We start from the raw sequence: 59,141 nt of genomic DNA, 5'->3' as shown, positions 1-59,141 counted from the left end.
AACATATTATCAACTTTCCAGCTTGCCATGTGCACCAGATAGCACCAGCAGTATAAAGTACTATGTTTCATTTCCCAACACAAGTATTTCTCCTATTTACAGATTGATAATACATTCTATATTATATTATATTATATTATATTATATTATATTATATTCTCTCTAATATATCTAAAGATCTCTTTCCCAAAAATTGTCATCACTACCTGCCAGGGAATAATGCCCCGGGAATCAATTCTGGTGACCCTGACCATGAGTGATGTCAGCTAGAGAAAGATTCATGAGAGCTGCCACAGGTTCCTATGACAGTGAGGTGGGCGAGTTAGACAGAAGGGACCCCATGGTGAGTCCCCTTGTGATTTCACTCTTTTCTTATCCCACCACACTCAAAAGGTCAAGTTTGTACTTGATTCATTTGCCCTGGATTCTTTATATCTTTGGTTGCAGGGAGGTGTCCTGTGTTCTGGAACCCACTTTTAGACTGCCGCCCTGGGTCTAAGCTGTGCTTTTTTTCTCCTCTAGAGTCTTGTCCTCTGCCCTCTCCTCTTGCTTCCACTCTCAGGAGAGGGCTGTGTTCATAGGTAGTGGGGACCCACTGGGTGGTTAGAAATGGATTTCTTCAACGAAACCTCCCCAGTGTTCCTGAATCATGTCCCATGGTGGAGCTCAGGGGAGTTATATTTTCCCAGAGAAGCAGGGTGGAGAAGGCCAGACCTTCATAACAAGAGTCAAACAAAGGGTGATAGTTCACGCAACTATGTGAGAGAAACTAAAGCAAGCAACCTGAGTAACGCCGATGACAGTCAGCCTCCTCCCCAGCAGGCTGCTGAAGCCAGCCTCTTCTTTCTGCCAGGACAGCTTCCCTTCCATGGTGCCTTCTGATCGCCATGGAATGAAGAAGGCCTTTGTTCTGGGGCCCAGGGGTTAACTTGTACTCCTTGCATTTTTCCCAGCATGGAGGAAGGCAGGAGGGAAGTCCTGAAGATGGAGCCCATGCAAAGTCTGCCTTGTCTTTCTGACTCCTTGGGTGGAGAGCTGGCAGATGAGACTGAGGGATACAATATTGTCATAATCCATCAGAAGTTTAAGACTAAGTGCCTAATCCTGCAAGCCTCAGTGCAGAATGATGCTGTTCAGAGGGAATCCCACAGACCCAGTCCCATACCTACAGAGGACCCACTGAAAAAAACACATGCAGCCACATGCATAAAGACTGTAGACAGTAGCACCAAAGTTGGAGTAGAGAGTGCAGCCTTCTAGGATATACACAGAGGTTCAGACAGTATTGAAACTTTCAAAATTGTATTACTTAGTTACTAGGCTGTTGTGAACATACAGTATGCACTAAACTGTAGGACTTCCCTTGTATTTCTCAAGGTTTATACACACGATTTTGGCAGAGAACACAGTGACAGGATCATATATCAGCAAAGGCGGAGTGTTTAGTTAATGATGAATACATTGGGTAATTGATTTATCCCCAATTCAGGATAATTTGGAGTAATTCTGACCCAAAAAATTCATCTCAAAATCAGCCGAGTCTTAGTGTGAATGTGCTAGAGAGCAAACATAGCTCAAACGTTCTCCTCTGAGATTTCTTGGCATTTAGTGGCAACTTCATCTGTTAATCCTTTGTAATCTCACTTTAAGCCTAGGGTTGGGATTAGTGACAGATCAATATTCTGGCACAAGTCCATGGAATTTATGAGGCAAAGGAGACCTCAAGGGGATCTGATAAATTTAACTTCCTTCCCATTTTCCTCTGCCCTTTCCTCAGCTGCTTCCAGAAACAGCCGGATTTTTCCAAAAGGGCAAAGAAGAACATTCAATATGGGAATGCTTGGACCCTGTGGCAGAAACTGTTGATTGGGTAAATTAGATTCCATTCCCAATTCCCTTCTTTCTCTCCCATATCCACTATAGAAAATTTGAAGGGTGGAATATTCTTTCTTGTAAAATGTTTTTAAATTAATTGAGGCATAATTTACATACAGTGAAATGCACTGATCTTAAGTGTGGAGTTCAATCAAATTTGACAAATTCATGCACTTTCATAATCCATACAATATCAAGATAGAGAACATTTCCATTATTCTAGGACATTCCCTTGTGTCCTTTTTCCTATAATCCCGCTGTCCTGGGCAATAACTATTTTTGGATACTTTCCACCTTGGATTAATGTGTTTATTTTAGAACTTTATATAAATGGAACCAAACAGTATACACTTTAAAAATACATATATTTATTTGTTATTATTTTATATACTTATATGTCATTTGTATGTGTGCATCTGGATTTTTTTTTAAATTTTTTTTTCAATGTTTTTATTTTTATTTTTGGGACAGAGAGAGACAGAGCATGAACGGGGGAGGGGCAGAGAGAGAGGGAGACACAGAATCGGAAACAGGCTCCAGGCTCTGAGCCATCAACCCAGAGCCCGACGCGGGGCTCGAACTCTCGGAGCGCGAGATCGTGACCTGGCTGAAGTCGGACGCTTAACCGACTGCGCCACCCAGGCGCTCCTGCATCTGGATTTTTAATCAGCAAAATGTTTCTGAGATTCATCCACATTGTTGTGATAGTTCATTGCTAATTAATAGTTCGTTCTTTTTTATTGCTGAGTGATGCGCCATTGTATGAATATACCACAGTTTCTTTAACCATTCTGACTGATAGGTTCCTAAAATATTTCTAGTTTATTACCATCTATAAAACAGTTAGCAACATACTCATGAGGCTTTGTGTGGACATATGTTTTCATTGTACATAAATAAATGGCTACAAATAGAATTGCTGCATCAAGAGGGAATGTACGGCCAGCCCAGCCAGGCGCATCTCACATGTACCCTTCCCCTACTCCTTCCCCCCTGACATGGTAAATACATTTTAGTTTTCCAAAATGATTGTACCATTCTTAAAAATATACTGCAATTTTTAGAGGAGTTTTAGGTTCACAGCAAAATTGAGCAGAAAGTACAGAGTTCCCATGTACTCCCTGAGCCCTCGCAGACTTAGCCTCCCTCACTATGAACATCCTTCACCAGAGGGGTACATTTGTTACAGCTGGTGAATCTATGCTGCTATAAACATTAAGTGCAGGTTTTTGTATGGACATAAGTTTTCAGCTCATTTGGGTAAATACTGAAGAGGGTGATTGTTGGATAATACGGTTAAGAGTGTGTTTAATTTTGTAAGAAACCGCCAAACTGTCTCCAACATGGCTGTATCATTTTGTATTCCCGTTAACAATGAATGGAATTCTTGTTGCTCCACACCCTCCTCAGCATTTGGTGTTGTCAGAGTTTTGAATTTTCACTATTCTAAAAGGTGCGTAGTGGTATCTCATTGTTTTAATTTGCATTTCCTTAATGACATATGGTAGGGGCATCTTTTCATATGCTTATTTACCATCTGTGTATCTTATTTACCATCTGTATCTGAGCTGTCTGTTAAGATCTTTGGTTTATTTTTTAATTGGGTTATTAGTTTTCTTATTGTTGGGTTTTAAGAGCTCTTTATATTTCAGACAACAGTCTTTTTTTTATTGGATATGTCTTTTGCAAATATTTTCTCACAGTCTGTGGCGTGACTTCTCATTCTCTTGTCAGTGTCTTTGCAGAGCAATAGTTTTTAATTTTAATGAAGTCCAATTGATCAATTCTTTCTTTCATGAATCATGCCTTTGGTGTTGTATCTAAAAAGTCATTGCCAAGATTATCTAGATTTTCTCCTATTTTATCTTTTAGGGTTTTATAGTTTTGCATTTACATTTTAGTTTTATGATGCGTTTTGAGTCAATTTTTGTGAAAAACATAAGGTCTATATCTAGATTCACTTTTTGCTTATGGATGTCCAGTTGTTCCAGCACCATTTGTTGAAAAGACTGACTCTCCATTGTATATTGCCTTTGTTGCTTTGTCAAAGACCTGTTGACTTTATTTGTACAAGTATACTTCTGGGATCTTTGTTCTATTCTGTTGATCTATTTATCTATTCCTTCACCAATAACACATGGTCTTCATTACCATAGCTTTATAGTAAGTCCTAAAGTTGGATGGTGTCAGTCCTCCAACTTTGTTTTTCTCCTTCAATATTATGTTGACAACTCCGGTTCTTTTGCCTCTTCATGTAAACTTTAGAATCAGTTTGTCAATATCCAAAAATAACTTGTGATTTTGATTGAGATTTCATTGAATCTATAGATTAAGTTAGGAAGAACTGACACCTTGAAATTTTTGAGTCTTTCTATTCATGAACATGGAATGTCTCTTCATTTATTTAGTTTTTTGATTTTGTTCATTAGAATTTTGTAGTTTTCCTCATATAGATCTTGTATACATTTTGTTAGATTTATTCCTAAGTAGTTCAGTTTTGGAGGTGCTAATGTAAATGGAGTTTGGTTTTTCATTTCAAATTTCAGTTATTCGTTGCATATCCTGCAATCTTTCTATAATCACTTATTAATTCCAGGATTATTTTTTGTCAGTTCATTTGAATTTTCACATAAACAATTAAGTCTCCTGTGAACAAAGATAGTTTCATTTCTTCCTAGTCTATATACCTTTAATTTGCTTTTCTTGTCTTATTACATTAGCTAGGAACTCCAGTGCAATGTCAAAAAGGAGCGGTGAGAAGGGACATCCTTGCCTTGTTCCTGATCTTAGTGGAAAAGCTTCTAGTTTCTCACCATTAACTGTGATGTTAGTTGTAGATTTTTTGTAGATGTTCTTTATCAACTTGAGGAAGTTACCCTCTATTTCTAGCTTGCTGAGAGTTTTTAATCTTAAATGGTGGAGGATTCTGTCAAATGCTTTCTCTGCATCTACTGACATTATCATGTGATTTTCTTCTATAGTCTGTTGATGTGATGAATTACAGTCCTTGATTTTTGGACAATTATCCAGCCTTACATATCTAGAATAAGTCCCACTTGCTTATGGTCTATAATTCTTTTTGTTATAATCCAACTTGTTAATATTTTTCTGAGGATTTTTGAATCCATGTTTATGAGAGATTTTGATTTATAGTTTTCCTATTTTGTAATGTCTTTGTCTGGTTTTGATATGAAGACAATGCTGGCCTCATAGAATGAGTTAGGAAGTATTCTTTCTGCTTCTTTCTACTGGAAGACACTGTGGAGAATTGGTATAATTTCTTCCTTAAACGTTTCATAGAATTCACTAGTGAACCCATCTGGGCCTGATGTTTTTATTTTGGAAGATTATGAATTGTTGATTCAGTTACTTTAATAGGTAGACGCTTATTGACATTGTCTACTTCTTCTTATGTGAATTTTGGCAGGTTGTGTCTTTCAAGAAATTGGTCCATTTCATCTGGGTTATAAAATTTGTGGACATAGGGTTGTTCATAGTATTCTTTTATTATCTTTTTAATGTCCATGGGATCCATAGTGATATCCAATCATTCATTTCTGATATTAGTAACTTGTGTCTTTTCTCTGTTTTTTCTCCTTAGGTAGGCTGGCTGGAGCATATTAATTTTATTGAACTTTTCAAAGAACGAGATTTTGGTTTCATTGAGATTTTTTTCTATTAATTTGTTGCTTTTACTTCATTTATTTCTGCTATAGTTTTTATTATTTATTTTCTTCTGCTTACTTTGAAATTAATTTGCTCTTCTTTTCCTACTTTCTAAAGGTAGAAGCTTAGATTATTGATTTTTAGATGGTTCTTCCTTTCTAACGTATGCATTCAGTTCTATAGATTTCTTTCTATGCACTGCTTTTGCAGCATCCCACAAATTTGGTAAGTTGTATTTTTATTTTCACTTAGTTCAAATTATTTTTAAAATTTCTCCTGATATTTCTTCTTTGACTTTTGTGTTATTTAGAAGTGCGTTGTTTAATTTCCTCATAATTGGGGATTTTTCAGTTATTTTTCTGTCATTCATTTCTGATTTACTTCCACTGTGGTTTGAAAGCATAGATTGTATGATTTCTATTCTTTCTATCCTGCCAATGTTTCATGTAAGCTTGAGAAGAATGTGTATTCTGCTGCTGTTGGATGAAGTATTTGATAGATGTCAATTATATCCAGATGACTGATGGTGCTATTGAGTTCAATTATGTCCTTACTGATTTTCTGCCTACTAGATCTCTCAATTAATAATAGAGGGTTGTTAAAGTCAACAACTACAATAGTAGAGTCATCTGTTTCTCTGTGTCATTTATCAGTTTTTGCTTCATGTATTTTGATGCTCTGTTGTTGGGCGCATACACATTAAGGATTGTAATATCTTCTTGGGGAATTTATCCCTTTATCTCCTCTTCTCTCTGCCCCTCTCCCTGCTTGCATTCTCCCCCCCTCAAAATAAATAAACAAACATTTTAAATAAATAAATAAACAATCATTTTCTCTTTCACATATAGGACAATATAATACAGCTAAAATTGAGTTTTGTTTATGATCTGAATTAAGACTCATGATACATTTTTTTTTTTTTTTTTTGCCATATGGAGAGTCAACTGACTTTGTAGTATTTGTTGTGCAAAACCAATCTTTCCTGATTGCACTGCAATGGCAACATTGTCATAAATCAAGTGAGTCCCTATGTGGTTTGTTTCTAGATTCCATATATTGTTCCACTGGTCCATTTTTCAGTCATTTTCACAACACTACACTCTTATTTAGTATATTTTTATAAAAGTCTCAATATCTGGAACTATAAGAACTTTGTCTTTTTCAAGTTTTTTTTTTTTTACTATTTTAGATTTTTTTCATTTCCATACAAATTTTAGAATAGGTTTATCAATTTCCCCAAAATACTAGCTGAAATTTGATTGAAATTGCTTTGTTTTTTGTTTGTTTGTTTTATTTAAATTCAAGTTAGTTAACATACAGTGTAGTCTTGGTTTCAGGAGTAGAACCCAGTGATTCATCTCTTACATACGAAACCCAGTGCTCATCCCCAAAAGTGCCCTCCTTAGTGCCCATCACCCATTTAACCCATCCCTCTACCCACCTTCCTTCCAGAAACCCTCAGTTTGTTGTCTGTATTTAAGAGTCTTTTATGGTTTGCCTCCCTCTCTGTTTTTATCTTATTTTCCTTTACATTCCCATTTGTTCATCTGTTGTGTTTCTCAAATTCCACATATGCGTGAAGTCATAAGATATCTGTCTTTCTCTGAATGACTTATTTCCCTTAGCATAATACCCTCTAGTTCTATCCATGTTTTTGCAAATGGCAAGATTTCATTCTTTTTCATTGCTGAGTAGTACTCCTTTGTGTATACACACACACACATATATGTGTATATATATATATATCACATCTTCTTTATCCATTCATAAGGTGATGGACATTTGTGCTCTTTCCATAATTTCACTATTGTTGATTTTGAATCCATAGTTAAATTAGGGTAAATTGACACATTTACAATAATGAGTTTTCCAATCCATGAATACTGTATATACCTTGCTTTATTAGTTTTTAGTCATTTTCAATAAGGTTTTGTAGTTTTCTGTGTATAAGTTTTGCATATCTTTATTCTTATGTAACAGATATTTTTGATGCTACTAAAAATGGGATCTTCTAAATTTTGTTTTCTAATTGTTTTTTGCTAACATATAGAAATGCAATTGATTTTATATTAATTTTCTGGTAACCTTGATAAATTCACTCATTAATTCTAATAGCTTGAAGAATCTTTTGATTTTCTGCATACATAACCATGTAATATGCGAATAAGTGCAGTGTTGGTGTTAGTGTTGTTTTTGTTGTTGTTTTTCACTCCAATATTTAAGATGTTTATTTCCTTGTCTTGCCTTATTGCACTGGCTATGATCACCAGTATAATGTTGAATAATTGTGGTGATCATAGCTATCCTTGTCTCCTTCCTGGTGTCAATGAGAAAGTTTTGATCATTCAGTATTAAGTATAATATTTGCTGTCTGTTTTGTATATGTTCATGGGGCAAAGGAGACCATTTGATTTCTCTTTTTATTCTGTTAATGTTAATGTTGTACATTATATAATTGTGGTGGGTTTTTTTAATGTTGAGCCACCCTTACTATAATGACATTTGACAGCTTCTAAGCCCCCTATACATCCCTCTTCCCCTTTTCCCACATCTGAGAAAACTGATAAGAAAGAAGTCTTGATGTTCCTTCCCTTTTTTGTGACTAGTGGGAACTTCAAGCCATATGTGGGAATCCTCAGCCTGGCCTAATGCCTAGCCACCATAAAAACCCTACTCCATCTCCATTCCTTGCTCTTTCAAGCCATATTTGAGCCAGTTTAGGAAGCCTTCCCTTGTCTCCCTCAGAAAGCCTTATTATGTGAGTAATATATTTTCATGCCATCCTGGTGTGTATGTGTATTGTCATCAGTATCAATAGTTGAATCAAATTTTGAGTGGAGATCCATCCTGCCTCGGTAGGGTGGCTATAATAATTGGTACTGTGAGCAGAATGTCTAGATGATGACTGTTACCACTGAGGTCCTTCTTTTCTTGCTTTGTCTTGCAGTATAGCTCTGCCATCTACTTGTAACCATACAGTTTGAGCTATTGCATTTTATCTAGTGGTTCTTTGAGTTGTGTTGCTGCCTGTTTTCAAACTTGCACTTTGAGCTGTATTGCTTTGTGTTACATCTACTGAGTTCTAGGCATCTGTTATAGACTTAACTGACCTATGCAAAAGTTTCAATAATCATCATTTAAAGACAGGAGTATGGGACTGGGGATGACCTCCTTAAAATGGCATTAGGTCATGCACTCAGCTCAGACTTATCTGTGTGTCTCATATTGAATTGTGTTCTCAATTCTCCCATAAACAATGACTGACACTAACATTAAGGGAATGACTCTTACCCTGTGATCATTAGTGTGTGTCTCAAGCAGGTATTAGTCTCCATTCTGTAAAGTGCTCAAGGGAAAGATCAATATATGGTCCCATCAAGGACCTGTGCAATATATGGTCCCATCAGGTGATCACCCATGTGGAGAAAGAACAGTTACTGTATGGCATGCTGAGGCCAGACTCTGAAAGGCAGATAGTTTACTAGGACCCTGCAAAATGCCTTTGCTGCTGTTGCTGCTTCCCATGCCCTTATTGCCAAAAAAGGTCCTCATCCGTAGGTCCATATAGGGGTACACACATATGTTATAGCTGTGACACAACTGTGATTCAACTATTTTCATGAGGGAATCCCCTCTGGAGGAAGAAATTTATAGACATGAGGAAGGTAGAGAAAAAATCCCTCTCCCCCAAGTACATCGAATAAGCACAGTGAAGAAAAAGAGAGAGAGAGAATGGGAGGGAGAAAGAAAAGGAAGGGGGAAAGGAGGGAGGGAGGGAAGGAAGGAAGGAAGGCAGGAAGGAAGGGAGGGAGGGAGGGAGGAAGGGAGGGAGAGAAGAAGAATAAAAAGCAAAAGAAGTAGAAGATGAAAGAAAGAATGGAATGTAAGAAAGAAACCTGGAAACAGGGAAGAAACAAAGAACTGAAACACAATCTGATGCCATTGGAAATTCAAAACTTACTAAGAGAATTTATGCATCAAAAAGATTTTTTTAATTTTTTAAAATTTTTTATTTTTTTCAATATATGAAATTTATTGTCAAATTGGTTTCCATACAACACCCAGTGCTCATCCCAAGAGGTGCCCTCCTCAATACCCATCACCCACCCTCCCCTCCCTCCCACCCCCCATCAACCCTCAGTTTGTTCTCAGTTTTTAACAGTCTCTTATGCTTTGGCTCTCTCCCACTCTAACCTCTTTTTTTTTTTTTCCCTTCCCCTCCCCCATGGGTTTCTGTTAAGTTTCTCAGGATCCACATAAGAGTGAAACCATATGGTATCTGTCTTTCTCTGTATGGCTTATTTTACTTAGCATAACACTCTCCAGTTCCATCCACGTTGCTACAAAAGGCCATATTTCATTCTTTCTCATTGCCACGTAGTACTCCATTGTGTATATAAACCACAATTTCTTTATCCATTCATCAGTTGATGGACATTTAGGCTCTTTCCATAATCTGGCTATTGTTGAGAGTGCTGTTATAAACATTGGGGTACAAGTGCCCCTATGCATCAGTACTCCTGTATCCCTTGGGTAAATTCCTATCAGTGCTACTTCTGGGTCATAGGGTAGGTCTATTTTTAATTTTTTGATTAATTTTTTCTGTTTTTATGTTTTCCAGAGTGGCTGCACCAATTTGCATTCCCACCAACAGTGCAAGAGGATTCCCAAAAAAGATTTTTAAAAAGGGCATGGATTGGCTTTGTGCCTCTATCATGTAGGTTCTAAATTAGCTTTAACATCTGAAATACACCAATTGGCAAATCTTCATGACCTTAATCCATACTGGAAGTCAAATTACACTTATGCCTCAGATCTCACTAAATTTAAACAAGGTACCCCAGTAATCATGGGAGAGTTATTGAACCCAAAATAGAAAACAGATAGGCATGCCTCAAGTTAATTAATCAGAGCTACTGACTTGCCTAAATTTCATCTATAGCCCCCTAAAACATCTCACAGTGGTCATGCACATTCAAACAAACTAAAATTAAATTAAGCCCTTGACACTTACACATTGGCTTGACAAAATGGGGTTCCATAGACCTTCCCCTCTATGCTCCAATGTAAATTAGAACAAGTCCTTCAAAGAGTGAAAACCATTATATGGGATCTGTTTAGAGAAGAGGGATTATTCTTACTGGTTCTCCATTCAAAAATCCAATTTGGCTTGGTTTTAAAGTTGGAAAGAATAAAGTTACCCCATAGTGGATTACCACAACCTTAATGTCATGGCCACACCCATTAAGGCCCCCTACTAATATTAATGAAATTGCTGACTTTATCCAATCAGCAACTGGTAAAGACTTTGCTTTCATGGATTTGGTCAACAATATTCTGTTCAATACCCATTCCCACAGCCTTTCATTCATAGTTTGCCTTCACCCCTGAAGGGGGACAACACATCTTTAACTCAGATGTTCAGGGAATGCCTCCTTAACCCTGCATTGCACACAATCTTTGCAGGCAAGATCTTAAATGTATGTGACTTTCTCTAGGAGCACAAGTATGATATTACACTGATGAATCCTCCTCTGAAAAGATCACTGGACACATGCATTCAGGACATGCAAATACGAAGCAGCTCACAAAAAAAAAAAGAGGATGGGCCACTGCTCCACACATAGTGCAAGTTCCTGCCATCTCAGTTAAATACTTCAAATTATCTGGTAATACAAAGGCCACATGGACACTGTCAAGAAATAGCTATTGACCCTTTTAGCACCTACAATACTAGAACAGGCCTAATGACTTTTAGGCTTTTTTGAGTTCTGAAGGCAACATATTCCTTATTTACAAATCTCACTTAAGCCCATTTCTGCTATTACTTACAAATCAGCCCACCCTGAATCAGGCCCCTCCCAACAAAAGGTTCTAAAATCTGTCCAAATTGCAACACAATGGACATTACCATTTATGCCCTTCAGAGACTCCTTCATTTTAGAGGCTTTAGCAACCTCCTCTTCTGCCTCTTGCAGTCTCTGGACCACTCATGATGGCCACTTTGCCTTCAAGGTCATTCCATTCTCCCCATGAATCATCAGAGGAGCCAATCACATCTGGACAGACTGCCCCTCATGGGGTCTCTAAGCTGGTTGTAAGCCTTGAAAAAACAATTCTGCACGACAGCTTATATTATAAAAGCATTTTTTATTTGAACACACTCTGGAGGTAGTCAGAACAAGAACAAAATTTGGGCTTAGGATGGGGACCCTGTTCTGAAAGATTTAGATACCAGAAAACTTTGGATTCTTCTCACATCAAGGACCATGCTATAGAGACCTAGAGGCGGATTTGAAGCAGAACATAGAATCATGACATGGGAGACTAGAGACTGGGGAGTGGACCCTTCCAGAAACCAAAGAATGCAGTTCTGCAATATGCTTGCTCTAGACTACGCTCCAGAAAAAGAAAAATTTTGGCTTGGCAACCACCTGGAAGAGGCGGTCACCACAGGTCTGGTGGCTGCACTTGAGAGGCAGTGACTTGCGGCAGGCTCTTAGCTCTTGAAGCTCTTCCGGGAAGAAGAGGTGGTGGAGACAAACTTGACACTGGAGCTGCTGCCCCCACCACTGCCAAAGCCCACCCCCAGGCTTCGGCCACTGCCTGCACTGAAGCCAGAGCCCCCCACACTGAGCCCACCACCGAGGCCAACGCCTCCACTGCTGCTGGAGTAGTAGCTCCCACCGCCACCTCCTCCAAGACCACCGCCAAGACCACCACCAAGACCACCGCCAAGACCACCGCCAAGACCTCCACCAAGGCCACTGCCAAAGCCACTGCCGCCTCCGTAGGCAGAGGACACGCTGTTTGTGATGACAGCTGCAGAGAAAGGGGAGAGAACTTGGTAAGACCAGCTGGCTTGATTGATCCTACACGTCCAAATTATTTGATACCGCTAATGTTAGGACTGTACCTGGCCCCTTTCACAAAGTGGCAAATGAAGGCCCAGAACTAATCCGTTTAGTTAAGTCCCTAACAGACAGTTGGTGAGCATAGAAGGCAAGGGATGGTGCTAAGTCTTCAGCAGGTAAGGACAACAACAGGGAAAGGTTACAAGATGTGTAGGATATAGGGCCATACCCTTTAAGAAACAAGACATGCGCCATGTTGGTTCATGTCTCAGTCTGTGTTCTTTCCCCTCTACCACCTGCTTCCCGCTAAGTGTATTAAATACATCATATATTGGGATGGGAGTTACTAGTATCTAGAAATAGTAGGATTTTGACTTGGTGCAAAATACCCCACGTTATCATCATTGTTAATGTCTGTTCAACTTTACTTACAGATGTTGACTGGTCCAACTCCTTCTCCACTCAGTCTAAAAGGAGAAAAATTAAAGTCAGAGTTTAAAACTCCCCAAAAGACAGTAGTAGTTCATGTGGATAATTCCCATAGTCATGTTTAGAGCTTTTTTTTACAAACAAGGAGACTGCATGCCCAAAAGCTGCTTAAATCAGAGAAAGAGATAGCCCTCTAGAGTGATTCCAATGAAGAGGTGTTGACCTAAAAACAGGTTATGGGAGGAAGATTGTAATTCACATTCTCCTCCACCCATTATACAGAAACTATGAGTAAGAGGCTGTGGGAAATATGAATATATATGAAGCAGTTTTGGCCTGGTAGGAGCTGACATTCTCTGAGGGGACTTGGCATGGACAGAAATACTTCTAACAGGAAGGACACAGTGGATAGTGTCAGAAGATTGCAGAAAACGGGGTAGTTTGAGAATCCAAATGCAAGTGAATTCAAGTCAGCTGGAGTAATCAGGAAACGCTTCCTGAAGAAAAGATACTTGAAGAACGAGGAAGATATTTGTTGAGTTGCTTAGCTGTTTGAAAGAGAGGAATCTGATGCTGGGAACAGGGTCAGAAACATTGTATAGGTCAACTGTATGCCTTGGTGTCAGATTGAAACTGGATTAGTGAAGAATAATTATCATGCACAAGATAGTGGTCACTTGTTTGTGTGATTTACACCCCGTAGTGGAGGAGAAGCTTCATATTATCAAATGTGAGGCTATCCTGAGCTTGTGAAGTGAGTCATTATGTTGCCCACCTGCACTCCTCGCCCTCCAGCAGCTTCCTGTAGGTGGCAATCTCCACATCCAGGGCCAGCTTGGTGTTCATGAGCTCCTGGTACTCCCTGAGCAGCCGGGCCATGTCCTGCTTGGCCTTTTGCAGGGCATCCTCCAGCTCGGCCAGCTTGTGCTTGGCATCCTTGAGGGCCAGCTCCCCGCGTTGCTCAGCATCAGCAATGGCATTCTGCAAATTGGCACACTATGGAGGGAAAGAGGAGAGTGGGGACTCTTTAGTAGCTGAGCTAGGCCTGAGGTATCTCATTCTGAGATTCCAGGGAGAAGCCAGTACATTTGTCCTGGTCATTGTGGATTGTAGAACATTGAAATGCTGGTACTTGTCCCAGCTCTGTGTGCATGTGTGTGTGTGTTTATAAAAAGTAAAACAAAACCAAACAGAGGTCTCCCAACCTCTCCCTACCTGCTTCTTGACATTGTCAATCTCAGCTCTCAGCCTCTGGATCATCCGGTTCATCTCAGAGATCTCTTGCTTGGTGTTGCGGAGATCATCCCCATGCCGGCCTGCTGTCTGCTGCAGCTCTTCATACTGATGCCCCAGAAAAGAGGAAAGATCTCAATCGTATGAGGGCGGAAACACTTTCCCAAAGCTCACAGGTAGGAGCTACCAAGGTGGCAAGTAGTGTAGTTGTCTGGGGCCTGGTGCTAGTTTCAGCTTTGTCCAGGTGCACCTGGTCTTAGATCATTTTCCCTTTAGCGCCTTTGCTTTCATAGAGACATAGGTGTGGGATTCAGAATGAGATTCTCCTTAAGGTTCTTGAATTTATATGGAAAATACATGCATAATTGTTCCCATAAGTCATCCAAAGAGGCCTCAGCAGGTTTCAGAAGCCCCACCCTTAGCATTTTGTCAATGACCTGGAATCCTAGACATGTGTCCATCCCCTCACTCAGGATATATTCACCACAGCACCCACCTTGGTCTGGTACCAGGACTCAGCTTCTGTCCGACTGCGGTTAGCAATCTCTTCATATTGGGCTTTGACCTCAGAGATGATGCTGTCCAGGTCCAGGTTCCGGTTGTTGTCCATGGACAGGACCACGGAAGTGTCTGAGACATGCGTCTGCATTTGGGACAGCTCCTGTGGGGAGATTTGAAGTCAGCATTAATATCAGTTCCATTCAAATCTTCCATTCATTGTGGTATGTCAGCTTGAGAAAAGAAATAAAACACCTACATCAAAAATTTAGATAAGTTAATAAACAATCCAAATCATTACTCCATCTACTTAAAAAAAAAACTTTAACAACTCTGAACCTCCAATAAACCCGCATCATGTAACTTCTCAGGCTCACATCTTCTTGGGTCATACTTTATTTTAAAAGAATCTAGCTGTGTGCTCTGCATGCTGGGAGAAAACAGAGAGGGGGTGGCACTCCTGCAAGGGGAGGTGGCCAGAAAAAGAATACTTGTACCTCTAATAACTCACTCCAAACCTCACTCTGCAAAATGACTGTGGAAGAGGTCTTTTGCTTTAAATTTGACTTTCTTTTTTTAAAGTGTTGGCTTCAAAAGTAACAAAGTGTGAGTAGTACCAAGGGGGAAGGAGAGACAGAGATGTGTCCACAGCCTAGGAATCACTGAGGTCAATCCTGGAGCCCCTAATTCTTGGTGATGTCCCAGTGGCCATGTCTCTGGGTCCCAAATAGGGGGCATTTCTTACCGCCTCAAAGAACATCTTCATGAAGTTGATCTCATCCATTAGGGCATCGACCTTGGCCTCCAGCTCCACCTTATTCATGTAGGCAGCATCCACGTCCTAGAGAAACAGGGATGGTTGGCACCACACCCGATTTTTACCCTGACATAAATGAATGACACCATAAGACAGCATAGCCATAGGCTATAGGCTGTCTTCTACCCACGCACCTTCTTCAGCATCACAAACTCATTCTCAGCAGTGGTACGCTTGTTGATTTCATCTTCATACCTGGTGGTAAAAAAGATGGGAAGTGCTGATCAGGAGATGAGGGACAGGTAAGGCCTGGGGTCTTTACTGCACGAAGACAACTGTGAGCCTTCCTTCCCTCTAGGAAGGGTCTTCTCGCATCATGAGGGCAGAGAGTGGGGGAGCACTGGTAGTCTGAACCCCTGGGCAAGGTCCTCACCCATAAGGATATCGGTTTTTCTGTAACTGCCTACCAGATAATCTTCATATTATCGCTACAATTCAGTGGTATCAGGAATATTCCTGGAAAGAAGCTGTGCTGTTTCTCCCCAACTCCACCTCTAGTCAATTTCCCTACTGCTTTTTTTTTTTTTTTCAGCTTTCATGGCCTTGTGAAAAAACAAACCAAAAACTACCAACCCAGCTGCTTGTTCACAAGGACTAAAGAAATTATTTGAGCCACTTATGTTGGGTTGTGTCCTCAGTTCCTGCTTTGGGGGCCACCCATCAGAAAGCCCATGTTGTATCCTTCCAGTGTCCTGGGGAGAAAAGCCCCAAAGAGCAAGGATTACATGATGTTTATTTCGCCAGGTGGTACCAAGGGCACTGGGTTTGCTGCTTTGGCTGGTGGCTAAGTGCCTTGCCAATGGACTGAACTTGGGCCTGGTACTTTCTAAACGTGGGCTGGATTTTTTCCCTAGTACTTCAGGTGTCCATGGAAAGATATACACATCTAGCCCGTGGGAAAAGCATAAGTGGCAGGCAGTCCGGTTATGAAGTGCATCTGGTGCCAAGAAGACGCCACCCGCCCCATCTCTGCTCCCCACAACCCACTTGTTCTTGAAGTCCTCCACCAGGTCCTGCATGTTCCTCAGCTCTGAGTCCAGGCGGCCCCTCTCCCCCAGGATGCTGTCCAGCTGTCTCCTGAGGTTGTTGATGTACTGCTCAAACAAGGGCTCCAGGTTCTGCCTCACGGTCTTGGTGCCCTGCTCCTGGAGCAGAGTCCACTTGGTGTCCAGGACCTTGTTCTGTTGTTCCAGGAACCGCACCTGGAGAAGGCAGAGTGCGAAGGTGGAGAAACTTGAATTTCGTGTCTCGATGGTCAATTCACCAGTTTTCCTCCCATTTCATGCTGGCCTCCCCCCCCCCCCCCCACCTCACCATGCACCACCATGCCTGGCCCTGGGCCCCAGGAGGGGAGGTCCAGAGTGAGGTGCCCAACCTCACTGTTCTATGGGAGACAGGACACACAGCCTGCACCGTGGGCACAGCTGGGTGGTGCATGGCCTGGTGCAGTGGTGGCTGTGAAGCTACTCAGATTACTGCCCGATGAACTCATCTACTTTTCTATTCAATCAGCCCTGTTACGTGAGGCATAGAATTCATCTCTCTGTCCCGCAGGAATCAAGGAGCCCTTTCGGGGTAATCTCTGAAGAGGAAGAAATAGAAGCAATAAGACCTGCTCTTCTATGCTGCCAGTCTAAGAAAATGGGCCACAAATCCAGCACACAGAAAAAACCATAACAGACACCTACGCAGGTATTTGCACAAAGTCAGAAAACCTCCCTTCTTCCCCCTTTCTTTGGCATTTATATACACACTCATATTGTTTTTTTCAAAAAGGGCCCCGGCTCACCTTGTCGATGAAGGAGGCGAACTTGTTGTTGAGGGTCTTGATCTGTTCCCGCTCCTCAGTCCTCACCCGCTGGATGGTGGGGTCGATTTGCAGGTTGAGGGGAGTCAGGAGACTCTGGTTGACGGTGACCTCTTGGATGCCTCCGGGGGGGCACACAGGGAAGCCAGGGCCACCAAAGCCACCTCCAAAGCCAGCGCCGCCACCGAGCCCAAAGCCGCCACCAGCTCCACCGCCAAAACCAAATCCACTCCCGGCTCCACCTCCGAAGCCATAGCCGCCTCCAGCACCTGCACCAAATCGGTTCCTGAAGCTGCCACCACTAGTGCTGATGGAGATCCTCTTGGAGCCTCCCAGGTTGTAGAGGCTCCGGCTGCCATAGCCACCTGCTCCGCAAGCACCCCCTAGGCTGACCCTGCCGAAGCCGCCACCGCCACCCCCGGACCGGGACACGGAGGTGAAACTGGTGCGGGAGACAGACGGGGTAATGGCAGAGGCAGCGCTAAAGCTACGGCCGCCCCCACTCCGGAAGGATACACTCGACTGGCGAGACATGATGGCTTGTTCCTGGCGGAGCAAGAGTACCGGGCACTAGGGGTCGGGAAGTGCTGACGAGAACAGAGCTCAGCAGGACGCAGAAGGCGGCTCTGTTACCCAGGAACTTCAATCCCCCCTTTTTATCCTCTAGGACTGGGTTGGGCGGGAGAACTGTCGAGCTGTGAATGATGAAGTGGGCTGGGCATGCCTGGGGGGCAGCTGTGAGCTCACCGTCACACCTGCACAGTGGTGTGGGGTGCAAACGCTTGCTTCCTGGCAGGCTGTGCTCAGTTAGGAATAACCTTGCCTTGCAGCGCTGATGTCTTGGCAGAAAGCTGGCGATGCTGCCAGCCAGTCTCTCTTCGCCATGGGGGCCCGGGGCTGTGAGCACCAAGAAGGGCACCAGAAAGTAGGGGGGCATTTGGCCGCTATCCTAAGGGGTCCTTACAGGACCAGGGATACTGTCAACCATCTCAGCCCGGTGTACACAGTTCACAAACTGGAGGAAAGTGAGTCCCCACTGGCAGGGAACTGCTTTTTTTTACTCTTTTAGGCAGGAGGTTGCTGCAGGGATTTGGGCACTTGGAAGGGCATCTGTGGCCTCAGAGCTCAGCCACGTGCTGGAGGGGAAAATAGACTTCTGTCCTTTGCCGCACAATTTGCTTTCTTGGGGGAGGCCAAGTTAGCATCCCAGAGCCCACTGGGCAGGTTCTCTGGCAACGTCTGCACCAGAAAGGCTCCCCAAGCCCCAGGCTCCAGAAACAGAGAATGTAGGGTGTCCTCAGCCCCTGGTCTAGACCTCTTTGCGCCTGCAGGGGCAGGCCTGTCGCTCCATAGCTCCTCCTGATTCGAGATTTTCTGTGGCTTTGACCTTTCCCCTTGCTCTTCGGCCTGGGCAGGACCCCATGAGGGCTTAGCAAACCCAAGGGGCCCATGCAATCCCTCACAAGAGGTCCCTAGACTCCGCCTGGCAGTCACGTCTCTCTTCGGAGGGAGCTGCTCTGCCCATCCCCCTCCCCTCAGCCCCCCAGGTGTGTTCCAGCAAGCCCTCAGTTATTCCACTAGGGAAGAAATGAGTCATCGTATCTGTTGATACAGGCTGAAGGCTGCCACAAACACATACCTGCAGGAGCTTCTAATCTCATCAGGAACATGTTGAGAATCTGTCGGCCTGTTATAACGGCGAACCACCCCGTTGCAAGCAGCGGGGACTACTGTGGTTTCTCTAAGCGCCAGCCCAAAGTTTCCTTGAGGGCCAGGGGAACAGAAAATGGAATCCCACGACTATGGATTGTCCTGCCAGATAGGCCAGGTGGAGCAGATTTTGGGGGGGGGGGAGGGGCAGGCATAGCTGTCTGCCACAGTCACTTTAGACAGGACCCCTGCAAGCCCCCTCTGCTGTGCTTGTCCAGGGGGGCTGTGGCACCGCATGGAGGAGAGGGGGTCTGCTTAGGCTTAGCAAGTGTCTGTCTTAAACCACACCCCTCCTTTTGGCCGCAGACCTGAGTGGGATCACCTCTCGGCCTCCTCCAAACAGAAGCAGGACTCTGAGTCAGCACAGCACGGGGTGATTAAGAGCTGGGGCAGGGTGGGGGGCACCCCTGGGCTGGGGCTGGAAGTCGGGGATGGACAGAGAGCCTCAGGGCTGAGGGGCTACATTCGCGGGAGTAAAGGAAGGAGGACCCAGCCCAGGCTCAGGAATCTCTAGTCAGGCCTGCAGTTCGCTACAGGGAAGCCGGAGCTGTGGGAAAATGACTCTGAGCTGCTGGGAATCAGCTAAGATGCGCTCGTTCACCAGAGGGCTGTGATGAGCAAGCAGTGGACAGGTACATCCAGACAGACAGACCGATGGCCAGAGCTCGCCTCACAGGTCTTGGGCAATGAGGTTTGGGTTGCCTCCCCTGCCTGGAGAATTCCTGAGACTCTCAGAGATTAATTTTACCGAGCTCGCCAATTTCACACTTTGTTGCCTCTTGGGGAACGGTCGTGAATGTCTTGGGGACCCGGAGACATACTGGGGGACTACTCCCAGCAGCTGATAGATCAGGCCCAAGCGGACAGCGGGTGTCTGGGGAGATCACCATCGGGGTATGCACCCCCCCCACCCCCCCCCACCCCCCGCCCCGCACAGGTTCTGGGTACAGTGTCCGCTGCCCTCAGGGCAGCCCCACCCCTCCCGAGACACTGGAGCATTCTCTTCTCCCCATCCCTCCTCCTCTGGGCTTTGCTGAGGAAAAAGAAGGCCTCGGTGGAACAGGAATGCATTCGGGCCAGTCTGAGAATCTCTAGAGCGTGCCAACCTCGGATTCAGTGCCAGGGACCAAGGGTGTGTGGGTGGCGAGTACCTGTGGCAGGGAGAGTTTGGGTGCCTGACTTGGGGTGGGGGAGGGTGGGGGAAGCAGCACTTTTCGGTCCAAGCTTTGTGGGAGCCCTCCCCTAAGCAGGTAGGCAACCCCTCCTGCTGTGCCAGACCCGGAAAGCTATAAATAAGGGGGGAGCCAGGCACCAGCAGCAGCTCAGTGTGGGAGAGTCCCAGGCCGGCTAGCATTTCACCGTGGCAGGAAGAGAGGGATTATGCGGAGCTCACCGAGCTTCTCTGCTGGGCACCCACAGAGCGAGTTACCAAGTATTGGCAGCACACGTCTCTTAGCTTTTCCCATCAGCAGACGACGAGCACAGGGCTAAATGCGCCGCAGTGGATGGCCCTGTTGGCCTCCCTGCAGAGGGAGGCAGGACGCACTAGCCTCCATCACGGAGGTGTGAGGGGACGTCACATCTGGGCAGCATTTCCTAAACAGGACGTGCCCCACAGAGCGGGCAGGGAGAAGCATAAGTCCAGGTGTCCACGGGCAAGGACTAGGCTAAATCCCACGATTCCAGCCCAGGGCCCCATCCGTGGAGCCCCACCGCAATGTGGAAGAGACGTGAGGAGTAGAACATACACGGAACAGAAGATGGTTTGCACACACCCTCGAGGTCTCCCCAAGCTGGACACTCCCCAGGGTTAGGGAACACGCCTGGCTCACCTTCACCTTGCCACCACACGATCTGCCCAGGCTTACACACTGGAGGTGCCCAGCAAACAGTTTTTGAATGGAACTGACAGGCGTAAGGCATCTCCTCCTTCCACTCCTTCCCCAGATCTTTGTGTGAGGCTCTCCCTTGCCCCGTGCCAAGTCCCAGAGTCCTGTCCACCTGCGTCTATCCCCAGGTCCATGTTCAGAAGGTGGTCTCTTGCCCCCTTCAGCCTCTGAGGACAGAGCTCATGACTCTTCATCCCATGGACTTTGCTCCATTCCTGTCCCACCACCCCAGCCCTGAGAGCACCTGAGCTCACTAGCAGCCCCTGTGCTCTGCCCCAGCCTCCACGTCCCCCTCTGGGAGAAAGAGAAAGTTGCAGTGTCCTTCTTGCCTTTGCTTTTGCAGACTTTCTATCCCATGCCTGTTCAGCACAAAAAGTGGGGAGCCATAGTTGGGGCATGAATCACCCTATTCACTGGGCAGTGTTTGGCAGCCCCGTCTGGGAGCGCAGAACCAGATCCGGCGGGATGGGGACTTCGTGCCAGCCCCAGCACCTCCTCACAAAGCCCTGCCTCAGGGAGGAACTGAGGGAAGAATTTTCCTGCCTCCACCCAAAGTCAGCGGAATCCTGCCTGCACCCCAACTGTGGGTCCCAGCTTTGATCTCAGCTGGATTCTCAGGATTGCAGGGCCATAGAGGACTGGGGAGCCCAACACCCCACCCCTCCCTCCTGTGGCCACGTGTGCCCGCACTTCCTCATGCTGCTGCAAGGGCCACCCCACCTCTCAGGGACTGTCACCCCCCACATCTGCAAACAGACCTGGGTAGGGATGCGAATGTCCACAAGCAAGCGCTCCATCTTGGCTCAGGTGGGTTTTGGAGGTAGGGCCCTGTTGCTGTTATTTGGGTCATGGTGACAAGTGGGCCCTTGGGGTTGACTCTTCCTGTGCAAGGGTTTCACACAAATTGTGAGCTGCAGCATGGGTGGAGAAGCCTGTGCGCCCACTGTGGGCCACGTTTTGGTCCTCAGGCAGCCCTGGAACTGCTGAGACCCTGGACATCCGGGCCCAGCCTTGCACTGCAGTTCCCCCCGCGATGCTGGGAGAAAGCAGGGTCTGCACAGGCAGTAGGAAGGGGACTGCATGAGCTGGAGTTGTGACTGCGAGCTGGCTGGGGTTGGCAGGAAGGGTGGGGCAGACATGCAGGGGGCCCTGGGGAGCAGGCAATGGGCGCCTGTGGGACTGAGCTCTGAGCTGCCCTCCGACAGGCCCCTGCAAGCCTGGGGAATGCTCTTTGCTCATTTGAAGGGTGTTTTGCCAATGGCATACCAAAGCCTTTGAAAATCCCCCTGGGTTGATTGAAACTCTGGGCTGGAAATCAACAAATACTTTAATTAGTCAGAGGGACTTAAAAAGGATATACAGCAAAACGCTCTGTGCTTTGCTTTCTCATGGAGGGTGGTTTTATTTTTTATTTTTTTAAATAAACACTTCTGTAGGCCTTCCCACATGCAAGGCACTGTCCTACGAACTTGGCATCTGTACATCTGAAATGGTGAAGAAGCAAAGAAGGGCTTTCACCACTTTCTTGGCATTTGCTTTGGTCCTTACACGTGGGTGTGAGTGTGCCTGGTACTCTGGAAAACCTCAGTAGCTTCTCTATGGAGGAGAGGCAGGGACACGACTCGCTGATAGCAGGCTTCTCTCCCGACCGGGTCCGAGACTGCAAGGAGACTCTCTTGTATCCCTAACCTGCCCTGTCCCTTTTCTCCCTGCTCTTTCCTACATGGCCCCCTCTCCCCCCCCCCCCCCCACACACACAGCTGCCAGGAGGGGAGGGAAGGCGGAGACAGAGGCAGGAGCTGTCCTCTGGAGGTTCTGCCTGGTACACTGCCTCCTCGTCCTGCCCTAGGGCAAGGCATGGGGACAGAGTCTGGCTTCCATTTGCCACCCCCACCCCCCCCACTGCCGCTCCCAGCTGTGACCTAGCTAGCTATAATCATATGGAGTGAGTGGGCCCAGACAATGAGGTTGGGGAAGAGGGAGAAGAAAACCCAGGGCCATCTCAGGAAACACTGGGTGTTGGGACATTCCTGGAGGCACACCGATTCCTGCCCAGCCCAGCCATACCCTCTGCATGTTCACAGATCCTGTCTTCACACCCCATAGGCACACAAACTGTGGGCCTTGCTCACCGCCCGCTGGGACCGACAGTCACTGTCGAGGGCTCATGAAAAGAGGTTAGCTTTTTCCAAGAGAGACACAGTGTCCCAGGCAACTGGGAAAACACTTGTACCAACCATTTACTCATTTCTTCATTCACCACAAGTGCTTTGAGCAGTTGTGGGGGACCATGCAGTGGGCTGCCACTGTGGGGGTGCAGCAGTGAAGAGGACAGGCCCGTGGGAGAGACACAGGGTCTGAGGACAGGGCTGGGTCTCCCCAATCTCCTTGCCAGGCTGAGGACGGTGACCTACATCATCTCCTGGGGACAGTGGGTGGTCGTCAAGGGCTGGAGGGAGACTAGCCTGTGAGCCAAAGTCAGTGCCAAGGCCCTTTTAGCCAAGGTGTCTGCCTGTTACGGGCTTGGTCCCTCCAGGCTGTGGGTGCTGGTGCCAGATGGGGAGAGGAGCAATTGATGGAAACCCCTTTCTTCCTGCCCCTCTCCCATCCCTCTTCCCACCAATAGAAGGACTGAGGATCACATGTGAGCGTTGGCCTGTGTCTAAACCACATCATGCCCTCAGCTGGCTGTCTCCTCAAATCCATACCCTCTGGAGGAGTTGCCAAGGGCTCCTTTGTCCCTCATCCCACCCAGTCTCTGGGTTCCTGTGGCCATTCAGCCTCAACTCTGCTGTCCAGTCAGGTGGATCCATTCACACCCCTACCCCAGGGCCCGGCTTTCATGCTAAGAGGGGCTGTTACACTGAGTGTTGCCTCTATCTTTGTCTCTGTCTCTCTGTCTCTGTCTCAGACTCTGTCTTGGTTTCTCTGCCACAAAACACGAGGCAAAGACCCAGAGGCCTCTCAGGCAGTCTGTTCCAAATGGATGTCTGACAATGGCCAGCTGGATGCCTCTCTGAAATTGGACTTTCCATGATCCCAAAACAACCCAGAACATGGGCTGAGTCAGTGGCCAGGATACGTTTTGTGGTGTGGTAGAAGACAGTAACAACAGGCACACTTATATAGCACTGGCTGAAGGCCAGGCACAGTTCTGGATATAGTAACTCATTTAATCCTTACACCCTCATTAGGTGGGCCTATTATTGTCCTCATTTTACAAATGAGGAAATTGAGGCCCAGAGAGGTTAAGTAGCTGGTAAGTGACAGAGCCTAGATAAGAACCCAGGCAGGTATGACTCCAAAAGCCCTTGTCTTCACCATTATGGACATTCAGGTTGTTGGCTCATGACCCCGACTTGACCTGAGGAGGACTTCGGCAGCAGCTCTGGTCTCCGGCCAGCCTGTGAGGGCAGCAAACACAGAGGGCCTTAGATGCCATTCAGGAGTCAGCATGTGTCAGTATCCTGCAGCAGCCTTGGGGGAGAGGAGACTCTAACCTTGACTAGGGATAGAAGGGTGGATCCTTGGGGATACCGCTCCCCTCTCTGGACTGCCAGAACCTGGGGTGAGGCAGCTGGGACTCTGGGGCAAGACTGCAGTGGATTGGGGTCATCCTACGCCATGTCCCTGGGGAGGTGAATCTCAGGGATTACCTACTATCACTCCTCTCCCTATGTCCCTGGCACCAGACACGGGGCAAAGGCCCAGAAATCTCTGCAGCAGCCTATCCCAGATGGCTGAGTTGTGTCCGAAAACCACTTATCCACTGCTGTATGTGTGGCCCAGTGTCTTTGTTCGGCCTTCAGCTTTTCCTTCTATTGCTCATCTTTCCCACCCTTGAAGCTCCCTACACCAGGATACCAAGACAGGGCCCCCCAGAACTTTGCTCTGGATGAGCAGAGGCCACAGAGAGGAGCGGATAAGAGGGGACGACCTGGCCTGAGGGTTATTTGGCATTTTTGAGTCTTTGGGATGGGCTGGGCTACCAAGTGGACTCATAGGGAGTAGACCAGCTCCTTCAATGGGACCACCCCACTCAGAAAAGAGATGAACCCCATCTCACTCGGATATGTGGCCTCATTTCTTTTGGTGACATTGGGTCTGATTTCCTCCAGCTCTTCTTTGAAATAAATAGCTATCAGAGTCTCACGGTGTGCCTGAACTTGTGCTAAGATTGAACGTGCATTCAATGGAGTACTACAGGGCAATGAGAAAGAACGAAATATGGCCCTTTGTAGCAACGTGGATGGAACTGGAGAGTGTGATGCTAAGTGAAATAAGCCATGCAGAGAAAGACAGATACCATACGTTTTCACTCTTATGTGGATCCTGAGAAACTTAACAGAAACCCATGGGGGAGGGGAAGGAAAAAAAAAAAAGAGGTTAGAGTGGGAGAGAGCCAAAGCATAAGAGACTCTTAAAAACTGAGAACAAACTGAGGGTTGATGGGGGGTGGGAGGGAGGCGAGGGTGGGTGATGGGTATTGAGGAGGGCACCTTTTGGGATGAGCACTGGGTGTTGTATGGAAACCAATTTGACAATAAATTTCATATATTGAAAAAAGAAAAGATTGAACGTGCATTGTTTTATTTACTACTTGTGTTACCATGGGTAATAAGGCTATTATCATCCCCGTTTTCTGAACCTCAGAAACTAATTGTGTCTTGTCTAAGGTCATACAGCTAGTAAGTGTCAAACCTGAGATTGGATCCCCAGTCTGGCTGTTCCTAGAGCCCATGTTCTCAACCAGCACACAAGCCAAGCACCTGAGGAGCCAAACACCTCCGTGATCTCCATCAGCAGCCCACACACCAAAGCCTCCTCAAATAAACATACCACCTAAATGAAAACAGCGTGCTTCTCTGCACACCAGCTCTGAGACCAGTCTGCTGTGCCATTACCTCTTTCCAATCAGATCACAGTCTTTAAGCCCCAAGCCCTGCTCATGCAGAAATTCTCGAAGCATCACTAGGGCCATCAACACCATGATGCCCCCACAAGGTGGGACTTCCTGATTCTTTGTATCTATGAGGCCTGAGTGTTCTCCACTTATCCATCAGCCTTCCCAGACAGGGTATGTGCCAAGGAATGAACAAAAGCTCCATTCACGATGACCCCTCCTCCCCCACCATGCCCTACTTCTCTCCTCAGCAGCCCAGGAACCCAACCGGTTTGAGTCTGCCCTAAGGGCTTGTCCCACCCACCGAACCTCCTTACTCTCCAGATCTCCTTGGAAAGGGCAGCCTCACCATTCAGGGCTAAGGAGACACTCGGTGGCAATCGACGCTTCACTGCCAAAATGTCATGACCTATCCAGCCTCTTGGGCAGCCCCCAGCTTCCAGCTGACCTGGGCATCCCCGAGGGCTGGGGCCCCTCACTCTGGCACCAGCCACGGCCTCCTGCAGGTTGGCACACTGCCTTCCACAGAGAACAATAACGTGTTATGGTCTGCAAGACCTCAGACATAACATGGCTCCATTGTTCTGAATCTGGAAAATGATCTCACATTATTAACCCTGAGAATCAAGTTATCCCCAGTCACTTGGTAAAGCGTTGCCTTCCTTTGCTCAAGAACACACAGAAGCTTTCTAATGACTTTATTCTCACCTCCTTATTCCTGTGATCCCCCTACCTCATCATCCCTACTACCATCTGTGGTGGGCTCAGGTTATGCTACATGGCAAAGGAAAATTAAATTAAATTAAATTAAAGCTGCAGAAAAAAATTAAGGCTGTTAATCAGCTGCCCTTAAAATTGGGAATTTACCCTACATTATCTAGGTGGGCCCAACACAATCCCAAGGGTCCCTAAATGTGGAGGAAGGAGGCAGAGGGGAGGTCTGAGTGACGTCAGGCAAGAAGAGCCTGACCACTGTTGTCATCTGTGAAGAAGAGAGAACAGAACCTGTGAGCCAAGGAAGGTAGGTGGCCTCCAAAAGCTGCAAAATGCAAGGAAGTGAATTCTCTCCTAGAGCTTCCAGAAGAAACGCAGCCCTGCCCACACCTTGATTTTAGCCCAGCGATACCCCTTTCCAACTCTAACCTCCAGAACTGTGAGATAATAAGTTTGTGTTATTTCCACCAATGAGTTTCTGATAATTTGTTACAACAACAACAACAGGAAACAAATACACTGTCTATATCCAGATCAGCTTTGGCCAAGGAACCTACTCTTTGTCCTCCACACCACACCCAGGTAACCCTCTCCTCCACCTTGTCCTGCCTCCTCCACCTAGTCCTGCCTATCCCTCCTGCTTCCCGGGTTCTGCTCCTCACAGCCCACCTCCAAAAGGGTCCATGGAAGAGAAGACCACCTTAGGTCTCATGTCTTTGTCCTCTCCATGTGTTGTGCCACCAGGAACAATGTCCACGGAGCAACAGTGAACAGGCTACATTCAGCATCCACTGTGGTTCCTCTGCCAAATACGTGTTTTTTTCTGCTCCAGAGTTTGTATGCATTCAGGGATTTTGTCCACTGCTCTCAGGTGAAGAGTTCACTCTGGATGGGTCCCTGTGTCTATCTTCCTCAGTACTGAGTTTCCCTCCCGATTCCTCCACATTTCCTTGCCCCAAGGTATAGCAGGAGCAGTGCTGGTTCTTGACAGTTGCAGGTTCTCACTCATTGGCTGAGGGTAGGAAGAACCTGGGCTGAATTAGACCCATCCTTTGGTTACTATTTGATGAGTGTGAACCATGAAGTTCATGTCTGCTCCATCCTGGAGCCTGGCCTCTGGTAGGGCAGAGGAAGGGAAGCGGCGGGCAGCGGGGAGAGGGGGGGCAAGGTTGCTTGGTAAAGAGCACTCCACTTTGCCAGGTTGTTTTGAGGGGATTGATCTTTGGTCTTGGCAGTTCAGTGGCCTCATTTCCTGGTCACCTGACTTCACCCATTGCAGCTTTTGTTCACCTTGGGTTCTCGCCCCATCAACTGCCACCAGCTATAGGTCGTCACGCTGGTGTGGCCAACAAAGGCAAGGTGGGAATTCATAGGCAAGAGTCTCTGACAGTTGGTGAAGAATGTATCTGTCCTGGAATGTGACATCACAACTGATGTCCTCCCTGAGGACCTTGGCCTGCTGGACAAATGCTGACATTTACCAATGGTCCAGTTCCTTATGAGGGAGGCAGGGAAAATGGCCCCACTCTTTCCCAGACAGTCCCCAGAGGGACATTCCCCAAACAGAATGGGCTCTGTCAATCTTCCCAAAGCCCCATAGTCTTCTTAGTTGGCAGAAAACAGAGAGTAGCCTTTGTATTAGGATTTGGATGAAGATTCTACTCCTTGAGAATGGGGCATGCCTAATAGGTTTATCTCATAATGACCTCAGCTGGGAGTGCAAGCTACAGACTGTCCTTCACCTGAAAATAGCTCTGGCTCCTTAGGAATTCTGCCCTCCCCATCACCTTGCACCCTCTCGAGGATTCCCACAGCCTGTGTGCTCTCCACATTCCTCCAGGGAAACGAGTGTGGCTGGCTCACAGCTCTCCCACTGATGGGGGACAGTTTCCGATGGAAGTAGAAGGAACAGAGTAAGTGATGTCTTGGGTTTTCTCCCTGAGGAAACCCATGCAGCATGAGTGTCCTACCACCCAAACATGGGGTTCAGATTGCCAAGCTGGGCCCCACCTCGTGAGTCAGTTGGGCAGACACCTCCAAAGGCCTCCAGCACCATCAATTACCTACCTCGGTCTGGTGTGGGGATCCAACCTGGACCTCAGGCTGGACAGCAGGATGGCCATGTTCTTTATGCTTACACACTCCACTCTAGGCTGTGGCTGTTTTCCGTAGACCAGAATCCCCAGATGTCTGAGGCAGGGTCTCCATCCTAACATCTCCTAAGGGCTGAGGGAAGGAGCACCTTCTGTCAGGTTCCACAGAGCCTCACTCTCCTTGCTCTCATTCATTCCCAACAACCAGAGTTGGCCTCACCTGGCCTGTGGAGCATCTCCCCTCAGGCACGCAGCTGGGTCTTGGGAACACGGGCCACGAGTCCCCTAGGAGACCCTCTCCACAGCTTCCTCTGAGAACATGGCAGTCTCATCTCTCTCACCTTGCCTCATTGAAGGGTCACACTGTACTTGCTGGGAGGAGCCAGAGGGCGTGCCCTTCCCCAGCCCTACTGGAGACCAGTGAGAGGACCACTCTCCTCTGCCCTGGGGTCCATGTTCAGACAGTTTCCATTAGAAGAAAGCCCGTCCTCACTGCGAGTTGAAATCGCCTCCCCCCAACATATGCTTCTTGGCTGTGGTTCTGCTCTATGGAGTGACACAGAAGAAGCTCAAATTTCTCTTTCCCTCTGGCAAATTTTTCCATATTTGGGGACATTTCTGAGTCGCTACCCCTTCTCTGATTCAGAGGACACTGACTCCCAAGGAGAAAAATGTGGTGCCATCCCAAGCTGTCTACATTGCTGCAGCTTGCCCGATGGTGCACTTCTCATAGCCCTCGGGAGCTGGCTCAGCCCTGGCAGCCAACCCAGACCTATGCTGGGATTGCAGGCCTCTCCAGCCAGTACCTGTTTGCCCCTCTCTAAAATGAATATGACTCCTTAAGTATTTCCCCAACTGCAGCCATTCAAGTGTTATGCCAGGATTTTGCTCGTATCTACAAACGACCTAGACTGTTACTCTCTGTAATATTTTTTCTTTAGATTAGCTTGCAAGTTTACCTAATATATTTATTTTATAAGGTGACTTTTTCACTGTTGAATGACATCTTTTCTAATACACATCGAAATAATGTCAGTACTATAAAACAGGCTATGACAAAGGCTGGAACGATTTTGTGCACCAACAGGGCTGGCCTCTCTGTTTTGGGAAGCAGCCTTTCACATGTTTGCAGGGAGGGAGCTATGCTCCAGGGTCCCTTCTGCTCATCTCATCCCCTTCCTCAAGCCTCTGCCCCAGACTAGCTTCCTAACGTGCCTCTGGTTTCCAACTTCCGGGTTGTCCAAAACAGGAATAGCCCCTTCCCTCTCTTTTCTGGCTCCCTGCCTTCATTCTCCACCACGAGACTGAGACCTTGCTCACTGCTCTCAAGTCTCTTCTCCCATGAAGTGAGGAGACCCCTCCATGGCACTTAGGACAGGGCTGGGGCAAGGGGCTGATTTATGTCTTCAGAACATCCAGCTGCAAACCTGGACCAACAGGTACACCTGATCCAGAGTCAGGGAGGTGGCAAGGCCATTTCTGTAATTATACCATCGGGTGTCTAGAAACCACAAATGAGCACTTAGAAAGCCAAATTACAGTCCTTACAGGGAAGGATGGTGAGTACAGCAAGCAGCAGCCTCTGGCCAGGCAGTCAAAACAACTGGGGCTGTGGCCGATTCAGCCCAGGTGTATTCTGGGGAAGAGAGCGGTGGCTTAGGCACCTGATCTTACCCTGCCCCTATGATAGGTAGCACCTTCCTAGAGATGCTGAGAACCACTGTCACTAATCTCAGGCAGGACCCAGGAGAAATTCCTGAGAAGCTTCTCCTCTGGAGGCATTTGCCCCCTCCCCAGCACACCAGGCTTATGATCATGGCCACACCGGCTACACCCCAAGGACAACCTTGACCATGTGGACATCTGGGCCTGTGCATGGCCTTGAACATATCTGGCAGTCCTGCCAGTTCCCAGTGCTGGCTCCAGCCTCACCCTTCGCCCTCCCACACCCATATCATTGGCTCCATACAGAGTCCCCAGCTTCTCTGGAACACCTCTCCCAATACCAGCGTCTCTGAACTGCCCCTTGAAGGCAGAGCCAACCCCTGGAACAAAACCAAGAGGGGTCAGTGAGATTTCCTCTGCCTCCTCTCCAGCACACGTGCTCCATCCAAGTAGGAGAGAATGTGGGGGCCACTTCTGATTTGTGACCCAAATGAGTTTCATAGTCTCTCTGGCCCTGAGTTTTTTATTTCTATAAAATGAAGGTGCTAGTAGAGTTGTTGATGAGGATTTAATAAGGAAATATCCTTAAAGAAGCTAGTTCATAGTCTGGTACCCAGGAAGCCCTCCACAGACAACAGCCATTATCATTGTTCCTACCTCCAAAGTTTCTCTCTCTGCCTCTTTCCCATCTCCTTGACAGGCCAGGTGCTGCCCCTTTGCTTCACCTTCCTGTCCTTTGACACCCACGGCTTGGCGTAGGTGCCTAGGTCTGCCCCAGTTGGTGTCCCAAATGTAGTTCCTGTGTCCAGAAGCACCCTGACCCTAGGCGAAGGGGAGCCCTGCCTTGGACCCTTCTTTAGCGGGCCCTGCTTTGGTCCCTTCCATGCTTCCAGAGCAAGAAGACTCTAGGGTCACTGGGACAAGCTTATCTGGAGCCACACTCTTCTTTCAGGCAACTGAACCCCCAGAATCCCCCACCCACTGCCCCCAGCCCACACCCACGCCTGTATGGTCCTGTTCTTCTGGAGGTCCATCTTCTGGAGCACAGACTGCCTTGCTGGTGGGTGCCCTTCCAGGCTGTCTGCAGTTGTAAGCCACGGTTTGTGTGAGGTCCTTGCATTGAGGACGGAGCCAAGGGTCAGAAGAGAAGGGCAGGCTGGGGAGGGGAGGAGGGGAGAAGTCTCTCTGTACTGCCACATTCAGACCTGGAACTCTTAGGAGTCCAAGAATATTCCAGTTGAGCCTGGCCTGCTGGTCAGTCTGTTGGGGACCCAAAGCCTGGATGTCTCAGTGAGCACAGGATCACCTCCACCAGCTTCTGTACTGCTAGCCATGGTGTGTGGTGGGGAGGGAGCTACCTCTGGTGCTTGGGGCTCTCAAGAGGTCAGACAGTGAGCCTGCTGACTGTATTCTCCTTGGTATTTCAGATCTGTGAGCTAAAGATTGGGATGCAGAGAAGAAGTTACTGGGGTCTACCCCTGCAACAGCAGAAGCAAAGCTGAGGTGTCCAAATATCCAGACCCTTTCTCAGAGACTAATATAAACTACTTACTTAATCAGATGTTCTCATTGTTTTTTCTTAGGCTTTTCATAGTATTCTCCCCATATTCCATGTCATTTTCTGACGATACCTTTCTGAAAGTCCTGGACCCATGCATCTGGGAATAAGTTGCTATCTGGGATAATTACACGAATGTGTGGATTTGAGCACAAATGCATAAATTACAAATATGCTTATCTATATAAAGTCAAGGGGACTTGATTTTTCCATCTGCTAGTGACCATAGGCAAGGTCCTTAATGCCTCTAGCCCTCAGGTTCCTCATCTGATAGATCTCTAGATAAATTCTAAAAACATTTCCACCTCTAAAACTTTGGTGTTGGGGCACCTGGGTGGCTCAGTCGATTGAGCGGCCGACTTCGGCTCAGGTCATGATCTCGTGGTCCGTGAGTTCGAGCCCCGCGTCGGGCTCTGTGCTGATAGCTCGGAGCCTGGAGCCTGTTTCCGATTCTGTGTCTCCCTCTCTCTGACTCTCCCCCGTTCATGCTCTGTCTCTCTCTGTCTCAAAAATAAATAAACGTTAAAAAAAATTTTTTTTAATCTATTTAAAAAAAAGAAAAAAAAATAAAACTTTGGTGTTTACCTTCTTTGCTCTTCCTTCCTTATTCTGCAATCATCTCCAGGGCAATCATCTCCTCCCCAAAGTGTCCTTCACATTCCTGCCCCTAAAACCCAACCTCATCCAGGAAGCCACCACTGCACTTGTCATGTAAGAAGACCCACCTTGGCAGGTGCAAGTGTGTTTCTCATTCAACACACAAGGAAACTGAGGACAAAGTGAGGCAATGACCTAGAGACAGAACAAAATGCCTTTCCACCTCTGGGGTCCACAACCCTCAGGGCCACCATTAAGGCTTGTGCAAGTTATTGTTTCTGTGAGCATCAGTGCCTCCCTTCCATCACAAGACCTCTGAGGGCCAGAATCTTAATCCCACCCTCCCTGCCCTACACCAGCCCTCCCACACAATCCCTATGCCAGATGGGATCTCAGTGTTTTAGTCAGGGCTCTTCAGAGAAACAGAACTAATAGGAGATGGATGGATGGATGGATGGATGGATGGATGGATAGATGGACAGATATACATATTCATCATAAGGAATTGGCTCACATGGTTAGGAAGGCTGAGAAATCTCAAGCTCTGTAGTTGGCAAGACCAAGGCGAGCATGGTGCCAGTGGGCGTTTGAAGGTCTGAGAACCAGGATAGCTGACATGCCAGTTCTGATCTGAGGGACAAGACCAATGTCCCAGCTCAAATAGTCAAGCCAGCAAAGTTTCTTCTAACTCAGCATTTCTGTTCCACTTGTGTACTCAATTGATTGGATGAGGCCCATCCACATGGGGGAGGACCATCTGCTTTACTCAGTCTACAGATTCAAATGTTAATCTCATCTAGAAACACCCCTCACTGACACACCTGGAATAATGTTTGAGCAAATGTCTGGCACCCCATAGCCCAGTCAAGTTGACACATAAAATTAACCATCACACTCAGTAAATGTCTATTTGGTGCAACAAAGAGAAACTCCATCTTGATTCCTGCCAAAAACCCATTGTCCCTTTTGAAGGCTCCCTTTATTCTTGTCTCTGAACTGTGTTGTGCTGGAGCAAGTTCAGCTGCCTTACAACAGCCAACTGTTACAGTTTTAAAAATTTTTGTGGGCTGCTTGTTACATATAGCCAGGTTTCGAATTAAATTATCTGAACTTACAATTAAATAAGTTAAATTAAGAACAAAGGTAAGAGGGGTGCCTGGGTGGCTCAGTCGGTTGAGCATCCGACTTCGGCTCAGGTCATGATCTCGCGGTTCACAAGTTCGAGCCCCGTGTCGCGCTCTGTACTGACAGTTCGGAACCTGGAGCCTGCTTCAGATTCTGTGTCTCCCTCCCTCACTGCCTCTCCCCCACTCACACTCTGTCTCTCTCTCTCTCAAAAATAAATAAGCATTAATTAAAAAAAAAAAGAACAAGGTAAGAAATGCTTCAGACTTGTAACCTCCTAATTATTTTACTATTACCTAAATTCTAGAGCTTAGTTACGTCTCCTGAATCTGAATGGTGGAAATACTATACAATGATGTGCTGGTGCCCATCTCTGTGACTCTGTAATCAGTGGCATCATGTTGGTAACTTGAAATCACCATTGTGGGAATATTTACACCCAAGGAATCACCAAACACCACATATGAGAGCTTCATTCATTGTTCTATTTTTATACTTTTAAAATTAGATATAGCTGACATGTAACATTAGTTTCGAATGTACAACATAATCGTCAAACATCTGAATATATTTTGAAGCCATTTACTGGTTTGTTGATTGTGTAAAGCTACCCTGTTCATCACAATTGTCACTAGCCCCATGTGGCGTCCGAGCACTTGAAATGTGGCTAGCCCAGATATGGATGTATTGTAAATGTTAAATCACACTGGATTAGAAAGACTTAGCATGGAAAAAGTGTAAAATATGTCATTTACAATTCTTATATTGAATATATGTTGAAATGATAATATTTTTATATATTGGGTTAAGTATATTATTGGAATGGATTGTGGCTGTTTTTTTTTTTTTTAATGTGGGTACTAGAAAATTTTAAATTATATGTATGGCATTGCACTTCTGTAGACAGCCCTGGTCTAGATTTAAGTATTGGAAAAAATGTTGTGTGGATTAAACTTAAAAGTGTATCATCTCTGTAGCCATTACACTGTGAACGGCAAAAAAAACCAAACCAAAACAAAAAAAAACCCTGACAGCATAACCTTCTGGTATTCAAAAACTATTATTTGATTCTCTGAAATAATCACTCATATCTTTGAGGAAAGAGTGAGGCTCCAGCATTCATCTTCATTGCTGTGTTTTCATCCCAACCAATAAACTGAAAATAGGCACCAGAGTTCGTGTGGGGGCTACACTTGCTCGTCAGTTGCAACCACAGGCTAGCTGTGGACGTGGAGCTTTGCAAAAACCAATTGAAAGCATTTTGCAAGGGTCAGTGGCTTTCTAGAGTTTACCATAAAGAATAGTTTATTATTATTGTAAGTATTATCAGTGAAACTTGTGATAAGCCTACGTACAGCAGCATCTGGCTGGCTCAGTGGGTGGAACACGTGACTCTTGATCTTGGGATTGTAAGTTCGGGCCCCACATTGGGTATAGAGATTACTGAATGCAATAAAATCTTAAAAAACAAAACAAAACAAAAAACCTAAGTACATACATATGTACATATATGCGTGTGTATATATGTGTGTGTGTATATATTTATGTGCACATATTTTTTTTTTTCAAAGAGCTAATAAGGTTTTTATCAGCACACGGCTGTCTCCAACCTTTCTGCCTCCCCTAGCCCACTTCCCGGGCCCTGCCTTCTGCATTACTGCCAGACTTTCTACCCGCCCCCCCCCCATCCTTCATTTCTGAATTTGCAGGCTTCAGAGATGTGGAGTAGAGGCCCCGCCCGACTTTGTTCCTCTCAAGATACCTTTTTTCAGTGTGTTCTCCTCTTACCCATCGTGGCTGGCATCTCAGTTTCTGGACACCAGCCCTGAATGGTCAGTCACAGTGCCACCAAAATCCTGTTCCTGGGCTGGACATTTAGTGGGAGCCCTGCCTGCACTCTTGCCCTGAGACTCTAGAGGCAGGAAATCATCTTGGGCAGTGACTCCCAACACCACTATAGGGATGTAAGATGGCAACAGCCGTTCCCAGTCCCATGGAAGATGGGTCTGAAGTGAGGCGGAGGGGTGGCTGAGCCACAGAGAGGGGCATCGTGCAGGTGGGTGGTGTTCAGAGTGCTGGGGACACGGCTCTGTACATTTCTCGTACCCTCGTATCAAAAACAGTGAGTTCAGCTTAGGGCAATTCTGTCCTAGATGCTGCACAAGAAAACATTGCCCCTCCCAGGCTCTGCCTGCCGAGGAACCCAGAAGGACACATCGGCAAAGACTACTAAGAGGTGATGGGCACCTGAGGGTAAGACTAGCAATCCTGTTTAGGGTAAACCACAAACAGCAACATATACATGTCAGGGGTGAGGCATGGCTTCAGGAGATTCTGGCGGGGTGGGGGGGGGGGCGGGTGTTGGTTGAAGGACAGTGCAGGGGCCAAAGCTCCATTATGGTGGGGAGACACTGAGTGGGTAGCCATGGGCTCTGAATATCGGGGTTAGCTCCCTGAAGGAAGCAGAGTTCAGAAACATGGGCTCAAACACAAGAGTCTGGGGTACAAGGTAAAGACAGGGAGACAGGCACTCTTGCTGCTGGGAAATCAAAAAGGGATCGGAGTCCCCAGGGAAACCCTAAACGTTACTGGTGGTTTCCTAGGTAGTGATCATTGCCTCAATAACAGTAATGAGAATAATTAATAATAATAATAATAGCAGCTAACATTTATTGTGGGGCCGGCATTTTACGTCTCAACTGCAACGGTGTCAGGGGATAATCCTTCTTCTTCCCTTTGTGTAGAAGAGGAAACAGACGAGCGAGGACAATGAACTAGCTGTGGAGCGCAGCGTTTCCGAACGGCGCCCGGGACCGGAGCCCTGACCCCGCAACCCCACACGGCCATGGCATTGCCTCTGCAGTGCTGTCACCTGCACCGCTCTGAATGCCCATGCTGCGTTTCTACAGGCTTCCCCTTCATGGTTCCTTTTGATGATTTTCTAAATGTCGTGCAGTTGACAGAGCGGTTTTATTCTTGTTTAGACGACGACACTGGGACACAAAGAGGCAGCTTGAAGCACTTTTCACTAGTCCGGAGCTAATGGAGAAAAAGAAGGGCAATGCAGCAGGTTTTCATGTGGCTAACTTTATTTAGTCTAAAGGATTGAACGAACTTCCGAGAGGTGTCCTTCCTACTGTGAAATTGTCCTTTTCCTTTATGAAATGATGAAGGGAGTGGATGCTATGTGTTGCTTTCCTTTATGTCCCATTTTGGCAAAATGAAAGGCTGGCAGCCCTCGCCTCTGATTTGCAATCCTAATTGATGGTGGGCTGTCAGGGTCCCACTCTGCTGTCCTGGAGCCCCAGGGCTTGCTGTGTGCTCTCTCACGGCACACCTCTTCCAGGCCGGGGCATTTACTCAGGTGCACTTTTGCTGCTAAGTATGAAGGATACCCACAGAGCAGTGCCCAACCTGCCTTCCACCAGTTGGGAAGATGCCCTCCATTACCCCTGCCTGCGGAGGAAGGGGTCTCAGAGAGGACAATGGGCCTGGCTGATCTGCCAGCTGAGGATGTGCAGAGGGAACACCCTGGGTGTTCTGGCTTCAGAGAGTGCAGTGTCCCCATCAACCCTCTTTCAAATCTGCCTCAGCCTGCCTGGGGCCCCTTCTCCCACACCCCACTAATGTTCCACTTGCTTGCTTGGAGGGGGATGGGGGGGATTCAAGCAGAGATCTTCCCACCCTTGGCCCATCTGTCCTAAAAGCCACGATTCATCCACCTTTTTTTTCTTTTGAGGATTTTCCATGGCAGCCTGGAGGCTCCTCTCTCCTGATTTGGCTAGATTCCAAGACAATCAAGAGCTATTTGAGGGGCGCCTGGGTGGCTTAGTTGGTTGAGTGTCCGACTTCTACTCAGATCATGATCTTAGTTTGTGGGTTCAAGCCGCGCGTCAGGCTCTGTGCTAACAGCTCGGAGCCTGGAGTCTGCTTCAGACTCTGTGTCTCCCTCTCTCTCTGCCCCTCCCCCACTGGTACTCTGTCTGTCTCTCTCTCTGTCTCTCTCTCTCAAAAATAAATAAACGTTAAAAAAAATTTTTTAAAGAGCTATTTGAACAACAACAAAAAAATCAGGACCACGTGAGGGGAGCAAGTTCCTAGAGGATAAATGTTCTCTATCTCTTGTAAATGGAAATTATCTTTGGGTTACCGGTGCTTCTGAATTACCTGTGTCATGGTTCATTCTTCATTTTTTTTTTTTAATTTTTTAAAATATTTATTTATTGTTGGGAGAGAAAGAGACACAGCATGAGCAGGGGTGGGGCAGAGAGAGAGGGAGACACAGAATCCAAAGCAGGCTCCAGGCTCTGAGCTGTCAGCAAAGAGCCCGATGTGGGGCTCGAACCCACGAACTGTGAGACCATGACCTGAGCCAAAGTCGGATGCTTAACCGACTGAGCCCCCGGGCGTCCCTCATTCTTCATTTTTGGATGGCTTTTTCTCCCTCCTCCACTAGCACTGGTGAGAGATAGTGACTGTATTCCAGTCTAGAATGGGGGACCAAGAAATAGCTGAGGCAGAGGGAGAGACTGGAAAAATATTTTTCTTCCCTCAAGCTGTACTGTGATAAGCCCACAGCCGACTGAGGGAACATTAGAGAATCGGGCCAGCGAGGTTGGGTGATGGGACCTGAGAATCTCCAACCCTGAGAAGGCCAGCCACTGAGGGAGCTAGACAAGAAACCATCTCTGCTGCGCACATGACAGGGAGCCGAGGTCCTGTGTCCTCGAGGGGGCGGTGGTCAGACTCGAAGCAGAACTTTTTTAAGGCCAAGTTGTGAGACACGAAGACTCCGGAGTCTCCTCAGAAGGTGCTCGAGAGGAGCAGAGATGCCTTTACCTGGAGTGGTTGCAGAAGTGGTGGCTGTCTTCAGCCGGCTGGACTGGCCTGGCTATCGTGCCATTGTCTGGAGAAAGGACAGTGCCCGGAAGAGCCCACTTACCTGACAGGGGCCACCTCCTTCGTGCTCCTCCAGATTCTTCCTGCTGGTCTAGGATTTCATTTTGATACTTCTGCTCCCACAGCCCAGCCAGCTTCTCGGGATAAAGTGCCCACCCCAGTCTGCCTCAGCTCCATTCCCTTCAAAAGTAGCCTTCCCCGCATGCTGGGTCCACACTAGCCCACCTTCACCACCTGCTTGAGGCTCCCCCCTTACCCCCTCCTGCTCCTTCTCCAGGGCCAATGCTACCAGCTTCCCTGGCCACCTCTGGCATGGGAGACCAGGGCTTCAAGGGGAGCTGGATCTATGTGCTGCTCTGACAGCCCCCCCAAACATTGAGGGGATCAGCCTCTATGACTGGCAGGTGACAACGTGGCCACAGCCTCACTGGGGAAATCTGAGATAGGTTACGTGGCAATTCACAGGCATAAAAGGAACCTAGACTGGTGCCTAGGACGTGGAGGTATCAGTCTTCAGATGATGGAACGTGATGGAAGTTCCAACAAACAATGGGCAGGGAACCCACAGGACATCAGGGATCGGTGGGAACGCACAGCAGCTGGGTGGGCAGAGGCAGATGGTTCCCACACCGGGAGGCAGGGCGGTGATGTGGAAACAGTGTGGGCTTTGGAGAGACAGACCTCATGGAATCCTGGCCCCATGTGCTGGCTCTGTGACCCTGGCTGCAGCAGGTCTCTGTCTTAGGAAAAACAACACCCACCTCAGAAAAGTGACGCAGGAGGCGTGCCCAGCTCAGGAGATTCTGGTCCACAGTAGGTGCCCCATAAACATTGGTTTCTAATCCCTCTTCTCAGACCCCTGCTTGGTACTCTGGACCCAAAGCATAGGAAAGTGCTGGGGGACTGAGGCTTCACAGAAGGAGAGAAGGAACAGAGTAGTGATCAAGCCAAGAGGGCTCAGCCCCCTTGGTGGGCACCCCAGGTTCTATGTGGGACCCCTTTTGTTCTCCTCGCCTTCCAAAGATGGCCTGAGGGTGCCAACCTTCACATCTATGGCCAACTTGACCCACGACAGTCCCTTGCAGTCCCCCAGCTGGGCTGCTGCTATATCTGGCTTGGCTTGCTGCAGGGTCCCCTCCAGTGGGATGTCCCAAGGGCCTGCTCCCATCAGTGGCCATGGTGGCAGCCGGAGTCAGAGTCCCATGGAGAGGGGGGTGGTTAGTCCACCAGCCTGTGCTCAGTGCAAGTGGTGTGCTAGGCACAAGAGTGCAGACGTGAGGACCACTCAGGCTTTGGGGGAGGTGATGGAAAGGACGAATAAGGTGGGTTGGGGACTTTATTCATTTGCACCGGCTTTTCCTCCACCTGTATCCTTCCTGAGTGGCTGCTCCTGTCTGTAGGACTAGAAGCTTCCTGAGTGCAGGAACTGTAACTTTGCTTTCTTTTTTCTGCATCCACTCCACAGAGCATCACATAGCTGTGAGGAGAGGGAGGCAGAACAGTGGCACAGATCCAGAGGCAAGATGTGAGCCTTATTGCAACACTCTTACACACCTGTAACCGGCTCCCTTTCCTGCCCCTCACCCTCTGTTGGTGCCCCATAACCCCTGCCACCCTGTCCCTCGGCACATGGCCATGTCTTACCTGACACAAGTCTGGGCTATTAGGTGTAAATTTCCTCATTGCCCCACCCCCATGTCCCTTTCAGAGCTCATGCTGCCATCTTAATGTGTTGACCCCATCTCTACTCCCTCATTCTCAGACCTTGCTACATTTACTAGAGTTTGGACCTCTTTCTCCACTGATTACATTCTCAGCTCTGGACACTCATTAGAATCCCTTCCGCAACTTTTGAGAGATGCTGCGAATGCCTGGGCCCCACTCCAGTAGACCACCATAACTGGTTTGGGATAGTGGCTGAGACATCAGTATTTAAAGTTCTCAGGTTATTTAAAAAAAATTTTTTTTAATGTTTATTTATTTTTGAGAGAGAGACAGAGTGCGAGTGGGGGAGGGGCAGAGGGAGTGGGAAACACAGAATTCGAAGTGAGCTCCAGGCTCTGAGTTGTCAGCACAGAGCCCGACACAAGCCTCGAACTCATGAATGGTGAGATCATGAGCTGAGTGGAAGTCAGTCGCTTAACTGGCCGAGCCACCCAGGCGCCCCTCCCAGGTTATTTTTGAGCCTTTGTGAAGAACCACTGCTTTTGGCAACCGTGATCAAATGACCACCTAGACTCATGTGACTTCATGGCCACCCTGCCTGTAAGTCATTAGCATTATTTCATTTCCTCAGAGCCCTGCTTGTATCCCAAGTCATCCAGCAACTCCTACCTGGTCTGTCGCCCACAGCCAGCTGAGATCCCTCACTCCAGCACCTGCCAAGCTCCGTAACTTGAGTCTCTACTAACTTGGGCCTCGGTAGGTGCTCCTGACTGTCTCCTGCAGGAAGCTCCTCTCAGCCTACAGCACCTTGATCTGCTGCTTTAGAAAATGAACTCAAAACCTAGGATAACCCTGCCCACCCGGGAGACCCCCATGAGCCATAGGGCACAAAGGGATATGGGAGAGTTCTTCACTTCCTTTCCAAATCTGGATGAGAAACCAGCAGGATCTAGAGAAGCAGCCTCCATCCCCCCCAACCCCGCCCCGGCCCCATTTGAGAATCTAGAATTCTTCTAAGCCTCTCAGCTGAAAAGGTCTTTCTGCTATCCCAGAACCTCAGTTCTTACTTCTGCAAAGGTAGCAGAGGCAGCAGGTGTATGTGGATCCTTTGCTGAGGCACAGTTCTGAAAGACAGTGTCTCTACCCAGTTCTGAAAATACACACACACACACACACACACACACACACACACACAGGCTTCACCATGTTGACCAGTGAAGCAAACTTGCTGCTGAGTCTTGATCTGTTCATCCTCCTCCACCCACATGGTGGTGTTGACTTCCAAGTTGAGAGAGGTGAGAGGCTGAAGCTGATGGCCACCTCCTGGGTGGCAGGGGTTTGAGGCTGGCCCTGGTGGCCTTGGGCTAAGCCCCAACCACTACTCTAAAGTTCTGTCTGCCAACCCAGCCCATTCATCCCTTTCTCCAATCCCTCTACCTCCAATTTTGTAAGCTCTTCAAGCCCCCAAGGACTTCCTGACTGAGGTTTGGCAGCTCATGCTTGTCGCTGGGGGTGGGGGGTATGTCTGTCTTCCTTACACCTCTCCTCACCCCAGGGTAGACAGCCATCTGGGCGGGAGCCAACTGTACAGTCACTAAAATTTATAGCCTACCCTGACCCCCAACTCACTTCTCCCAAGTCCAGCCTCAGACTCCAAAAACTTGTTCCCCATATGGACATCCTACAGGCCCCAAGTGTGGGGTCCCCATAAGCTCCACCCTTTCTGAGCGACCCCTCTCCCAAAAGGCCAGGCCTCTGAGCAACGAGGAAAGAGTTGAACAGATACAGACACCTGCCTGCCAAACCCCTACCTTCCCTCTAGGAAAGAACCAGTTCTTAGATGGAGGCCAGGGTCCCAGTCGGGAGCAGGACCATGTCTGTCAGTAGACACAGGTAATTCTTTTGTTGAAAGCCACAAACCACACTGCACACACCCCCTTCCTCTATTCTTCCTTTCTTCTCTCCCTCTTCTTCTCTCTCCCTCCTCCCAAAGTCAGCCCATGCTTCATTCCCCTGCAGCTCCAACACTGCCTAGCCCCTGGGCCACGTGTGCTCTGAGAACTCCTTTTCCTGCTCCGCAGAAAAAATTAACACAGAACTGTGGGCTGCACAGGTAATATGCAGTGTGTACTGTGTGTGTGTCTGTGTGTGCCTGTGTGGTGCCTGCTCCAGTGAGTACCCAAGGAACTGAGTATGTGCACACACCTTGACTACTCAGACACCAAGCCATTAGATTGTGCTGTTTATTGACGATGCGATAGGAGGGTTCTAAGAAGAAAGGGGATGCAGAGGGCCTCCTCTTCTCTGCTTCTGGACACAGGAGAGTGAAGAGAGATGCTGAGTTGTACTGGGTCCCGCTCAGAGTGAGCCATGAGATGGAGCCAAGGTGGGATGGGGACTGGCTTCTCTTGGTTGTTGTCCTTCAGTCCTCCTTGTCTTGAACACAGAACCAGCCACTAGCCTAGGCAGGAGCTGGGACAAAGGCCCCAGTGTGAGAGCTGGGGCTCGGTGTGAGCCCCAGGGAGCCAGACAGAGTATTTAGCGACTGAGCTGGAAGCTGATGTAGAGGGCAGAAGTCTGGGAGCCTGGAGCCGAGCTGATGGCATAGGTGGGGGACCTCAGCCAAGGAAAGTAGTGCCAGGCATATGCCAGGAGGAATTTCCCCAGGTTTAGTCATCCACACCTGTCCAGGCTCAGGAAGACACCGGCTGGGAGAAGTGGATGGCCAAGGCCAGCACTGGAGGTACGAGGGCAGGGCTGGGTAGAGAAGGGGCTGCTGGTGGGCTGGGGAAGAGCGTGTGTGGGAGACAGCTGGGGATGCACGGGTGGCAGGAGGGCATCGGACGGCCCTCTCTACCTGCTGGCTTTCTTGGAGGATGCGCTCTGGCTGGAGCCCTTCCCCAGGGTATCCTTGTAGTCGCTGGTGCTGCCCCGGCTCCTGCCCTCCCCACCGCGGACACTGCACACGCCCGAGATGCAGCTGCTGCTGTTGGCCACGTAGCCGCCGCTGACAGAGCTGGGCCGGAGGCCATAGCCACTGCTGCCGCTGGTGCTGCTGATGATGGCTGCAGAGGGAGAGCAGGGTCAGCTCCCCTCAGGGGGCAGAACCAGAGGAGGTTACCCTTCCCTGGGACAGAGGGGCCTCTTGGGACGATGGGTTAGGTGAGGGCTTTGGTTATAGCCACATGCAGTTTGGATAAGGAGGAAGCAGTCCTGGGCTGGGATCCAGGAGACCTGATTGCTGGCCATGCCTCTGCCATCTGGCTGTTTGATTTCAAGGTTTTTTGCTCTCTGATCCTTAGGTGCTCATGTATACACACAGTGGGGGGACTAAGGCCCTTTCTGGTCTGCAGATTCTACAGCTTTAGGTCCAAGCATACAAGTACTTACAGATGCTGACAGGGGAGGGAAATTCTCCTGACATCCTGTTAGGGAGAGAAATAAAATAAGACCAAGCAGCCATCCAACCCACAATCTATTGACCTCAAAGCCAGTGTCCCCAACAGCCTGATGTGGGTTTCTGAACCCAGTGGGCACCTGTGGAAATTCCAGGGCTTCTTTGGAACAAGCAGAGCTTGGAAAGCTCTGGGCGCTGCCCCTGAATCTTTGGGGTAACCGGGCAACAACCCAAGTCAAACTGCAGTCGGCACCAGGTGCACACGTAGGGTGTCATGCACACTTCCCAAGGTCAGGCCCAGGAACTGAGTCTTTCCTGTCTGCTGAGAACAGTGGGGAAATGGGAATGGCTGCCCTGGGACATCTCTGACAAGTTCACCTTATACCTGGACAGATAAGGAAAGTGGAACTAGACGGTCTAACATAGTAATGGGTTTGGGTTCTGGGGTTTTTGGTTTTGGTTTTGGTTTTGGTTTTGGTTTTGGTTGGGGAGCTGGGTGTTATGCTAAGTACGCCAGGCTCGAAGGAGCTAATCCCTGAAGCACAGCGCCTGGCATGAAGTGAGCGCTCACGCCAGGGCAGGTGTTATTAATTACTGTTATTATTCCCATCATTGCCACCCCTTCACCACCAAGAACGCATCTTATTCTGGAGAGTGTGCTAAGCTTTCTGCTTTCATCCTTCTCAAATCCCCGGGGCTCTCCTGCCAGAGCACCCACACACACACACCTGCATTCCTCGCTCTCCAGCAGCTTGCGGTAGGTGGCGATCTCCATGTCCAGGGCCAGCTTCAGGCTCATGAGCTCCTGGTACTCCCGCAGCATCCGGGCCAGCTCCTCCTTGGCCTGGTGCAGGGCGGCCTCCAGCTCGTCCAGCTTGGCCCGGGCGTCCTTCAGGGCACTGTCGCCCCGCTGCTCGGCATCGGCGATGGCCGTCTCCAGGTTGGAAGCCTAAACAGGGAGTTGGAGAAGTTCAAAAACTGGAAGGGGTAATTCGAGTCATCCAAATCCAAATCTCACTAGCTCTTGCTGATTCCCGGGCAGGGATGCCCACCTCCACCCTTCACACCTCCCATTCCTCTTCTAGGCCAGGGCCCTTCCTGGAGCTGGCTATCTCCACTCGTGTTTAGGCATTGGTAGTGATGAAAAATAGCACGTCCTGCCCTCCTGGGGCGATCGTGGCCAATTCAGTACCACGTCAGTTCATCGCAAAGACATTTACTTGGCCACCCATGTGCCAAGGATACAAAATGAATAAGAATGTGATTGGCTTTCTGCTCTGGAACTGTTCAAAGTCTGGGAGGAGAGACCATTGGAATATGGTGTTGTAGATACAATGATAGTGGCCACCCAGGGGCATAGGACCACCGACAAGGAGTGCAGGGAAGTAGATTTCCCAGAATCAACTATTATTTCCCAAGTGCTTACCATATGTCTGGTACTGCACTCAGCCCTTTATATGCATTTTATGTACCTAAGCCCACATAGTCCTGTGCAGAAGGGATAATGAACTTGTCCCACATCACAGAGCCACTAAGTGTTAGAGCCCAGGGGCAGATGGAAAGATCACTAGACTAGGAGCCACAGTTGATTCCGATCACAGCTCTGCCACTTGCCAGCTTGCAACCCTCTTAACTTCTCTGAGCCTCAGTCTCATCTGCAACAATGGGTAATGCTTGCCTCATAGAGTCTTTGGGACGATTCAATCTGATAAAATGATAGGAGCTGCTGCTATTGATATTATACAAATGCATCTTGTCTTCTCACCTTAAAGCCAAGACTGCAGCCTATATTCCTGGGAGTGGTTCCAAGCAAGGCCTTAATAAAGCACTTTAATGGGTGCTGTCTGAGCCCACTTACCAATCATTTAATCCAAAAATGTTTATTAAGCTTCTACTATGTGCCAGGCACTATGCTCCATGCTGGGAAAACAATGGGGAACAAAGCAGCCAGCTCCCTGCCTTCTTCCAGTCTAGTGGAAGACGGGACAGGCTGGTATCAGGCAATTGTCAAAGAGTGACAAGACAAGAGAAGTCCAGGTGCCGGCAGAGCATGTGACTAGGAAAGAGGGAACAGGGGTGTGGGCCTAGTCCATTCTGGAGAATGAGAGTAGGCTTCCTGTGGGAGAGGCTTCGAAGCAGAGGTCCTTGGGGTGAGTAGGAGATGAGATGCCTCAGGGATGTTTGCTCTAAGTACTCAAGACAGTGACCTCACTGTCTCCTTTCTTCTCGTGGGCAGAGATCTGGGAGGCTTATATCCTTGGCCAACTCATCCCCCCTTCAATTTTGCCCTCCTGCCCTGGGCCATCAGTAGCCGGTCCCCTCACCTGCTTCTTCACATTCTCAATCTCTGAGCGGATTCTCTGGATGAGCCGGGTGAGCTCCGAGATTTCGTTCTTGGTGTTTTTGAGGTCATCCCCATGCCGGCCAGCTGCCAGCTGCAGCTCCTGGAACTGGGGACCCCAAAGTACAGAGCCATAGGTAAGCATGATGCATGTGTCATGGGAGTACAGGATGTCTGGGATGGGTGATGTCATGGGGGAAGGGCATGTTGGACACTTAACTGGACATGGTCGCTGTTCTGGGAGTGTTCAGGCCCAGCCCTCATGCCTGCTGGAGTTGCCCTCCCTGGTCCTGCCTCAGCCCAGCTCACCTTGGTCTGGTACAGGGCCTCAGCCTCAGCCTTGCTCTTCAAGGCGATCTCTTCATACTGGGCGCGGACCTCGTCAATGATGCTGTCCAAGTTCAGGTCCCGGTTGTTATCCATGGACAGGATGACAGACATGTCGCTGATGTGAGACTGGATCTGAGCGATCTCCTACATGGGAAACAGGGCTGGTCTCAGAACTTGACTATAGGAGGCCAACACCACCCCTCACCCACCGCCACCAAGCAAGGTTAGCAAATCCAGGAGACGCTAACTTAGAGGCTCTGAACCAAGGCTGTTGCTCCCTGGGCAAAGTGAGCTCCCTTCAGGCCCCAGACAGACTCCCACCACCATGAAGCCAGGACCTGGACTATTTCCTTCCCACCCAGAGGGTGCAGATTAGGAGCTTCTTGGGGCTAAAATGGGAGATGAATGGCCAACCAGGGGGCCTCCCTGAGAGAGGGGAGCCTCCTCCAGCCCCCAGAACAGAGTTTTACCCGCTGGCTGCCCTCAGAGGGGTGGGTGGAGAGACAGACTTACGGCTTCATAGAGGCACTTGAAAAACTTGATCTCCTGATCCATGGAGTCCACCTTGGCCTGGAGCTCCTCCTTATTGGCATAAGCTGCATCCACGTCCTGAAAGATGCCCCCACCATCCCTCGGTCACTACCAAGAAGACAACACCAACCCCAGCCTGGGTGCCCTGCACATGGAAATAGCTTCCCTCTTCTCTCTGAGAGGCTCATGGGAAAGGACAGGAACGAACAGAAGGGCCAGTCCTGCCCCATCCTGAGAATCTATGCTCTCAGCAGGAATGGGGTTCCCCTCTGAGGAAGGGAGCCCCAGCCAGACAGCTGGAACCCCAGCCATCAGTCATCCTTCTGACGTCTAGGTCAAGCCCCGTGGTCTCTGGGGAGCCCCCGTGTGTCATCCTCTGCTGTTCTTTGTTGTGGACAAACCCTGTCCACGTGAAACACTCAGGGAGGCCATTATTGTCTCTGCCTTTTCATTCCCTCTCTGGGTAGTCCATTGTGGTTTTCCCTGGCCCCCTTCATTATTTTCCAATTGCCTCTCTTTCACCGAGAGCAGAGCACACTGGTAGGCTCAGCCTTCCCTGGTCCCAGGCCAGCCCCGGACTCAAGGCCTGCCTTCCCCCTCACCTTCTTGAGCAGCACAAACTCATTCTCTGCAGCTGTCCGCCTGTTGATTTCTTCCTCATACCTGCAGGAAAGCCAGGGCTCAGCTGGTCAATGCGTCTCACTTAGAACCCTCTCACCGAGAACCCTCATCCCTCAAGAAAGACTCTGAACAAGAGGCAGTGTGCCCATTTGAGGGGACAGATGCTAATGGGCCACAGAGTATTGGGCTGCTGGGGCTGCCAGGCAAGGGAGGCTTCCTGGAGGAGGGGACACAGTAACCAAGTTTGAAAAAAGGAGATTGTTGAAGATATAGGTACAAAAATGAGGGAGGAACACGTGGAGCAAATGTTCTGTGAGAAATCTCAGAGGGAGCAAGGAGCAAATTTGAAAATTTGAATCAAGCCTTTCAAATGAATGGGGGTGTTTCCTTAGTTACTCCTCTTGGCCATTCGGGGAGGCAGATGGATGTAAGTCCCCTTTACCAGTGAAGACCCAGGAGCTCTGAGTGGCTTACCCAAGGTTTCCCTCACCCAACCAGACATAATCGTTTGACCACCATCCAGCTACCTGGACATCTGTCCTATGTGCCAGATCAGAGGCTGGAGAATCAAGTTCCAGAGTTTTGTGGGAGTAATTCTGCCTGGTATGACAAGGAACATTGCCCCTCACCTCCAACACCTTTCAGCTGGGGTAGCTGCCACTCCTGCAGAGGGAGCTCAAAGGGAAAGGGGCAGCTGTCCAGCTGCAGCAAGATCCCTTCCCCACTCACTTCTTCTTGTAGTCCTCCACCACGTCCCGCACGCTACGCAGCTCCGAGTCTAGCCGCACCCTGTCCCCAGACAGTGTCTCCAACTGCTTCCGCAGGTTGCTGATGTAGCCCTCGAGGATGGGCTCCAGGTTGTTCTTGCAGTTGTTCAGGTCCAGCTGCTGTAGCAGCTCCCACTTGGTCTCCAGCACCTGGTTCTGCTGTTCCAGGAACCGCACCTGGGACCCAAAGGACAGAAACTGTTGAGCCCCCCGTGGAAACAGTCACACCTGTCTTTCACAAGGCACTGTGCAAAGCACTCTGCCTGCATTTTCTCCTTTTCTCCTCATGACAGCTGCATGAGGTGGGCAAATCATGAACCCCACTTAATGGAGAGGAAACTGAGCCATAGAGAATTTAGCCTCTTTCCAAGGTCCAATGGTTTGATAAGTGAGGGAGCCCAGACATGTGTCCCTGTAACTCATGCACCCAGTCGCTCAGAACCCACTATGGCCAAACCGACTCAGGGCAGGTGTGTGCCTAAAAAATACTAGGACAGAGTCAGGCTGGGTCCATCTTTGGAAAGCTTGACCTTGCTGAAGATGGGAGTCTCTCCTTCATTTTATAACATGCCAAGTTCAACAAGGCTCAAAGGGCTTCCAGGTAATCTAAATGTCTGCATCAGGCTCCAACTCCTTCATTGCCCATGTCCTCCTCCCTCAGCCCTAGTTCTGCCCCTCAGAACCATCTTCCACAGGGCAAAAATGGCACGTGGGGCATGATGGGCAGTACTCCCCATGCCACTGTGGATTCGCTGGGCCAGGAAACTGACCAGAGGGAGGGGATCTACTTATTGCTCGCTTGTGTGGTTTGGGGCAGTACAATTTTTTAAATGTGACTTAATCCACATGAGCACAGCCAGTGTCTAAATAAGATTGTGTTCCTTATCGTCATAAACACAGGACCTCAGAAAACCATCAGGGATTCAGTGTTGAGATGAGATCAGCCACCAAACTGCTTGCCCCCAGCAGATTATCCAGTCTTGCTTTGGTTTAACCAATCCTGACTCTTTCATGTAAATTCTTAAGACTAAGCATTAACCACAGAGTAAAGCCTACACCCAGGACACCACAATTCACATCCAGACCACACACTGGCTAATCGGGACCACTGATAAGATATACCCGTATTTTCTGGCTCCCTGGCGTTAGGCGACTGTGCTCCTCTGGACACTGAAGTTATTTGGAAACTGTCCAGGCCTTTGAGTTGGCTTCTCCCTCACTTCAGACAAAACACCTTTGTTCAGAGGTGACCGTCTTCATGAAGAAGGTGACTCTTCTTTCCATGTCTCCAGACTTTGCCCCTTAATGGGGTTTGACCAGCCCAGCCAAAGGTCAGTCCACTCCCATGTGACCCCCAAACCCCAAACCTCAGAGCCCTTTGATCTTCCAAATGTGAAATGGTTTGGAGGAATAAAGAGCCACAGAGACAGTGCTGGCCCCTGAGGTGAGCAAGGGATCCTCTGAGCAGGCGTCTAGAGCTGGGGGACGGGAGTAGGCTCCGATGGCCACTGACCATTTCAACCATAGGCTTTGTCCTGGGCTGACCCGTCCTTGGTGCCTAACTGCCACATAGCCAGTGTAGCCCCCCATCCCCAGTACAGTCTCACTTTCCTTCCTTCCCATCCCCACCCCAGATGCCAAACCCTGGCATGGCATTTATCTCCATGCTTTTGCTGACTCATAGAATGGGAGTAATAATTGCTCATCTACCAAAAGTCAGGGGCTTATCTGGACTGCATGATGCCTTGAGGCCTATTCCAGACCTGTGGTTCCTCCTCTTCTCAACACCCCTCCCTGATCTCTCTGAAGATAAAAATGACAGTAACAATAACCACCATTTGGGAGTACGTGTGCGGCACTGTGCCAAGATCTTCACAAGCATTTTCTTTTATAAACCTGGCGACAAACCCCGAGAAGTAGGCTATTATCTGCATTGCGAAGATGACATAGAGGCAGAGATAAATAACTCTCTACATGGCTGGCTCTGTGGCTGGCTTAGCCAAGACACAGCTGGAAAGTGATGGGGCCGGAGTGGAAGCCAGGTCTGACCTCAGAGCAGTGTGGAGACATCTTTCCCACTGCACTCTTCTGCCTCTGGCTCTCCTTAGCCAACTAAAAAAAAAAAAATTCCCATGGCCGAGCCACCCGGGAATGACCAAACTCTGATGCTTCTGATCCATGAGTCAAATGACTAGTGGAGGAGATCTGCTCGCAATGGATGGGAAAAAGACAAGCTTTCCTGGTTGCTCTGGGGCAGATTCCCTCTCACTGGCTTTCCCCACACACAGCCTGCATGGACCCCAGGCTTAGCAATGGCACCAAGCCGACCCTTGAGTAAGAAGCAGGGATCTTCCCTTTGGAGCTCCTGCCAGTACCCCCCATGAGCCTCTGCCAGCAGAGACAGACCTACCTCTGTCTTCTCTTAGGAAAGATTATGCAAGGAACCTTAAACAAGTCACCCTGATGAAAGAAAACACCTGTTTTGTGCCTCCTCATAGCTAACCTGAGGAGAAGCAGTCTGGAGACATGGAAAGAAGAGTCACCTTCTTCATGAAGATGGTCACCTCTGAACAAAGGTGGTTTGTCTAAAGTGAGGGAGAAGCCAGCTCAAAGGCCTGGACAGTTTCCAAATAACTTCAGTGTCCAGAGGAGCACAGTCCTCTAACCCCAGGGAGCCAGCAAATACAGGTATATCTTATCAGTGGTCCCGATTAGCCAGTGTGTGGTCCGGATGTGAATTGTGGTGTCCTGGGTGTAGGCTTTACTCTGTGGTTAACGCTTAGTCTTAAGAATTTACATGAAAGAGTCAGGATTGGTTAAACCAGAGAATCCCTTCTCTGTAACAAAAGCTCATGTTCTAAGAAGAGAAGAGAAGTTAGACCCACCTTGTCGATGAAGGAGGCGAACTTGTTGTTCAGAGCCTTGATCTGCTCCCGCTCTTGGGCGCGCACTTTCTGGATCTCAGGGTCCAGCTCCACGTTGAGGGGGGCCAGGAGGCTCTCATTGACAGTGACCTGATGGATGCCTCCAGGTGGGCACACAGTTGGACACATGGGCCCCAGGGCCACACTGCCAAACATGCTGCCAGCAAAGCCACTGGCCCGGCCCCGGCCAAATCCATAACCACTCTTGCCGCTGCCGCTGGCCATGTTGAGGGAGATGTTCCGGATGCCCCCCAGGCTGTAGAGGCTCCGGCTTCCGAAGCCCCCGCTGAGCCCTTTGCCCCCTGCCCGGTAGGAGGACGAGCTGCCCCCTGAGAGCACTGCTGAGCAGCCGCTGAAGCCCCCCTTGGCGGCAGCCCCCGACTTGCAGGTGAACTGGCGGTTCATGCTGCTGGTGGAGATGGAGGTCAGATGCAGGAGGGGTGAAGGCCAAGTCCCACACGGGCTCTGCAGCTTGCAGTGAGGACTGGCGGGGCACCCTTCCTTATATGTGCTTGGCATTGGGGCTCGTGGATGGGCAGTCAAGAGCTTAATTCATGGGTTTGGCTTGCCTGGGAGCAAGAAGTCATTTTCTCTATGCTGAGCTAGAGATCAAGCCCTCCCCACCTCTGAAACAACATGAAACCTTCAAATTGCTGGGCTTGCAAGCCTTGCTCATGTAATTTGGGTTTTATCTAATTAACCTGCTGTTATAGGGTAATTTGCCCCAGGCCCCAGCCTCTCCAGGGGGATGTCACTGGCACTTCACCATCCCGACTAAACTTCTCTGGGTTATGGGCTTCCTCCTGGGGGCTCAGGGAGCTGGAAGGATATGGGCTTTCCTGGACAGAGTAGGCTCCTGGGTAGAGTGTCTGGGGGCTCCAACCATAGGTGTGTCCTCGTCTTTACCGGAAAGAGACCATTCATTCTGGTCTCCTGGAGACACACCCCACTGATGGCCTCTTCCTCTAACCCAGAGAGGACAGTGGCCCTATGTGCTGGGGTGTGAAGGATGGAGTGACCCTCATGAGGACATGAGGGGTCATAGGCTTCCGTCAGTTCTCCAGGAAATGGGGTCTCCACACTTCATGACTCTCAAGCTCCAATAAGGCAGGCTGGAGGCTGTGCAAGGCACAATTGATGTCTAGTAACAAACACTGGACAGAATGAAGAAAAGGAGGAGGGAGTTGGAGCAGGTGGCTGAAAATTCAGGGAGTCAACTCAGAGGAGGCAGGGAGATGGCAGAGAGAGGCTCACCTGGGCCTGGAGGCTTCAAGGAAGGACTCCTGGGTGGTCCGTTGGCTCATTTCTGTCTTGTGTATCTGTTAGTAAGAGCAGGAACAAGCTGAGGACAGGAACCATCTGTTTAGAGTTCAAGTGGAGGAACTGCTGTCCAGGTGAAACGGAACTCCTATGCATCTCTTCAGACCCACACAAGCCCAGTGAGTACCTTGCTGTCCTGCTCCAGCCTGCGATCCTTGCCCCAAACTCTGCCTGCTGTCCCTGCCATCTCAGATGCCTGACTCTTGACCCGGGCCCCAGTCCTCCCCCGTGAATGCCATTGCTGCCAAGACCCCTGTTCTGCCTGTGGCCGGCTCTGTCCCCAGAGATTGCCTTTACCCAATGATCTCTATTGGGACCCCAAGGTGGGCCGTGACTCTTGGCTGGGTGAAGCCACTGGAGAGAGAAAAATCTGGAACCAAGCTGGTATGGGGCTCTCTCACTCTGTTTAGGAGTTGGCCTGGAATCCATTCCCTCTTCCTCCCCCATGCTCCTCTTTACCCATCCCGCTGCCATTTTGTCTTCCTGGCTTACCAGAACTTTTCTCTTCCTCCCTTCTCTCTTTCCCACCTTGTGTCTCCGGCATCCATCCATCTTTCCCTCTTCCCCTTTCACCACCTCTGCTCTATTGTTCCCTCTCCCAGAGGTCTTCCTGGGTCATCCCAGCCCAAAGCTGAGCCCCCCCTTTATCTCCCTAACCCTTAGCATGTTCTTAGTGTGTTCTGGAAGGACAGTGGCTCTGTGGGCAGCCCCCATGAGGTCCCTCTGAAGGCTGTGTCACGTCATCTCAGGTTTCCTTTGTAAGGAAAGTAGAAGGTTCTCCAGATCAGAGACCACCTAGCTACTCCTCCCGCCCTCCCCTATCCTTCTTTTTCTCCCTTCGGTAAACCTCTATTGAGAGCTTCTGTGTGCCAGGCATGTGCCCAGTGTAGGGGACATGGGGGCTTGTGGTCTAACGTTAAAGGCCTTTCCCAGCTCTTGGAACCTGTCCTAACACGATGTCCCCTCGATGGCTGGCTGTGTGTTTCTGTGACATGCATGGCAGCTCACCAATCCAACCTTCAATGTCCCTGCAGCTGCTGCCCTGCCTTGTCCTCTCTCCCTGTCCTTGATGTTCCCTGCTTCAGCCAAGGACATCTCCCCAACAGGCTTCATCTTCAAGTGCTTTCGCAGTTCTGCCACACTATCCCTAACCAGCCTGGAACACCTTTCTCCCCATCCCTTCTCATCCATATCCTCTGCTCTTTCAAAATCCTGCGTAAAACCCTGGTTCAACCCCATCTCCTCCTCTGTGTGCTGGACCCCTCTGTCCATTGACACCTGTACTGCTGTGTTCCCTGCGGGCCCAGGGCCCGGGTGAGGGTCCCATGTCTCCCAGTTGACCCCTCCCCCTGTACCTCTCCTCAGGACCCAAGACCAGCCTCTGGGCATCCCTTCCTAACCGCCAGAAGACTGACAGTTGTTGTAGAATTAACCAAACAGCATGGATGGTGCATCTTCAGGGAGCTCCTGGGCCCGAATCCACCTAGAATGCCACCAGGTAGGAGCCCAGACCAGGAGCTGGCTCCAGGGGTCTGGATCCCACTCACCACCCAGCAGCGCTTAACCTCTCCAAGCCTCAGCTTCCCCAACACAAGTGGGATAATAAACTCCTGATGGAGTAGCTGTGACGGTCCCATGGGAAGCACTCCGTATATGCCTGCTAGTTATCCAGTGTTCAGTCGATGTTCTCAAGTACCAAAAGTACAGAGTAAAGTAGAAGTTAGGAATCGACCTGTCCTCTCCTGTTCTGCTCTCTCTCCTCCTTCCTCTCCTCTGGGAGAGGATGTTTGGATCAGTACATCTCCATATAGTGTCATCTGCTGTTGGAAGACAAGAAAGGGCTGCTGTCCCCAGAGATCCTAGGCTCGAGGAATCAGTCCACTCAGACCATTCCTGATCATGGAAAACTCGCCACTAGAAATAATAATAATAATAATAATAGTAGTTGTAGTCACTGTCTACCGAGCACTTGCCAAGTACCAAACTCAGTAAGAAGCACTTTTCAAACATTACATTTATTGCTATTGATCCACTTATCAGATATTTACTGAGCACCTACCAGGTGCTGAGTGGGGGGCAATACAAAGTATCCTGTCCTCAAAGCACTTCGTTTCTGGATCCATCCAAATGCAGGTGTCCCTGGGAAAAGCATCTCATCGAGCTATTAACAAGTCATTAACACTTTAGCATGAATTAGTTAATCAGATACTAGCCATCAGGAATGGAACACCCAATGTTGTTGATGAGGATGATGATAGGAGAGGAAGGAGGAGAGTTCGGGGCCACCCACAGGAAGGGTGGGCCCAGGTAGGGCTCCTGGAGTGCATGTGTTTTTGCTGGAGGAAAAAGGGAGGGACAGAAGGAAACCAGGATAGAACCACAGTTCAGCAAGGTTATGAAGGCCCTGCCCTAGGCTTAATTAAGACCTGGGGAGACTTAGGGCCTGGATGGGGCAGAGCCCCCTGCTTTGGGAGGCCTTGGGGCTGGCAGGAGAGACAGGCTACAATTTCCCACATCTTGTGTCCCAACTGCACCTTGCCCTCACACTCTTCAAGGTACCAGGATCACTGAGTTTTCTAGCTGGGAATTATATTCCGAGACAGGCATGGACATCTCTGAGCCTCAGTTTTACTCATCTGTGAAACAGTCGGGAAGTGTCTCAGATCAGAGAATCAAACCCCCGCGTTACCAGGAACATCTAGCTTTCCTTAAACATTCAAGGAAATTTTTAATTGCCTGTTAAATAAATTACATCTGTACGGTTTTATAGCCCAAACAGGTTACTTCATTTACACAAAGAATTTAATTACACAGCTTTTTGTGATGATCAGTGTGACACGCTCGTTGTGATCTCTTGGCCCCAGTCAAGACCCATTGGCTCCCTTCTGGGGTCTGATAAACCTCCAGAGAAAGCGTCAGAGGGAGAAGGGAAAATCAAGTACAATCCAAGAGGGTACTAGAGATTGAAGGAAAAAGGAAAAACACAGAGGGGAGGCGAGCCCTGGGGACACTGAATCCACAAGGGCTGCCTGGAGGAGGGGGTTTGGGTTCTAGTCTGTTGAGGGAAAAAGGTTTGGGTGGGCTGGCGATGGGGAATGGCAAAAGCAGCCCAGGAAGGGCATTTGTAAGGAAAGGGCCCTCCAGCTGGAGCAAGCCCTAGCAAAGGGCGAATATGGGTGATGGCCCCTAGATCCCAAGCTGTGTATGTAATAGGGAGGCATTGAAGGCTCTTGAGCCAGGTAGACCCTGAGCAATACAGTTTGAGGAAGCAGAATGGAACTACTGGGTGGGTAGGAAAAGTGGGGGTGGGGAGAGGCTGGAGGCATTGAGAGGGGCAGGGTTCTCGGAGAAAATAATTGTGTCCAAAATTAGAGAGAATGAGCTGGGTTGTTTGGATGACATCAGCTCCGATCCTGCCAGCCCTCCTCAGCAGATGGACTCAGGAAGTGAGCGTGTGGTCTGTGGACCCCCCACAGGTCCCCCTCGAACCCTTGTGCTCCCCGCAGTTTCAAGAAGGTGCGGCACTCAGGCCCAAGGTGGCTGGATGGAGCGCAATCCCTGGGGGACTTGGCCGCAATCAGAGCCACTCATATGGGGGCAGGACAGCTGTTCAGCAGGTTTGCAGTTGGCGAGGCCAAAGGTGAGCTCACCCCAGAGGAGCTGGGGTATAAAGGATGGAGGAGGGCTGTCCCGCCAGGCACTCAGCTCCACTCCCACTGTGTGGTGTGACTGCCAGAGAGGCGTCCTCCTCGTTCAGCTCTGTGGCCAGGAGCATCTCCCTTGAGCTTTGCTGGCCATCTCCTTCCTCCAGCCCCACTGAAGCCTCTGACGAAGTGTGTGGATTTGGGAGTGTGAGGAACGAGGTCCTGGTCCCGCCAGGTGACCTTGGGAAGGTCTCCCAACTTCCTAAGCCTCTGTTTCCACATCTCTAAAAAGGGGGATGCTCATATGTGCTCCACCTGCTCCCAGAGGTGGATGGGAGACACCTTGTAAATAACAACGATAATGATGGTACTGATCCTACTAATAACAGCTAACACACACTGTGACCTCTGCCAGGCACCGCTCTAAGCCGTCCGTGTGTGGTAGCTCATTTAGTCCTCACAGCAGCGTGTGAGGTGGGCACTATTATCAACCCATTTTACAGATGAAGATATTGAGGCACAAGGAAGTTAAGCTCGTAAGTAGCAGAGCCAGGGTCCAATCCGGACAGCCTGGTGGCCATCTGCACTCTTAGCCCCTACGCTGTGCTGGCTTTCCTGTGTACAAGTGCCTGTCCTATTCCAGGTGCGCAGGGCCAGCTCCAGCCTCCCCTCAAGTTCCGGTTCCTGGTCCCTGCTGTCCCTCTGTCATCTCAACCTCAGTGTGAAAAACGGATTTTCTCCTGTTCTTCTTCCTGCACAGACAGTCCAGCCTGCTGTATCTGACTCCTGCTCTCCTTCTCAGCCTTCTTTGCTCTTCCGAAGAACATTAATGTAGTGTCAGGACTCAGGCGAAGGTAGGTGGCAGGGGGTGCTTGTGAGGTAGCTACGTGTTTCTCACATATATCGGCTTTTCCCTGATGTCATGTTCTCCCAGCCCATGTGGGAGGACGTGTGTAGGTGCACATCTGTACGTGAGTGGTCGTGAGCATGGACATGGGCAGAATGGGTGGCCAGCCAGCAGGGAGTGGCCTGGCTGTCCCAGTGGTGTGTGGCTGACATCCAGTGTGATGGGCTAGTGCCTGACTGTACCGGCTGTTACGTATTTTGGGTATCTTCTGAAGACATGGGTCTGTGGGCCAATGAGCATGTGTCTGTGCATGTATACACTGGTTTCTGATGAAAAGGGGCCCCTGTTGGACTAGCTCTCTGTTCCTCTCCATTGGTGGCACACAGGTCAGTGTCCCATTTTCATTATATTAGTTTTCAATAATAGCCATGAGGGGCAGCATGGTGACTCCCAGCTGGTGACCATTTGAGGGAATCAAACTCATTCATTCTTTCAACATCCCTGAAACCACAAAAGTAGGAGAGGTTCTGGCTAGTTGGGCCTGAAAGAACATCTCTTCCTGGGGGGGGGGGGGGGAGGGGGGCAGTAGGATGGACAAGGTGACTTCTCAAGGTCACAGAGCATCCATTTCACCGAGAGCTTCTCTGCCAATGCACGTGGACGAATCAGTGAGAGCCGCACATGATACCAAGTTTGGAAGAGAGGGAGAAGGTTTGTGAAGAGGAGAAAACAGGAGGGTTCCAGGCAGAGGGAAAAGGCACAGGGAGGAGAGGTCGGGGAGAGCAACTGTGGCTCCAGGAGGCAGAGCACACACACTGACTGCCGTCTTCTTAGCAACCGCTCTGGGCCAGGCATTGGCCACATACTGGGGACAGAGGAAGACAGGCTGGCAAATCCCCTGGGCTTGTCCTTGACCAATCAAATGGAGGGTTAGTTATTTCTGTCCCCCTACTGGGCCCGACTGCTCCCCCATCTTTATCACAGGTTGCTATTTGCCATATGGTGGGAAAGGCTGGGAGCAAAGTCCAAGGACATGGTCTCTTTGGTCTTTTTCTTGCTTCCCTCCACCCCCAAATTTTACTTTTTATTTGCGTGAGAGTCCCATAACATAAAAGTAACCATTTTAAAGTGAACGATTCAGTGGCATTTAGTATATGCACCATCACTCTGGTGCAACCATCACTCTGTCTAGGTCTATACATTTCATCACCCCAAAAGGAAATGCAGTACCCCCTGGCAGGCTCTGCCCCTCCCCCAACCCCTGCAACCACCAAGTCTCTATGGATTTACCTATTCTGGACACTTTGTATGAGTGGAATCAGACAATGTGTGACCTTTCATGTCTGCCTTCCTTCACTTAGCACCGTGTTTTCAAGATTCGTCCATATTGTAGCACGTATCAGTACTTCATTCCTGTTTATGCCTGAATAACATCCCATTGCAAAGGATATACCACAATTGTTTTTTATCTATTCACTCATTGTTGGACATTTGGGCTATGTCTTACCCTTCTAGGCTGCTATAACAACTATAACAAACACCACAGACTGGCACCTTATAAACAACAGAAATTTATTTCTCACAATTCTGGAAGCTGGGAAGTCCAAGGTCAAGGCACCAGTATGGTCACATTGTGGAAGAGACCCTCTTTCTGGTTCATAGCCACCTACTTCTCACTATGTCCTCCTATGGTAGAGGGGCTAGGGAGCTCTGTGGGGTGTCTTATTAGAACACTGATCCCACTCACGAGGGCTCCCCCCTCATAACCTAACATCTCCTAACCTCCCCCCATCTCTTAACCCCCCATCAACTAACATCACCGTCTTTGGGGGTTAGGATTTCAACATGTGAATTTGGGGGACACACAAACACTCAGACCACAGCAATGTGTTTCTGCCTTTAGTTATTGCGAACAGTGCTGTGATAAACATGCATGTACATCAATTTGCTTAAACGCCTGTTTTCAATTCTTTAGGATATACATACCAAGGAGTAGAATTGCTCATATGACAACCCTACATTTAACTCTATGAGGAACTGCCCAGTTGTTTCCCACAATGACGAACCATTTTACATTCCCACCAGCCATGTACAAAGGTTCCAATGTCTCCTCATGCTTGCCAACACTTTTTATTTTCCATTATTATTTTTTTTATTACAGCCATCCCCAGTGGGTGTGAAATGGTACTTCACTATGGTTTGGATTTGCATTTCCCTGATGACTAATTGTGTTGAGCACCCTTTTATGTGCTCTTTGGCCATTTGTAGATCTTGGAAAAAAGAAGTCCATTAAAGTCCTTTGCTCAATTTTTGGTTGGGTTGTTTGTCCTTTGCTGTTAAGTGCTACGAGTTCCTTATATGTCCTGAATACTAAATCTTTAGCAGATGTTTGATTTACAAAGATCTTCCCTTATTCTGTGGG

The 59,141-nt window shown here is 48.7% G+C and overlaps 2 protein-coding genes across 2 annotated transcripts; both read right to left on the bottom strand.

Moving 5' to 3' along the window:
* Positions 1 to 11,671: 11,671 nt before the first annotated feature.
* KRT5 (keratin 5) lies at positions 11,672 to 17,817 on the bottom strand. The gene is made up of 9 exons (XM_025930815.2): positions 17,162 to 17,817; positions 16,360 to 16,574; positions 15,507 to 15,567; positions 15,301 to 15,396; positions 14,554 to 14,718; positions 14,040 to 14,165; positions 13,600 to 13,820; positions 12,828 to 12,862; positions 11,672 to 12,363 (listed from the first exon to the last, which is right to left on the bottom strand). Exons 1-9 carry the CDS (start codon positions 17,711 to 17,713, stop codon positions 12,041 to 12,043), a joined length of 1,794 nt encoding a protein of 597 aa, XP_025786600.1. The 5' UTR covers positions 17,714 to 17,817; the 3' UTR covers positions 11,672 to 12,040.
* A 24,409-nt stretch (positions 17,818 to 42,226) lies between these two features.
* KRT71 (keratin 71) lies at positions 42,227 to 51,407 on the bottom strand. Its single transcript, XM_025930822.2, has 9 exons — positions 50,870 to 51,407; positions 47,947 to 48,161; positions 47,199 to 47,259; positions 46,579 to 46,674; positions 46,045 to 46,209; positions 45,719 to 45,844; positions 44,123 to 44,343; positions 43,388 to 43,422; positions 42,227 to 43,062 (listed from the first exon to the last, which is right to left on the bottom strand). Exons 1-9 carry the CDS (start codon positions 51,311 to 51,313, stop codon positions 42,851 to 42,853), a joined length of 1,575 nt encoding a protein of 524 aa, XP_025786607.1. The 5' UTR covers positions 51,314 to 51,407; the 3' UTR covers positions 42,227 to 42,850.
* Between the last annotated feature and the right edge of the window lie 7,734 nt (positions 51,408 to 59,141).

This window comes from Puma concolor, chromosome B4, assembly GCF_028749965.1.
Source record: "Puma concolor isolate L17-30 chromosome B4, mPumCon1.1.hap2, whole genome shotgun sequence".
NCBI classification, from domain to species: domain Eukaryota; kingdom Metazoa; phylum Chordata; class Mammalia; order Carnivora; family Felidae; genus Puma; species Puma concolor.
Note: the sequence above shows the minus strand (reverse complement) of the source record. Positions and strands in the feature narration are given on the sequence as shown.

Bases quoted from the DNA above. Each gene is read 5' to 3' on its own strand.
- KRT5 (XM_025930815.2), bottom strand. From the start codon at position 17,713: ATGTCTCGCCAGTCGAGTGTATCCTTCCGGAGTGGGGGCGGCCGTAGC. The intron at 15,397-15,506 runs GTGCGTGGGTAG...CTGTTTCTCTAG, and splicing joins AGTTTGTGATGCTGAAGAAG to GACGTGGATGCTGCCTACAT. The intron at 14,166-14,553 runs GTGGGTGCTGTG...CTGGGGCATCAG, and splicing joins AGTCCTGGTACCAGACCAAG to TATGAAGAGCTGCAGCAGAC.
- KRT71 (XM_025930822.2), bottom strand. From the start codon at position 51,313: ATGAACCGCCAGTTCACCTGCAAGTCGGGGGCTGCCGCCAAGGGGGGC. The intron at 43,423-44,122 runs GTGTGTGTGTGT...TCTCCCTAACAG, and splicing joins CTGGAGAGCGAGGAATGCAG to GATGTCAGGAGAATTTCCCT. The intron at 43,063-43,387 runs GTAAGTACTTGT...CTCCCTCTGCAG, and splicing joins TCCCTCCCCTGTCAGCATCT to CCATCATCAGCAGCACCAGC.